We start from the raw sequence: 60,948 nt of genomic DNA on the forward strand, positions 1-60,948 counted from the left end.
ATATGTATTCGCAGCACATTACACTTGTCTACATTGAGAGTCAATTGCCATTCCCTGCACCATGCGTCAATTCGCTGCAGATCCTTCTGCATTTCAGTACAATTTTCCATTGTTACATTCTCTCTATACACCACAGCACCATTTGCAAAAAGCCTCAGTGAACTTCCGATGTCATCCACCAGGTCATTTATGTATATTGTGAATAGCAACGGTCTTATGACACTCCCCTGCGGCACACCTGACATCACTCTTACTTCGGAAGACTTCTCTCCATTAAGAATGACATGCTGCGTTCTGTTATCTAGGAACTCCTCAATCCAATCACACAATTGGTTTGATAGTCCATATGCTCTTACTTTGTTCATTAAACGACTGTGGGGAACTGTATCGAACGCCTTGCGGAAGTCAAGAAACACGGCATCTACCTGTGAACCCGTGTCTATGGCCCTCTGTGTCTCGTGGACGAATAGCGCGAGCTGGGTTTCACATGACCGTCTTTTTCGAAACCCATGCTGATTCCTACAGAGTAGATTTCTAGTCTCCAGAAAAGTCATTATACTCAAACATAATACGTGTTCCAAAATTCTACAACTGATCGACATTAGAGATATAGTTCTGCACATCTGTTCGACGTCCCTTCTTGAAAACGGGGATGACCTGTGCCCTTTTCCAATCCTTTGGAACGCTACGCTCTTCTGGAGACCTACGGTACACCGCTGCAAGAAGGGGGGCAAGTTCCTTCGCGTACTCTGTGTAAAATCGAACTGGTATCCCATCAGGTCCAGTGGCCTTTACTCTTTTGAGCGATTTTAATTGTTTCTCTATCCCTCTGTCGTCTATTTCGATATCTACCATTTTGTCATCTGTGCGACAATGTAGAGAAGGAACTACAGTGCAGTCTTCCTCTGTGAAACAACTTTGGAAAAAGACATTTAGTATTTCGGCCTTTAGTCTGTCATCCTCTGTTTCAGTACCATTTTGGTCACAGAGTGTCTGGACATTTTGTTTTGATCCACCTACCGCTTTGACATAAGACCAAAATTTCTTAGGATTTTCTGCCAAGTCAGTACATAGAACTTTACTTTCGAATTCATTGAACGCCACTCGCATAGCCCTCCTCACACTACATTTCGCTTCGCGTAATTTTTGTTTGTCTACAAGGCTTTGGCTATGTTTATGTTTGCTGTGAAGTTCCCTTTGCTTCTGCAGCAGTTTTCTAACTCAGTTGTTGTACCACGGTGGCTCTTTTCCATCTCTTACGATCTTGCTTGGCACATACTCATCTAACGCATATCGTACGATGGTTTTGAACTTTGTCCACTGATCCTCAACACTATCTGTACTTGAGACGAAACTTTTGTGTTGAGCCATCAGATACTCTGAAATCTTCTATTTGTCACTTTTGCTAAATAGAAAAATTATCCTACCCTTTTTAATATTTCTATTTACGGCTGAAATCATCGATGCTGTAACCGCTTTATTATCCCTGATTCCCTGTTCTGCGTTAACTGTTTCAAATAGTTTGGGTCTGTTTGTCACTAGAAGGTCTAATATGTTATCGCCACGAGTCGGTTCTCTGTTTAACTGCTCAAGGTAGTTTTCACATAAAGCATGCTATTGAGCAGTTGGGTGAACTAACAGCTTGAAATGAACCTTCTTGTAGGAGAAAATTACAGAAAGGAAAAATCCATTCAAAGATGTGCATAATTCAAAAGACTCACATGTATGTTTTTCTGCTTCAAGAAAGCATATTGCAATAGCAATGGGGTTATTTCTCATTCTTAGTTTTTCGGAGTAGCCTCAGTAAGAAAATTTATTTATTTTAAGATTAAATAAAGTTTCATTACTATTCTCCATCATGTTCATGTTCATGTTCATGTCAATGCATTGTGGTTGGCTTCTGTCATTGTTCGCTGCCTTTTGACTGTGAAACTTCAGTAAGTGGTGGTGTAAAAATAGTTAACACGATCGGACTTAATCTCTTATGAAGATAGGTTCTTTATTTAATGTGAGAGTGATTAACGGAAGAGCTAACATGAAGGTCAAATCGTTTTATCACTGCGTTTGCAATCCTACTGAAGTCTGCCTCTCATGAAAACATCAACTAACAGTTCCACCTGGTTACTGATACAGGAAGTGGGTATTTCATATACTCCTGCTAAAAAAAAAAAAAAAAAAAAAAAAAAAAAAAAAAAAAAAAAAAAAAAAAAAAAAAAAACGCATTACATATATTAACTCAAATCAAAATACATCACAAAAAACTTACATCATGCATCCACCAAATCTTAAAGACAGAAACAGAGAATGAGATATGGTCTCAACGAGACACTAGAAGTATTCTAACATTCTCTCGTTTCCAAAGAAACGAAGAGACTAAGCAGCATCACAGAATACAATAAGTGATCTCTATTGGTTTACTTCTTTTTGGTGTTTTGTATGTGAGTAGCACAAAACCAGTCATATTTTCTTCAATGTGAAAAGGTATTGTTATAAACTGCAGGACAGAAACTGGACGAACCCATAAAACAAGACTGAATATGAGGAGATATGTGCCTTTAGCACATCATTTCTCATTTTCAAATTTTGTGGGCTCTGGTGTAGTGATTATGTATGTTGTTTATGCAAATACCGTAAAGGTTTCAGAGGTTGTTTTAAATATGTGTTCAAAACAATGGATGGTGATTTGTTGCAGGAAAATATGTGTTAAAAACACTATCATAAGTCAGTGCACAGAGAGGAATTTAGTCCATCATCATCCTACCAGAAGGGCTCTCGAGACAGTGAGGAGATAATTTTTGACAGACTTCTGGTGCCTGACACACATATGAAAAGTGATGTTAGAGATGGTGTTTATTGAACTGTTAAAGCAAATTATGAAGAATGGTAACACTGGTAGCAAGTGTGGAAACTAGTATCAAGTGTTTTCCTTTTAAGTATTAAATCATGTTTTGCAATGCTCTTCAACATATTAAGTCCAGTTCATTGTGAAGCTGATTGTTAAATAAAAACATTATAAACCACCGACCAGAAAAGAGAATTGTAATAATGATATCAAATGTCTAATTATGAAGTAAAATGTTTCTTTATTCCAGTTATCAGACTATTTAACAACAATGTGAAATGTTAAGTTGAGAATTGTAATGTGTTTTTGTAGGCAAATGTGTATGTATTCCATTAATTGAATAAAACCTGTGAAATACTTCTATAAAAATTTATAGTCACTGAGGACAGTGACTACAAATTTTTCCCTAAGTGGGGGAAGGAAATGGGGTGGGGGAGGATATTTCGTGTATTTTAAAAATGCAATGCCTGAAAGGCAAGGAACAGAAGCCAAAATGAATAAGTTTTCTAGAACGTACCCAGAGTACAAAGGAGGCACCACAGGACGGGTGTTGGTTTAGGTGTTGGCCGGGAATAATGTGTACACTTGCAAGTTATTAAGCTAGTTCATGTGAAGAAGCCACAGTATGTGGCAATGTGTTGGCAGTGACCATATGTGGTGTAATGATAATCAACCGTCAGAGATAAAGTTTATCTCATGCAAAGTACGATGCCCACAGTAAAGAGAAAACGTGCTTAATTTATTTAATTATGAATATTTCCTTTTATGATAAATAATGGACTTGTTTAAGATGTTAAATGCTGTATGGGTTTATTAAGGTCAGTAGACCAAAGAATCTGGAATGCAGGAATGTCTGCAACTTCTGGGCACATGTTGGCTTGCCTGCCACTTCTTTGTCAGTATTGGAGGGAGACAGGCGTGCTTATGTGACAAGTGCAGTATAATGGATTTAGATTATTATCAATGTTCATAGTGAAAATGGTGTAGTTCCCAACAAAAAGTACGAATTATGTAATTTTTTGCGGAAAGTACTTAAGATCCGCTGGTGTTTATTTCAAACAAGAAGAAAACCCAGGCCATGCTTGTTGGAATGATTATTTTGTAGACAAAACTAAGAGAACCCCCTAGACAAATGAGATCTGCAGTGTGTAATCTTCAGCAGCTACTAAAAAAATAATTGTTGCTGAAATTGTGCTGGAACTGGTCGTATTATTCCCATGCAAAAACATATGGCGAGGGTGGTACTACCACGATATACCGCGTAAGATTCCACAAACAATTTTTTAGTTCTCTAAGAAATGATGACTAAGTGCCAACATGGAAGGCACAATGCGGCATGCTGCACAGTATAAACCAGGAAGCAGTGGCCCCAAAAAAAAAAGTTCAGTTCAGATAGTGGTCCAGGAAGTACAACTATTATGTCAGACCTGGTACCTGGACTTTTAGTATTCGTTCTGGCTCTGCTAGTGTTCATACTTAGCTATGCACCTCCCTCCAAGGGAACTTCACAATCAGAATAGTGAGCTTTCATTTACTCACATTTTGCTGGGACGAGCATTAAAGATGGTTGTTATTCTTGAAGTCTTGCCTTTTGCTCATAATTCCCGATGGAGTCCATAACTTCTTCAAAATACTCAGTTAGCCATCTCCGTGTTAGCTAACCGGACAGCCTCCTGTGTGATTAAGCATCCAGATGGCTCATTGGATGTGACAGTGTTAACATTAACGAACACTTCTTTTTATTAGTCCTACTCATGCAACTGCTACATAAAAAGGATTTTTTTCCCCATCTGACTATGTGTTTTTACTTAGAAATTCCTTAATGGAATAAAAGGAGCTGACAGGAGAAGCGATTTTAAGTCAGATTTAAAACTTGCTTTGCTACGTATCAGACATTTTATGTTACTGGGCAACTGATCAAAAATTTTTTGTCGATGTATACTGAACTGACAGCTTTAATAGGGGGTAATAAAGGTCATTTTCTCCCTAGTGTTGTAGGTATGGACATCACTGTTCCTCTCAAATTGTGATGGATTATTTATGATGAATTTCATCAGCGAATGTGTGTTGTGATGATGCCGTTAAAATGCCTAACTCCCTGAAGAGGTATATGCATAACATTCATGGGTTTATTTTATTATATTATATTAATTTATTTATATTAATCTTACTGCTCACTGTTGTCCGATCACTAGTTTCTTTCTAAGTAAAAAAGAAAATTATTCCACAAGACACCGATTGGTAATATGCAAAATGTGTCAGAATGTTGATTTGTTTCTTTCCAAGTTTAGCATTTATATGAAGAGCAGAAGTACCTGAACTTAATGTCCAAGCAGCTCTGTAATATGCTTCTTCCAGTTAAAGTTTCCATAAATATATACACACCTAGATATTTGGAGCATTCTACCCTATTTACTGATGCCTACTCAAGTGTTACATCTATTTATGGTATGACTATCTATTGTACAGAACTGAATATAGAGCGTTTTTCCAAAATTTAGGGGGGAGACCATTTTCCAAAAACCACTTTATAATTTCTTGAAAAATTTTACCACCTCTTCAGTTGCTTTCTCTCTAAAGGGATCTATCATAACACAAGCATTGTCTGCAAAAAGTACCAATTCTGCTTGTTGGATGTTAAGCAGAAGGTCATTTCACACATGTGAGGAATAGGAGTGGACCCAGAATTGAACCCTGTGATACTACCTTTGCGATTTCTCCTCAGTCACTAAAATTTTCTACCCTTCCAACATTCTTTGAACTATTCAGCACAACCTCTTGCAATCTGTTAGGTATGATTCACATCAGCTGTGTGTAAAACCACCAATTCTATGAAACTTGCGATTTTGTAGGAGAGTAACATGATCTACACTGCCAAACACCTTGGAAACATCACAAAAAATAACAACTGGTGATGTTTTATTATTAAGGCTTGTACTATTTGATAAGTGGTTGTATAAATGGCATTTTCAGTCAAACAACCCTTCTGGACTCCATGCTGTGATATGCGAAGTAAATTGTTTCCACTTGAGTGTGCAACTATTCATATACATTACTTTTCAGAGTATTTTGGAAGATGATGTCAGTAACAAAACTGAACAGTAATTGTTTAAGTCTGTCTCATCACCTTTCTTATGAAGAGCTTTCACAGCTGTATATTTTAACCTGTCTGTAAAAATCCCTGTGCCTGTGAGGCATTGTGTGTATCACTACGGGCGTTAGTGATTAAATTGGAACTACTTTTCAGAATTCTGTCTAAAATTCCATCATCACCACATCAACTTTTGTTTTTTAGAATTTTTATACTTTATTAATTGCAGTGAACGACATTAGTGCTGCTACAAGTTGCTGAAAGTTTTGTAGAATGACATTTTTAAGATCTTCTCTGCTTCATCAACTGAGCTATTTAATCTTTTTTTTTGTGCTGCCTTTAGAATGTGATTGTTAGAAGTGTTCACAACTTGTGAATTAGTAGCAATACATTAGTAAAGATATGTATTTGTCACAAAAAATAAAATTATGACACTAATATCAGATTGGTTGGTTGGTTGGTTTAAAGGCGGTAGAAGAGACCAAAAGGTCAGCAGTCCCTTGTTCCTAATAAAACAATGCCACAAGTGTGAGAATAAAACGGACGAAATATATAACACAAAACAGAAAGAAAGGGAAAGCCACAGGAACAAAGGGAAGGGAATTAACACTAAAAGGAACAAAAGAGGACAAGAAAACAACAGAGAGACACTACAAACAGAAGAGAGTAAAACATGAAAGCAGATTACAGTGGCTGGCCAACCACGAGAATAAAAAGGGAAGCCAGCCCCTCTGCAACACATTAAAACCTCCACCCTAAAAGCACTAGGGTGGAGGGGACAGAGGAACAAAGAACATGTGCTAAAGCCTACATAGAAGTATAAAACCCACTTTCACAGATAAAATGTAAAAGTAAAGCTGCTGTGGAGGCATTGTCGCCCAACACTGAAGGCAGGGTGCTGGGAAAGTTAAAAAGTCTGCCGCAGAGCAGCTAAAATTGGGCAATCCAGCAAGAGGTGGACAACAGCCATTTGGGAGCCACTGTGACACTGAGGTGGGACCTCGTGACGGAGTAGGTAACAATGCGTTTGCCATGTATAGCCAATGCGGAGCCGGCAAACGGCAACTAATTCCCTGCGAAAAGCCTGCATGGAAGACCTCCACACATTCATAGTCTCCTTAATGACACACAGTTTGTTGTGCGTGCAGGTATGCCATTCCATCTCCCAAAGCCAGAAAACCCTGCAGTGTAAGACAGAACGTAGGTCGCCTATTTGGCCAGCCTGTTGACAAGTTCATTGCTGGGATTCCAACGTGTCCTGGGGTCCACACAAACACCACGCAACGGCGGGACTGTTCCATGGCATAGATGGACTCCTGAATGGACGCTACCAGAAGGTGGCAAGGATAGCACTGGTCGATAGCTTGTAGGCTGCTCTATGAGTCAGTACACAGAAGAAATAACTAGCCAGGGCATGAGCGGATGTACTCAAGAGCACGAGATATGGCCGCCAGCTCTGTAGTGAAAACACTGCAGCCAACTGGCAAGGAGTGCTGCTCAATATGTCCTCCATGAACATATGCGAAACCTACATGACCATCACCCATTGAGCTGTCAGTGTAAACCACTTCAAAGCCCCGGAACACACCAAGAATTGAGAGGAAGTGCCAGCGGAGAGCGGCGGGGTTAACGGAGTCCTTAGGGCCGTGCAAAAGTTCCACACGAAGCTGAAGACGAGGCGTACACCATGGAGGCGTACGTGAACAGACTGCAAGTAGTGGTGGAAAAGGGAAGGACTCCAGTTCGGAGAAAAGGGACCGCACATGAACTGCACGCATTAGCCCCAATCTGGGCTGCCAATGTGGGAGATGGACTGCCGCGGACAGAAAAAGGACACGGTAATTCAGATGCTCAGGGGAACTATGAATGTGTGCTACATAACTGGTGAGCAGTTGAGCACGTCTGATCTGCAGGGGAGGGACACCAGCCTCCACCATTACACTAGTCACCGGACTCGTCCTAAAAGCTCCTGTCGCTAATCGAACCCCACAGTGGTGCACAGGGTCAAGTAAACGCAATGCTGAAAGTGCTGCCGAACCATAAGCCACACTCCCATAGTCAATTCGGGATTGGACAAGGGCTCTGCAGAATTGCAGCAGATACAGTGATCTGCACCCAAAATGGTGTTGCTCAGGCAACGGAAGTTGCTGGGATGCTGCCCGCACTTCTGCATAAGCTGACAAATATGAGGGAGCCAAGTCAATCAAGCGTCGAAAACCAGTCCTAGGAATTGATATGTCTCCACTACAGTGAGTGAATCATCATTAAGGTAAAGTGCGGGTTCCGGATGAACGGTACGATGCCGACAGAAATGCAAGACACACGATTTTGCAGCTGAAAACTGAAAGCCGTGGGCTACAGCACATGACTGCACCTTGTGGATGGCTCCCTGGAGGCGCCGCTCAGCAACAACAGTACTGGAGCAGCAGTACAATATGCAGAGGCTCGAGCAAAGTGCTCGGCAATCACATTTGCGTCAGTACACAACTCGCCATTTATGGTAACACCAGGGACAGCTGTTGGAGCCCGGTACCCAAAAAGACATTTGACCTTTGCCCAGATATAGTAAGGTGATGTGTGGCACCCAATGGTGGAGACGTATCTCTTCCAACACTCCTCCTTCCGTTAACTGATAAGGTAGCGAACATGAGCACAGAGCCGTTTAAAGGCTATGAGGTGGTCCAAGGAAGGGTGCCTCTTATGCCGCTGTAGAGCACGCCGACACTCCTTAATTGCTTCAGCAACTTCTGGCGAGCGGCCACCAAGGGACTGCCTTACGCCTTGGGCACCCTAAAGAGTGAGGGATCGCAATGTTACCATGTGGGGGAGATTCAGCAGTGACAGCAGAGGTGAAAGTTCCCCAGTCTGCCTTGTTCAAAGCCCATCTGGGCAGGCGTCCGTGTGCCTGATGCTAGGGCAGTGACAGGAAGATGAGGAAGTGGTCACTACCACACAGGTCGTCATGTGCCCTCCAGTGGATGGATGGGAGAAGTCCTGGGCTGCAAATTGATAAATCAATGGCCGATTAACTACTGTCAGCCACACTGGGCAGCCCCAGTATTTAAGAGGCAGAGGTTGAATTGCAACAGTAAAGCTTCGACATCTCTGCCTAAGCATGGTACCACCCCACAAGGGGTTATGGGTATTAAAATCTCTCAAAAGTAGGAAAGGTTTAGGGAGTTGATCAATCAGTGCAGCTAATACATTCAGGGGTACTGCACCATCTGGATATGCATTGCGGACAGTTATTTCCTGCGTTGTCCTTATTCCGACAGCCACAGCTTCAAGAGGGGTTTGAAGAGGCACATGTTCACTAAAGAACAAGTTTCAGAAATAAATGCGAACTCCACCTGACAATAGATTATAGTCGCTACAGTTCCTGTAATATCCCCTATAGCCGCGGAGGGCAGGGGTCCACAATGCTGGGAACCAGGTTTCCTGGAGGGCAATGCAGATAGCAGATGTAAAGCTTGACAGTTGCCGTAGCTCAGCCAAGCGGTGGAAATAACCACCACAATTCCACTGGAGGATGACATCGTGAGACTGGGAAGGCATGGAACATTCAATGAGGCAGTTTATGCCTCAGTCACCTGCTGCCACCGATTTATTGGGCGAGCAATCTATATCCTTTGTGTCTGGGGGTCTGGCAAGATCCAGGTCCTCAGCAGATGCCAAAATCTCCACCCCACCCTCAGCCGCAGAGCTTTTAGGTAGCGGTTGTGTGGGTGCCACCGTGATTTCCTTGGTCTTAAGGGTTTTCTTTTTGGATTTCTCTCGCTGATCCTTGGGTTTCCCTGGCTGGGAGGACTTCACTGGCTAGTCTCCAGGACTGGGAATGAGTGTGAAACCCTACGACGAGCTGCTTTTGGACTCTTCAGCCAATGGCGGGTGTCGTCTTTCCCATGAAGAAACTTGGGAAGGGAGTGACCCAAGGGACCTCCTTCCTAGTGAGAGAAGCTGAAGAAGACTTATGCTTCTCCGGCTTAGAAGTGGGGATGGATGTCCCCAATGGTTGGGGGGGGGGGGGGGGGGGGGTCCTTGCTCCCGAAGTAGGTGGTGCAGGAGCAACAGGAAGGGAAATGCCCCCCACCATCAAGGGGTCAGGTGTAGTCTTCCAGCTGTGAGAGGTGACCTTGGTTGGCAGAGCTGATGGTGCCAAAACTTTTAGCGGCGGCATAACATGATGTCATACACACACAATGCAGGCGTTCAAATTTTCTCTTAGCCTCAGTGTAGGTCAGTCAGACCAGGTTCTTGTACTCCAAGAATTTCCTTTCTTTCAGGAGAATCCTGCAATCAGGCAAGCAAGGCGATATGATTTTCCTTTCTTTCTGGAGAATCCTGCAGTCAGGCAAGCAAGGCGAATGGTGCTCTCTGCAGTTGACACAGATGGGAGGTGGGGCACATGGGGTATTGGGATGTGATGGGCACCCACAATCTCGGCATATGACCCTGGAAGTACAGCGGGAAGACGTATGGCCGAACTTCCAGCACTTAAAGCACCACATCGGGGAAGGGACATAGGGCTTTACATCACACTGGCAGGCCATCACCTTGACCTTCTCGGGCAATGTATCGCCCTCAAAGGCCAAGATAAAGGTACCAGTGGCAACCTGATTATCCTTTGGACCTCGGTGGACACACTGGACGAAATGTACACCTCGCCACTCTAAATTGGTGTGCAGACTGCAAAAGAAAATCTCTGTGAAATATGATACCCTAGACCAGATTTAAGCTCTTATGGGGCATGATGGTTACAGAAACATCCCCCAGCTTGTCACAAGCGAGTAACTCTCATGACTGGGCAGAGGATGCTGTTTTGATCAAGACTGACCCAGATCTCATTTTGGACAAGCCCTCCATGTCCCTGAACTTGTCCTCTAAATGTTCAACAAAAAACTGAGGCTTCATCCTCATGAAAGATTCCCCATGAGCTCTTGAACATACAAGGTATTGGGGCGAATAAGATCTGCTGCCATCCTTAGCCTGATGTTCCTCCCATTGTGTGACCAGGGAGAAGAACGATTTGGGGTCGTACTTCTGTGCATTTAATTGAGCTCGTGATCGTTTACAGACCACCAGCAAGAGATGATGGACTACATTTCATCACGTGTCATCCGCCCTGGTGCCACCCACTCTGACCAGGAGACCTCCCCACGGGCGCAAGCCAGCCGCAGCAAAGGCCACCTGGCAGGATGGCCATTGCTGGGAGTCTCGATGCCCCTGGGGAATGGGCATCTATCCCTTGGCATACGTAGGGAGATAACGGCGCAGGCATCAGCAGAGATCACTGTGTGGTCAGGGGGCTACAACCAACAGGGTGCAGAGTGGCCCCACCACAACGGACTGGCTACCGTACTGGATATCAGGTGCAAAGAAGTCCATGGTCATCATTGACGCAGAAATTGACATTGCACAGTTCATGGTGGAAAACGCATCCAGGAAGGTGTCCTCACTCAAGAGATAAAGAATGGGCAGGACTGCAATGCGACGAGAAAGTGCGCTAAATATCTCAATGTACAATGGACACAATGCACCTTGTAAGGTGCCCTTCCCCAATTGGCTTGCTCTTCAGGAAAATTTGGAAGAATGGAGGTCAAACCCTACAGGAGACCATCACAAAGGCTGAAACGTGCGAAACTCCTTTTAGCCGCCTCATACGACAGGCAGGAATACCTCGGTCCTATTCTAACCCCCAAATGAATTTTAGAAACATTCTGAAAGGAGTACACTAGAAAACAAATGAAAGATATTAGAAATCAATCCCAGCACACTTCTGTTCTGATAGCAAAGTCACGCAAGAACAATCACCTTAATCAGGCCTTTTGTTAAATATAGTAAAGTTCAATATACACACTTGCAAGAAATGTTAAAGATGTGTTCACAAAACTACAAATCACAAGAGGGTAGAACTACAAAATGACTAGCCAACTGATTCAATACACTTAAGACATACAGATTAGAGACACAACCATTCTCTCACTTTATGTACACAATATGGGTTCTAATAGCTGGCCGCTGTGGCCGAGCAGTTCTAGGCACTTCAGTCCGGAACTGCACTGCTGCTACAGTTGCAGTTTCGAATCCTGCCTCAGGCATGGATGTGTGTGATGTCCTTAGCTTAGTTAGGTTTAAGTAGTTCTAAGTCTAGGAGACATGCCCTCAGATGTTAAGTCCCATAGTGCTTAGAGCCATTTTTTTGGGTTCTAATGTAATAGCAGAACGAATCTTCATACACAGTACAATTCCATTTGAATAAAACACAGAACCGTAGTTTGAGCTAAGAACACAGCATGACTATTTCCTGTTCAATACTCTAGTCTATTAACAAAAAGTCATTTAACAAAAGAGTGCCAAACAGGTACTACATAATGTACTGGATCATCATCATTCTGAGCCTGATGGATGAATCACGCAGCAAAATTGAGCAATTACATGTGAACATAAATAATACTATTCACGATAAGATAAATTTTAAACTGGAAAAAGAATCAAGTAGGCAGTTGAATTTTCTTGGACAGCGGAACAAATATTCATAACAACCAACACACATCTGAGATATACCGGAAACCCACAACAAATACAATAATGCACAACAGATATCTTGTAACCCCAATTCATACAAGAAAGAAGCTCTTAAAATACACCTTCAACAGACAAAACACACTACAATTAAACACAGGTAACTACCAACACAAAATGAATATCATAGTATGAAAAAACAATGGATACAAATACAATCTGGAAACAAAGCTGAACAACAAAAATTAGGAAACAAACAGCAGCACACACACAAATACCTATCACAAGCATACAGCCTCACACAAACATACAAGACAACAATAGGAACAACAGTGTGAGAAAGAGAAAAATTGGTATAAAATGGACAAATACACACACACAATGCTTAATATTTTCAGAAAAATGAGCATGAAAAAAGCTCACCAATCAACAATTCATTCAAAAAATACTTCCCACAACAATAACAAAAAAATGGTCAACATTAGAAACCAGGAATCGATCAACTATGTAATGTTTAATGGAAGACACCAGGAGAACATTTGGCGAGCATTTAAGAGCAGGACTGCAAAGAAACCTTTCAACTTTTGCCCAATACTTACACCAAAACAAAATTATCAGATGCACAGAAATGGAAATCTTAACCATATATAAGAAGAAAAGACTTCCTGATTCCATGAGAAAACATCTTTCTTAAAACCAAAACAGAAAATAAAGAGCTCCTAGAGCTCATAAATAATCAGGCCAACCTTGCAAACCACAAACTGTAAATTACTAAATCACCTAGTATATTAACCTTTTGAAGTATAATGGCTTTGTTTCAGTCCACTTAGCCTCCTATTTCTTCTCAGTTGACTGACAGTGGCTTCAAGTGAATCCACTGCTCTCAGGCCTACAGTGCTGTCATTTGCAGGAATTTTTGTAACTAGGACCACAATCTTTTTCGTTGTTGTACGAAAGTTTCTAGCATTTGTGTACTTCAGTTATCATGGTTGCTGTTTAATTTACTCAGCCAAAATTTCATTCGCACACAAGGTATGTTCCTAGATATTTGTGTTTGAAAATGTTAAGACATAATGTGTCATCATCATCATCATCATCATCATCATCATCATCATCATCATCATCATCTTCTTTGACAGTTTCTAGCCTCTGGCTGGGTATGTATGGAACACAGGCCTCTCCATCGTCTTCTGTCTTGCCTCCATCTTCACCTTGGTCCAGTCTTCTGGATAAAATCCTCTACTCCTTTCAGCCATCTGTCTCTCAGTCTTCCTCTTTGTCTCTTTCCTTCCAGTTTCATCTTGTGTATCCTCTTCTCCTCCATTCTATTAATGTGTCCATACCATCTCAGCCTTGATTTCTCTATCTCCTCCTGTAATGGTTCCACCTTCATTAACTCTCTGATCCTCTCATTTCTTAACCTGTCTATCTTTGTCACTCGAATACCGTTTCTTAAGAATTTTATCTCACTAGCTTGTACTTTGCTTTTCTCTCTTCCTTTCATAACCCAGGTTTCTGATGCATATGTCAGGATCGGGACATAGCATGACTGGTGTATAACCTTTTTACTAATTTGGGGTACATCCTTGCTCCATATCAGGCTTCTGACACTCTTCCGAATGCTTCTGCTTTTCTCCCCAGCTCAGTTATTTCCTGTCTTTTTCCCATCTTCCTGTATTGGGCTTCCTATGTATTTTAAACTCTCCACTCTCCTCAATCGTTTACCACCAATTGTTATTCCCATTGTTCCTCTCTCCTCCTTTCTTATTGTGATAATCATCTCAAGCTTACTTAAACTACATTTCATCCCGTATTATTGTACTTTTCATTCCCATATGTCCAACTGCTCTTGTACTTCCTCCTCCTTACTCTCCTGAATCACCAGATTTGCAAACACCATAGCTTTCATCTTCCTTTCACCAATTACTTGTGCTACTGTACTCATTGGATCATCCATCACTACAATGAAGTGTAATGGTGGAAGTGAACTTCCCTCAAGCCATTCCTCTGTTCAATCCAAGCTGATCTCTCTCCTCCCACTTTCACACAGCTCACACTTCCATGGTACATTTTCCTTATTCTCCAAATAATCTGTTTTGCTACTCCTCTGTTCTCCAGGGCTTTCCACACTTTACTTCTACGTACACTATCATAAGCTTTTTCAATGTCCAGGAAGGTCATTAGTAAATCTATCCCATATTCACAGTGCTTTTCTTGCAGTCATCTTACAGCAAAAATTAGATCCACTGTGGACCTTCCTATACTGAAGCAATGTTGCTCTTCTCTCATTCTTCCTTTTAATTTTGCCCAAATTCGTGCTTCCAAAATTTTCTCAAAAATCTTTGCACAATGACTCATCAATGTTATCCCCCGATAGTTCTTGCACTCTTTTCTAATTCCCTTCTTAAAGATAGGGAAAATTATTCCCTTTTTCCAGTCTTCTAGGATCAGCATCTGTCTCCAAACAGTTTTCATTACACGATATAGCCATTGTATCCCCACCTCTCCTGCTGCTCTCACCATCTCTACACTTAGCTCATCCAGACCTGGTGACTGCCGTCCCTTGATCTTGTCCAATGCCTCATCCACTCCTCCCCATGTAAGGTCTTTTTCTATTTGCTGTTCCTCCTCCTTTTTTTCTCTCCTCGGTTTGTTCCTCCTCATTCAGGTCTACATTCGGATTCAGGAGTTCTCCAAAATACTCCTTCCACATTCTTGAGTTTCTCCTTATTCTCTACATCTTGTCCACTTTTGTTCACCATTCAAGCATAATCTGTTTTACTGCTCTTCCTCTTACTTTTAATCATCCCATATAAAACCTTTTTTGAACCTTCACTATCCTCCTCCATCATTCTGGTCCACTGTTCCATCCACTTTCTTCTTTTCTCCATCACCCCTCTTTTTGCTTCTTTCTTGCTTGCATGATACTCTTCTCTTGTCTCTACTGTTCTCTTCTGGAACCACACCCTAAAGGCACTATTCTTCTTCTGCACTATATCCTCTGTTTTATCATTCCACCAGGGTGTTGCTTTCCACTCTTTTTGTTGCTTGTCCTCCAACATATTGCTTCCACCGCACTTACGAATGTTCCCTTGAATCTACCCCATTTCTCTTCTACCATTTTTGGTTCATCCTTTGGGATGCTTTCCCTTTACTACTTGTAGGTACTGTAGCCTGCTTTCTTCCCCTCTTCAACTTTCATACCCTTATACATCTTTCCTGGTTTTCTGTCCCTTTATTATCCTTAGTCCCTCTCAGGTTCATTACCAGCAAACTGTGGTCGCTATCCAAAGCCTCTGATGGTATTACCTTAATGTCAATGATGTCCCTTTTCATCTCACTATCATACAGGAAGTAATCAACTATCGACTTTCTCTAAGTCTTGGCTGTACCATATAATCTTGTGGCTCTCTTTTCCTGAACCAAGAGTTCCCAACCAGCAAGCCATTCCTTTCACAGAACTCCAATAGTCTTCCATCTTCCTCATTTCGGCAGCCCAACCCTCTGGTCCAAGCACACTTTCACACCTTTGTCTCTCTCTTCCAACATGTGGGTTTAAATTTCCCGTTACTATCATATTCTTCCTTCCCCCATCTGCTTCTGCATTTCCTCTTCAAACTCTTGCTTCTCCTCAGAAGTGCAACCCACCTGCACTGCATACAGGTATTACCTCTATGGTCATCCCCTTGAGTGATATTTTTGGTCTTCAGGTAGCATAATATGCACAGTAATGTGGTGGCTTCACATGGAGCCACTGTGCTCACCCACACTTGTCCAACCCTAACCTGTAGTTTTTCCTCCCCAGCATACATCATCTAGAAAAACACTGTCTGAAGAAGAAAATTCAGAAATTTTGTACAAAGTTACATCTGAACCCGACTTAGAAAGTCAACTTGACGCCATTTTTTATCCTGGTCTGTGTTACTGCTGAAGAAGTAACATTGGGATGCCAACACTAAAAATCCCAAGAGGCATAATTAATTCTGAGAGTGAAAGAAATTATGATGATAGTTTTAGCAGTGATGATGCTGATCCTTTATGCCACAGCTGGGGCCTCCAGAAAATGGCCCCCCCATAGATCCAGATGAAGTTGTAAAACATGTTGCTTGTCATCTGACAAGAATTGTGTCATTCTTTGCCACAATTAAGTGATTTTGAGTATATTCAGGGTAAGTTGTGTGTTTATGTACTGTGTGTGTGTGTGTGTGTGTGTGTGTGTGTGTGTGTGTGTGTGTGTGTGTGTGTGTGTGTGTCACCAAGTGGTCAAATGAAGCGGCCACCTAAATTGTATGGAAATGTAGGAAAAAATGAACACAGTGTCATTTTCATTTCCTTGCTGTGTATTGGATTTAACTTAATTCCCACCCGAAATTCAGTGGCTTTATGTTCTGTGCTTCAAAGGGTTAAAATATGGATATATAACCCCATATCTACCATTGCCACCCGTCACTGCTGTTCTTCATCCCTCCTCAGCCTGTTTTCCATTCCCCAATACCACCTCCTTCCTGCTGCTGTACCTATGATCACTGATTCCTCCCCCTCCCCAAAACTAAAACTCAACCCCCACTCCTCTCATCTCGTCTTAATGGGTAATAATTCATGAATCACAGTTAATAAATGTATTCACAAGCTTGGCGGCACCCAGATGCTACAAAAACTATGGAACACACAAAAACACTGTTCCAAGCATCTAAGTATTACATATTTATTTTATGACAGTTTTGTGAAGTTTTGGAAAGGTGCAAAAATCACAAATGCAGATAAGGTGGGACATAACAGCCAAAAATTCATAAAAGATGAAAGAGAAACAGTGTTTTTCAAGTTCAACCACTGCTAAAAAAAAAAAAAAAAAAAAAAAAAAAAAAAAAAAAAAAAAAAAAAAAGGAAGAGAGAGAGAGAGAGAAGCAATTCACTTGAGAACATGTGAAAAAGAGGATAAAAAGTAAGTAAATTGCACATGAAGTTTATAGAGAAAAAATTTTTAAATCTAAAAAAAAAAGAGAAAAATTACATCATTTGTATACCATATTTTCAGAATATCCATTGAAGTTTTGTAAATAGAACCAACATGCATCTGGTGAAACACCAATTTCAGCAAGTTTGAGAGAAAAACATTATCTATTTTTGGAAGTTGCCCATGAAATTCCTGTTGACCACTATGCACATTTCAAATGATTCTCGTGAAACCCCTCGTTTGCTGATTCAGAATGGTAACTGTCCACTCTTTTCAGTAATATCAAACCATAATAACCTTCCCTCATTTTATCTCTGTTAGGCTTTAATGTTCGACGTAAGTATGAACTCAACTACCAAAATGTAACAAACGTGTTGTAAAAGGAAAAAAAGGTTAAAAAATCATACACCATCATATTATAATGTTTACATGTTGTGTGCTTTTATTGCATATAGTATTCAATGTCTATACTGAAAAAATATTTTATTTTTTTAAATATATGAATAGGTGACTTATGGGCCATATACATATAAAAGCAAGTTAATCAGTCTCTAAATAACTTATCTTCAAAATGTAGCTGCAAATATTTTTAAGAAATAATTATGACATTTAAAATCACACTGTTCACAGATGTCTCAATTATGGCTACTCTCACAGAAAAGTACAACTGTACTATAACAATATTATGAGAAAAGATTTATTTCATAAATAAAATTATCAACATAGCTGTACATATATAATTAAAACATAATAACAAATATAGTAATAATGGCAATATCTACTAAGTAGTCAACAGCAGACTCATGGGCACAAACCTGCTGCACAAAATGAAGTGGCAAAAATTTTGTACAAAGTAAACTAAATGTGGAAAAAATACATCTTTATATAATGTGCATTTGGAAAAAAATAGCCACTTTGACTTGACTGACACTCATATGGAACTGGTTACAGTGCAGCAAAATCACCGTTGTGACTGGTACACTTCTTAAGACTTACGGGCTGCCATAGCCACACCCATACCAACTATGGCACCCACAGCAAGTACAACTCCACCAGCCAGAGCCATTCCAGCCAGCCCTTCTGCAAAGAAACAAATGTTAGCATTCCAACTGACACCATAAATTACTATGCAAAAATTTGTAAAATGAATAAAACAACTGAGTGCTCATACCAATGAAAATGACGGACCCATCAATTTGAATACTGTTGATTCTAGAAACTTTAAATTACCTTATACTTGGTACAATGAAACTGTATTTTTTAAATCGATGTTCACTGTGTCCTGTTTTACACGGTCTGGCAAAGCAACTTCTTCTCAAAAACATTTATGTTCACTAATGCTACACAACTGACAAAGTGCTGAATGAACTTTTTGTCCACTTATGACTTGCCAATGATTTGTTACAGTACATCAGTCACTGCAGTAAAAATATACATAACCTGTTGTATTTCTGACACTTTACACGATGTAATTTCTCTTACTACCCCAGCAGAACAGATGATGGCAAATAATGCAGCTTACATTTAATTTACACAGGAGAAATTTTTATTTCTTCTACATTATGGGCAGACAGCATTTCAACAGCACATGTAAATCAGTGTTTCTTCTAGCATCAATGTCTTGACTGTAACAGGACATTTGGTCCAGTGTGGAAAATAATTTTCTTCCTCCGGGTACAAGTGACATACACTGCATTTCAATGTATCATAATTCTAGTGTTTTATCTTTTCCCCTTTTCCTTCTATTAGTATTACTAACCATACTGAGGGCTGAATGGCAATACAAGATAGCACTTCTGACCGACAAGTCAGAGTGTTGCATCATACAGCATAAGGCGCAGACAGCATCAAATTCAGCACTAAAGCCTCCTAAGCATAGGGTACACAATCGACCATCGCACTTGCTGTTCACAAGGATCAGGTGGCCAGACGCAGCATGGAAGTTATGCAACCCGTAATACTTTCTTTGAGGCATTTAAAGAGGCTGCCTTCACAGACCACCTGAGGCAGTAAATTTCACTTCACTAGACCCTTACTTAGTGGATCACATGCTCACATTGTGTAACACTTATATGCTGTTAAGATACTGGTCAGAATTTATGCACTCTGTATGAAAAACTGATGCTTGATGGACACTAGTATTCCCCTTAGGTCTCCAATTCTGTCTTTCATCATGTGCCTGTAAGTCTGAATTTTAGAATTTTCATTATCACACCCCACACCACCAGTTTACAACCCTGTGATGTACGTGCAAGAACATTGCCATGACAATCATATAAACAATACTGAATGGAACAGTCCACATGATGAATGCCAAAACATTGGCCAGCATTTGCGTTGTTAGTTACAAACTGTAGTGAAGTATTACAAGCCTCAAAATTTTATCTGCATATCTATGCAATAATATAAGTGTTTCATGAAACACTTACTTAATTTGGCAACTTTTATAGTTCCACTTACAACTTTTCTTGATTTCTTATGCTCCTCACAGAAAATAGCCACAGAAAAAGCAAATCATTATACTTGCAGAGCACCAACCAGTGCACACTTAAGTTCATCTGGGGGTTTGGGAGAGAATCTCAAACCCTAATGCAGATACTGAAAGTAGTATTACAAAATCTGAGTAAACAATGTCACTTCTACATATGGAAAGAAGACAAGAGGAACAGGAATGGAAATCACACTGATTTTTGTAATTAATGGTGAAGCATTAGCTCAGGTGAACAGGATAAGGGACAAAATACTGTCTGCTTGAAGAAATTTTATATTCTTTAATGGATTATACAAAGCAGTGAACACTGAAGAGAAACAAGTGACAAATTGACAGTGAGTTGGCCGGTAAGGCACGAAAAGACAGCACACTGCCTGCAAAATGCAAGGTTCCTAATTGAGAGTCCCAGTCAGGCACACAACACTATAGTTCAATTCTTTTATCTTGGCGGCTCGCGCATGCCCGCCCAGATGCGGGAGATTGCTGCGTTGCCAGTTGCACATGACGCACGTGCCAATAGAAGCAGCGCCATAGTATAGCATAGTTTGCAAACTTACGTTTAGGGGGGAGCGCGTAGTTCATGAAGTAAAGCCACCACGGCCGCATTAACCCTTTCGCTGCTACAAAGACGTGCTCCCTGCCTTCTGCGCCGTGCGCGATTTTGTCACTGCACTGCTCGCCTGTGCAGACACATCGTGTTCCGACTGCTTTGACACTCTTATCAATCGATTCCACAAAAACTATTTGGCCCAAAAATTAGATTTTTACACATCTTCTTGACTGATACCTTCTGCCCATAAATGACTTAATTTTGTTTCGATTTTCAACGCAGTTTTTATGCAGCATTAAATATAGTAAACCATTGCACGAAATTTTGAAGAGTTTGCAGAGGTAAAAGTCCATAGAGTATACTTTCCGTATGGTCGATTTTAGTTGCCTCAATGTTGAGAATGAAATGTGGACAAGATACCTAAATTTCATATAAAACTTACTGTATAACAATATCTCATTTAATTTAAGTACGACATAGGTGTCGTATGTAATATTGAGAAATATTCCGTCTTTCGCGACTGTAATAAAAGTATTATTTACACCGGACGCGTTTGGCTTTATTTTAAAGCACTTCAATCAATCAAAAGGAAGTAGACAAAATACATTAAACAAAACTGTGGTCTTACAAAAACATTAGGACTTGAATATACCGTCTATCAGTGAAGTGCTCTGAGCTATGTCAAATATAATTTTTGTGTGTGGCACACACAAACATCATTTATTTGCTAAAACACTGATCTGCCAACACAAACGTTGAACATTGTGTTACCGCAGCACAAAACTACGAAAGGTGACTTGACAATGGAGGAGACAAAATATTGTCCACTGAAGATGCTTCAAAAGAGAGAAACGCGTCTGGTCTAAATAAGCCCCTTATTACAGTTGCAGAAGAGGAATATATTTCAGTACCATTGGTAAAACTGCGACTGTGGAACAAAAACAAGAACGAGAACATGAGTACCATTGTGTATGTGCCATACCTTTCCTTGATTGAAGTGCTTTAAAATAAAGCCAAACGCGTCCGGTGTAAATAATACTTTTATTACCGTCGCGAAAGACGGAATATTTCTCAATATTACATACGACACCTATGTTGTACTGAAATTAAATGAGATATTGTTATACAGTAAATTTTATATGAAATTTAGGTATCTTGTCCACATTTCATTCTCAACATTGTGGCAACTAAAATCGACCATACGGAAAGTATACGCTATGGACTTTTACCTCTGCAAACTCTTCAAAATTTCGTGCAATGGTTTACCACATTTAATGCTGCACATCAAAACAAAATTAAGTCATTTATGGGGGGAAGGTATCAGTCAAGAAGATGTGTAAAAATCTAATTTTTGGGCCAAATAGTTTTTGTGAAATCGAATGAAAAGTGTGTCAAAGCAGTGGGAACACCATGTGTCTGCACAGGCGAGCAGTGCAGTGATGACAAAATCGCGCACAGCGCGGAATGCGGGGAGCACGTGTCTGCAGCAGCGAAAAAGTTAATGAAGAGGCAAAGCACTAGAAATTTCATTCAAACGAATAAAATTCGTGAAGTTAGGCACTTCGATATTGTTTTTAAATAATTAAAACATTAAGTTCCACACAAGGTTTGAACTCATAACCTTTCGCACAGCAGCCCAACACCTTAACCGTTACGCTAACGCACCTCGTGTGACTACATAGCGCCATGAGGATTATAACGCGTCACGCAAAATACTGACAAACACTGTTGGTATGACTATGAATTACTCACGCTTCATCGAAGTACAATAGGAAATAAACAATTATCGCTGTTCTTTATTGCGAAAAAGCGATTCGTGAGAGTGATACAAACACCTTTCCTTGCTATCGCCTGAATTAGGAGTCTTATTGCTTGTTTGGTTTAATTAATTAAAAGAATATGAAGCAATTGGTATAAAGAATGCTTTTTCCAAACTTTCTATAAAAGAATGTCTGCTATCAAGACACTGCTTTTGTTCTATTACTTTATTTATGGCTGAACGTTTCTAAAACTGAAGACACTCGTCCATGCTCTGCACTGCAGTCGAGATGTGGCAACGTCGTTCTCTGTTCATTGGCTGACTGTGTTTTGTGACGTCAGATGCGCAGAACGAACCTAAACTCAGCCGCCAAGATAAATGACGCGCACTTTAATGCATTACTACTATGTTTACCAATCAGCTAGTTGGTGATGGTTCAGGTAGTTTTTTCCTAAACTGGTTCAGCAAAATAATGAAAAATTTGAACTAAGATGGGCACAGAGATACCAAATGTATCTGTCTCTATTACATTAAACAACAGATGTCCAATGGAATATCCAATAGGCTTCAGAATATATTTTGGACTGTTTCATGAAAACTGTGATTTGAGTCAAGTCCTCTTCTGTTGTATGCTTGTATATACTTCTTTTCAATGAGATAATATCTAACAGCTTACCCACATGGAATAAATTACTATACATTAGCTTAATAGTGTCACATCCAAAGAGGTGACACTGAAAAAATATATGGTAGATGAGATACAGGTAAGGATAATACACCATGCAAAGCATTAAATTTAATTTTATTTTTAACAATTCCTAAAATCTCTGTTAGTTATTCACATGTACCCAAGGGGAAAAAGGTGGGTAAACAAGTCAGTTTCATGGACTAGCGGATGAATTAAGACATTCATCACATAACTGAAATGATAAAATTAAGATTTCAGGTAAGTTCCCCAAGAGCTCTTTGTGAGCCACTGTCTACTTAGATATATCAGACCAGGTAGAAATTCCTGCTGTTGAGAGGAAGTAGGGGGGTGAGAATTCAAGATAGATCCTGCCACATTTTCTGTTTCCCCATTCAACGAGGCAGTTTCTTCACTCAGCATTAAGTCAAATAAAGATCTGTAGTAGAATGCTGTTACACATTTTGCACGTTGTATTTTTCTTGGGAAGCTGAGCTTCATATGATCCAACAAGAAGACAAAAGACACAGAGCGTACTGTTTTACTAAAGACTCCCAGTTCCTCAGTTCAGTGGAGTCAGCAGTTCCGTACTAGTAATGTTAGGCTGTCCGGATTGATTAGGCAATACCCTGTTATGTATCTGTGAGCTACAGTTTTTATTATTTGATCTCATCTTCAAGCACATACTGAAGCTATCAGTTTACATGTCAGTTTACATAACCTTACCCCCATTTACACAGACTAGTCTTCAGGGAATATCAGTGACCATCTCATATTTTATTATATACTTCACCCTCATGTCACAAATTTTGTCATTATTGTTTTTGACTTACTGTGAAGGCATTTTCAGGTAATTTATTTAAAAAGGAAGGAAAAAGTGCATAATAAAATATTAGAAAACTATATTTTATATCACACTCCTACGCATAACTACACATACATTACATAGTAATTCATCACTAACAAGCCATGTCTACACTCAGCGTTGGAACTGAAGGCTTCAGTTGACTATGTAATAGTATAAAGTTGGTAAATACACAAAAACATAAATTGAAACTACTACTCTTGATATTGTTCCACTCCTTTCAGTAGCACTTTTTTCCTTGTTTTTCAGCTAACTGTTCTTCTGCAAGAATAACTTAAGTCTCGTACATACTCAAAATGATTCATTTCTTATTTACATAATATTTCCTGTAATTTCATAGCTTGTGCCAGAATTTACCAACTGCTGATTACAGTAGTGTATTTAGTTTTGTTGAAAACTGAACTGGTTACATGACATGGCTCTTAGAATAATGTGTAAGGGTGAAATCCAAATGAGTCAGTAGTTTTAACAGTATTGACACCAATAATTAGAAAGTTCTGAGAGCGTTCTTTCTAATAATCTTTCTCAATTTTCCAAAAACTAATTAACTTCAAAGATATTCATAACTACAGAGCAGTTACACCCAAATTTACTTTTGCCAATTGAATTATTATGCTTGCTATGTTCCAGGATTTGACTTTATATTTCTGTTGCTCTAATTTTTATGAATCAGGTAACACTGTTCATTATTCGATTTATCTCATAATTGAGAAATTGCATTAATTAACAAAATTTCTAAAGGCAATGTGCTTGTGTGTTTTCCCTTCTTTTCTGAAAAAGGTTTTGGCAGAAAGTTAAGTGTGTTTTCATTGTGCCTGTCTGCAGCTCAATGTGTTATCTTTACAGCGAGTACAATCTACCCTTTTCGTAATTTTTGTTTACTTTTAAATACATAGTTCACCACGTAGGCATACAGTGTGCCAAACAAATAGTACTGGGACCTTTCATAATTTTTGAACAACATTTAGTTAAATCACATCATTGGAACCTAGAGATCATTTACATTATTGAATTTTCACCCTGTAGTTTTATAAACTATAATACAATATCTGAAATCACAAAATATCATTACGCCAGTCTTAATACCACTGCAACCCCACAGCACATGAGTAACAACTTCATGAAAGTTCTATTCACATCATATTATAAAATGTCGATGATCAAAAGTTACAAGATCAACATAAACTAAATGGAATCCACACATTGCAATGGTCGGTTGCTTGTAACATTTCTTCATCACAGCGTTCCTGAAAGTTGAACTTACTGAATATCTTCAGGAATTGTCTGATTATTAACAAATGCACATGAAATGCATCTACCAATCTGCACTTAATATACTGTGTTTTTACTTTTAAATGTAACTGGTGAATTATTCCAAGAACTGTGCATGATTCACTACTGTTTACAGAATTATGATTTTTGGAAGATGGAACATTACAAAATTTGTTGCCACTGAAGTCAACAATAAATGTAAGTGCCAGTCAGGTGGTGACGAAATACAAACCGAATGTTAGGTAAACATATCACCATCCAAACGAAAACACATAATTTGAACGAATGTGGAATTGTGAGACATTGTAGCAACTGCATCGCATTCCTCACTGAAATGTATGTCTAACAATAAAAGCAATTTCACATTACGAGACTTCAATTCAAAGTGTGCAATTCACAACCACATTAGACACTTACAATACTACTAACAAGCACAGGATAAAAAGTCTTCGCAATATAAAAATTATGGGAGTAAGACACATCTAAGCAAGAACCAGTAAAAAAACCTGCTGAATTATCGGTGCAGATATGCTAGACCTGTATCAGAAGCAGCACAAACACCACCCAGCTGCAGAGTGGATTTGCAAGTAGCAGATTACCAGGGACATTAAATAAGTAACGCAACACATCTCCCCCCCCCCCTTCCCCCTCACAAACAGAATGCTTATCTCTTGAGGAGGGCATCACACCAGTATGACAGTGGTAGTTCGGCAGCTTCTGCAAAGGGATTCTCAACTGCGCTAGTGTAATAGGCACCAGTGGTCAAAAGTATGCCACAATGGTAATGTGTTAACACAGTGCAAGATGAACAAATGTCCAGCTGAATAAACTAAATATCCATAGACACGTTTTGAACGGACAAGGGATCGGTATAAACAGAGGAGGACTGTCCGATGTTCTAAGTACCCTTAGCATATGTAGGACACTGAGGGACTGGGTGTAGCATGTGGCCAGGTGAGACACTGGGAGGACCAAGAAAGTTTCCTACCAAGCATGAGCCCCATGGATTTTGTAGTTTCGGCGAACAGAGGGCACAGCCCAAAGATGTACAGATGGTGGAAAAAGCCCATTGCACTACCAGAAATTCATACAAACAGTTTTGTCATGCGCACTCAGAGCTTTGTGCTGGCTTGTGTACGTCAACTGGCCACCAATGGAAGCTTATGGAACCTACTGGTCCTATTCAGTACATCAGAGTTATCAGCCTGTGGCATGACTTGCCTCTTGAGATGGCTGAGGGCAACAGTTTCATGAGCTTGCTCGAGAGCAATTTATGGCAGAAAAGTATAAGTCTTGGAATGTGGTTTGGCCTGGGGAAATACAGAAGGGTCAAACTATGCTCCAATTCGCTCATCGCCGGCTGACACCAGCAGGAATTTCTAGAACAAACAAGTGAGGAAGATGTGCTCCGACTGGCCTGTGACTGACAACATTCCCGGGTGGGGATTTGGTAACATGGGACTGACATGCTACTGGTGGAAAAGAGTTGCATTTTTCCTTAGTGGTGTTTGTGGAAAGATGGGTGCAAACTGCTCCATTTGAATTGGTGGAAGAAGAGAGACCTTTGGTTTTTTGGTGGATGGGGATAGATAGTTGGAGATGTCATGGCACTTGGAGGTGTACAAGTCCTGATGAGCAAGGGAGTCCAATTCTCTACCATGACCACAGTCCTCCGACTTACCACCACAGCAGACTGGTGAGAGAATACCGCAGCATGGCTCACTAGGTGGGGGTTAACATTTAGACAGAAAGCATACCATTGCCACAGCTCCACTAAACATGACTTGTGCCTTAGTGTCATTTGATATGGTATTCAATCAACCACTTAAGTTTCTAAATTAATCGTTGGGTTGAAATGGATTAATGATTAAATGTGCAGCTAGGATACACCTATATTGTAAGCTGTCATCAGCAATTAACTTTGTTTTTCATAGAATGTTGAAGCCAATACTTCATAATTACTTAAAATAATAAATAATCTGTTTATGTTTCATTTGCATTTCTATTTTGATGAGCACATAGTTCCCTTCAGTTTGCCAATTTATTCTACTGACTGAACAGGCAGTTATATAGTAGGATTATTGAAATTTACCACCTTATGATTCTATGTTAAGGCAATCAAAGATAGTGATTATCTTGCTTAATTTACAGTTAACATGGAGTCACAAGGGGACGGTGAGAGAGTCTTGGTAATTCATTACTCAGATAGGTTTCACAGTCTCACAAACCATGGGATATAGCAACCTTGGTCTCAGAGAGCCAAAAGACGTTGCCCCACACGAATGAAGAGAGGGTGGAACTGTTAAAAGGACTAATACAGGAAATCCCATCTACCTTCTTGCTAACCTGATGAATGTGACGACACTGTGCATACAACTATTTATAACAAATACAGTTTGCCATTGTAGGATGATGGTTAAAAACACGGAGACCATATCCCCGCGTGCAAATCACATTGTGGCACGCGTCAGTCCACCAGAGGACTGGGACACGGCACAGTAAAGAAGTGCGAGGTATGGAACATTCTGAAGCCTTCAGGATTTGTAAGGTACTCTACCTGGCTGTCACAAGTGGGGAAACGATGTTCATCGGAGGTCACCAGCTATGAGTAAAGCCTCCAGTTTGCCTCAGAACCTTAGAAAACTGCCGATTGGGTTTACACCGCTACATTATGCACAGTCTGGGGGATACTGTTCCATCAAATCTAACAGAGCATCAGAATTTGCAAAGGCAGAAAGGTAGGCAGTGCGTACAAGCGAAATGGAGGTCAGCGGGGTGAGGGTATCATGCAATGACACCTTTGAAGAGGATCTCTGAGTCAGGGAAGGAGAGGACCATTTGCTTTGTTCAATTTCTTAGTGCCACTATGGTTGGCAGACAAAGACTTTATTTTATTTTTTTTTATTTTATACATCTAGTTTCGTATGACCAAACTGTGGAGCAAATATCCAAGGTCATGGAAAGAGTAAGTAAATGAAATTACAACATAAAAGTAATAACAGATAAAATAAAATGTCTACGAACGCAAAAAAAAGACAAGCAGTAAGTTTATGTAAATGCAATCAACAACGTAACACAGCAATCAGCTTAATTTTTCAAGGAACTCCTAAACAGAATAGAACGAGTGGCCCACGAGGAAATTTCAGTTTTGATTTGAAAGCACGTGGATTACTGTTAAAATTTTTGAATTCTTGTGGTAGCTTACATAAAATGGATGCAGCAGTATACTGCACACCTTTCTGCACAACAGTCAAGGAAGTGTGATCCAAATGCAGAACAGATTTCTGCCTAGTATTAACTGAATGAATCCAACTGGGTGGAAGGAAGTAAGAAGTCCTTGAAGGAATGTTCCTGTCTCCTTTCCACCGTGCGAGTTGTGATTTTTCCATCAGGGGCGAAGATCTGGTAGCTTGTTGTGCTACTGTAGTAGGAGGAGACGGGAATGATATCACGATACTGGGTGATTCCACAGGTGCAGTACTGAACTGGAGGTCGCATGTCTGCATGGCCCTGTCCTTTGTGGAGTGATGCATATTGAGGACATTACTGTATGTGCTAGATGGTAAAATGCAGGGCTTTTGGCTAGCCAACAACATTAGAGTGACAGGGTAGGGTGCTTTTTGCTTCACCCGGATTTCCTGGAGATACACACGACATTCACGGGATGAGGCAGCATGGCCGCCACTACAATTGATACAGTGGGGAGGAGGAGGTGGGCAGTTGCCCTTATGAGCATCTGTACAACAAGTAACACATTTGGCCACGTTTCGACAGGACATGTGATTATGGTTACAACACTGACAGCAACACATCTGGTTTCCAATGTATAGTTTGACCACAATGACTTCATAACCTGCCTTAATCTTCAATAGAAACACTACTTGAACAAATGTGAGAAACAGAGTGCATGCAGGCATGAAGTTTGCATCACCCTTTTGCATTACCCAAAGGACCACAGCGATGCCCTAATCAGAGAGAGAATGTTGGATTTCTCCCTCAGTATGACCATCAAGTAGCCAAGTGTAAAAAACACCCCACAAAGCATTCAGTGTACGATTGGCCTCAACACGAACAGAATAGCCACAAAGCATTCAGTGTACGATTGGCCTCAACACGAACAGAATAGCCATGGAGGAGCAAAGCTGTAAGCAGTTGTTGGGCTTGAAAAATTACAATTGATCTCCATAAGTGAAGTTCCACTGCATAAGCAAGAGCAGGATTTCACATGGCCTGCAACTGCTTCAACGCCTCTCTGAATAATAAACGGATAAGCTGTAGCGAAAGACTGACCTCCGGTACATGTCACCACGAAGAGCTGAGGTACAGCTGGGAGAGTCATTGAATCTTTAGCCTGATTTAGTTCGTGTTTAATAGATGTACACTGATATGAAGATGACCGGCCCTTTAGGAAAAAATCCCCCATGACTGCCGGCAACTGCAGTGGTGTTCTCCTTCAGACAGGGGAGCCTCTCTGGGGGAGGGGGAGGGGGGATGGGGGGAGGGGGGGGGGGTGTTTGCCCACCTTCAGTGATTGTTGACACCACACAGGTCACACACCCCGAACTCCAGACAGAGGGACTAATTGGCACTTGGGAAGGTAACAGCTCAGGGAGTCACCCCTTCCTGGGCCTGGCCTGTAACTGGCATTATATGTGAAACCTACCTGTACACCGAGGGCTAGCAAAAGCATTACCCAGTCACCAGTTATGGATCAAATATGTGGGCCAGCCTTCATGAGTGCGCAGAAAGGAGGAAGAATAAACAAAAATACCTCAAACACCAAAGCGGAGGATGCGGAGATGGAGAACAAAGAAAGGAGGAAAAAGCAGATGAGGGATTGTTCCAATCCTGGGCTACAAAAACTTCAGGACGCTTTCTCAAAAATACCCAAGAGACGTACCCCAAGGGAGGGGAGAAGTACATCAGATATGAAACACAGGATGAGAAGAGGTGCTGCAAAGCCTGGGGCCTCGTGACAGCCAAGCACGAACTCACCCAAGAATGGCGAGCACCTCGGGGATGGTGTTGAGTGTGTCAGCACTACCAACACAGACATCCAGTTGTGCAGCAAGATCTACATCTACATCTATACTCTGCAAGCCACCTGACGGTGCGTGGCAGAGGGTACCTTGAGTACCTCTATCAGTTCTCCCTTCTATTCCAGTCTCTTATTATTCGTGGAAAGAAAGACTGTCGGTATGCCTGTGTGTGTGGGGTCTAATCTCTCTTATTTTATCCTCATGGTCTCTTCGCAAGATATATGTAAGAGGGAGCAATATACTGCTTAACTCCTCAGTGAATTTATGTTCTCGAAACTTCAACAAAATCCCGTACTGAGCTACCGAGCGTATCTCTTGCAGAGTTTTCCACTGGAGTTTATCTATCATCTCTGTAACGCTTTTGTGATTACTAAATGATTCTGTAACGAAGCGCACTGCTCTCTGTTCGATCTTCTCCATCTCTTCTATCAACTGTATCTGGTACGGATCCCACACCAGTGAGCAGTATTCAAGCACTGGGCGAACAAGTATACTGTAACCTACTGCCTTTGTTTTTGGACTGCATTTCCTTAGGATTCTTCTATCGAATCTCAGTCTGGCATCTGCTTTACCAGCAATTAATTTTATATGGTCATTCCATTTTAAATCACTCCTAATGCCTACTCCCAGATAATTTATGGAATTAACTGCTTCCAGTTGCTGACCTGCTATATTGTAGTTAAATGATAAAGGATCTTCCTTTCTATGTATTCGTAGCACATTACACTTGTCTACATTGAGACTCAATTGCCATTCCCTGCACCATGCGTCAATTCGTAGCATATCCTTCTGCATTTCAGTACAATTTTCCATTGTTACATCCTCTCTATATACTACAGCATCATTTGCAAAAAGCCTCAGTGAACTTCCGCTGTTATCCACAAGGTTATATAACGGTCCTATGACACACCCCTGCGGCACACCTGAAATCACTCTTACTTCGGAAGAATTCTCTCTGCTTAGAATGACATTCTGCATTCTGTTATCTATGAACTCTTCAATCCAATCACACAATTGGTCTAATAGTCCATATGCTCTTACATTGTTCATTAAACGACTGTGGGGAACTGCATCAAACTCCTTGCAGAAGTCAAGAAATACGGCATCTACCTGGGAACCCATGTCTATGGCCCTCTGAGTCTCGTGGACGAATAGCGCAAGCTGGGTTTCACACGTTCATCTTTTTCGAAACCCATGCTGATTCCTATAAAGTAGATTTCTAGTCTCCAGGAAAGTCATTATACTCTAACGTAATACGTGTTCCAAAATTATACAACTGATCTACATTTGAGATATAGGTCTATAGTTCTGCACAGCTGTTCGATGTCCCTTCTTGAAAATGGGGATCACCTGTGCCCTTTTCCAATCTTTTGGAATGCTACGCTCTTCTAGAGACCTACGGTACACCGCTGCAAGAAGGGGTCAAGTTCCTTTGCGTACTCTGTGTAAAATCGAACTGGTTTCCCATCAGGTCCAGCAGGCTTTCCTCTTTTGAGCAATTTTAATTGTTTTTCTACCCCTGGCATTTATTTCGATATCTACCATTTTGTCATCTGTGCGACAATCTACAGAAGGAATTACAGTGCAGTCTTTCTTTGCAATCCATCAATCACCTTGAATAAGAGTGTCCACACATTCCAACACTGCAGGAGTAACAGCTGTGTGTGACTGGTCGGTGTGGAGATCTGACAAGTTTGCGTAACCTTGCTGCTACGATAAAACATGCCTAGACAAATGACTCGCCATGGTTCTGTCCACTGCCAGGTCTCCATAAACATTCTGCAAATGCCTATAAATATCTGTGATTCTCTTGTTTTTCTGCCAAAAGAAACTCAATGAGAGCTCTCTGCTTGGAACACACCTCTGTTATAGAAGCCACTTTGGAGGCTACATCTAGCGCCATCTCCTATCTGAAATTGATAGAACTATAGAGGCTGAAGTGGGAATATTCCATGATGTCACGCAACACATTTTTTTCGACCAAAATTGGCCGAGAAAAAAGAAAGTGTTGCAATACTTATTGAATGCCTCTCATAGTATGTAGGAAGTTCAGAAAGTAAGTTACACATGTCGCCCCACTCCAAAATCCTTACACAATAAGACTGCCACACAGTCAGGAGCACATGTTCCACATTTCCTGCAGTGACATTTGTGCTGCATTTCTGGTAACAGATGCATCACTGGAAACCTACTCCGAAGTTCAAGTATGTGGAACAGTATAATTCCTAGGCTGAATGTCTAAACTGCACACAAATTCACTGTGAAATTCTGGTAGTATATGGACCAAATGGAATATCATGTCCAGCCACAGTGAAATGATGCCAACAAGTTGACAAAGATCAAAAGAGACATGGGTTATGCTTGTCAGGATATCCAGATTTTGCATCATGCTAGACCACCTGCGGAGGAAGATTTTCCAATGACAACATTTACGCAGTTCTCCTTACCAAGGAGCAGATTTCTATCATTGATAGAATGTTCTCCACTGATCAGTATGATCACCATTGTTATGATCAACTTGTCCCTGGGTCACTGTATCTGTTATTGGAAATTGAAGTATTACACCATCCGTCACCAGAGTCTTTCTCACGCGTAACACATCCACTTTCAGCTTTTCTATCAGTCTTTAAAGGTTTTAATCATCAGCCTATTCCTCATGACATTAACTCTCATTAGTTAATTATGATTTGGGCTGAATAGCATAAATGAAACATTATGTTCAACCATTCACCTTAATGAAATCATTTTTAATTCTGGTGATGCTCAGCATCTTCTGCCTCAAAGTATATGAAAAGTCATTGATCTTTCATGTTGCCTTAGTAGACGGACACCTACATGAAAGGCAATTTAAACTCTCAGGCATGTTAATATATCTGGATACCGTTCTAGGTGATATCCTTTTGTAAGGTTGCAATTCCGCATTAAGTACATTAAATGTTCCAGTCTACACAATCTTAAATTCTACTTTTACTGCACTGTGGAAATCTGCAGGATCTTGCAAACTGACAACTTATCTAGTGGTACCAGACTGACTGACACACACACACTTCATTGTACCTTCATATTTCCACAGTATTCTGTTGCTGGGCTTCTTGCCTTGTCCTCAGTTTCTTATGTTTCTGAAGCTTCTTTGGTCTACAGTGGAGGTACAAATGTACTACCAGTGAAAGTCACTTCAAATTAGAACAATACTCTTTTTCCCTTATCACACTGTTACCAAGGTTTATCTCTCCAAGGATGGAGCGTCCTTCAGCTAAGTACTTTGACTGTTAGTTCTGACAATTCATCTTACCACGGAAAAATGGTTTTGTTTGTAAAAACGAAAAAACACACACACACACACACACACACACACACACACACAGAGTGCAATCAATGAAAGTTATCTTGCAGAGCACCGAAATGAAGCTATCTGTCAGCTACATTTTCTACTTCCGACAATCCAATTACCTGTGGCTAATTTAAAATACAAGTAAATAAATCTAGAAGATAAAAAGCCAAGGACATACCTTTCTCCATCCGTTTCTTTATCAGTCTCTCTAAGCCCTGAACTTGTTGGTTTCCAGGTTCAACTTGTAGGAACACTCTACAGTATTGTAAAGCTTTGGTGTATTCCTGTAAACAACATGCATCATACATGAACTTTCATGAACTCAAAACCTTCTGCTTGGATTTATGAAACTAGCCTGACTCAATTTATAGAAAAAAAATCAGTAATACTTCAATAAGAGCACCAAATTCCTTGGACATTGCCTTATTATGAAGGAAATTTACACAGACAACTTCATGTATACTTTTTTCCAAGTTATGTGCCCAAGTTGGAACTGTGTGACACATTAAGTTTATCTTCTGGAAATTTCTCAGTCTGTCATAAGAAGATAGAAGTCACCTGCCATAGACCCCCTTCCCACAAATGAATTTTTTTAAAGAATAATCAATGCTGAAGAGAAAAAAAATTAAAATCAAAACATCACACAGAAAAATGTTATGTAGCAAGTTTAAATCTTTCATAGGTTACGTCAGCACACACAAATACTATGCTAGATCAGATGATTCCACAGAGGCTTGAAGTGTGTGTCTCCCTTCTCCTCCACTGAAACTTTAGTAGGGGAAACCATCTCCAACTAACTAAAAAACTTCTAGATGAGAGAGAAAGCGTTCTGGTACAAAGAGCAGGAGCTAAATGTTTGGGTTTGTTTATAAAATAACTGTTGCCAGACACACACATTTCTTTTTATTTATCTTCTGCACGATGCATTTCATGGAATGACTTTTCAAATTCATTTTCTATGAATAATGCCATGTGTTTGTGATGTTTCTGGTGTGTGGCATAATACACAAAAAATGCACTTTAAAATGGTTACAATTTCCTGAAATGCATCAAGCAAAAGATAGATAAAAAGAAAATCTTGAGTGGTACTGGAAAAAGTTATTTCATAAACAAACCCACTGTCTTAGTCACATGCTTTCACCAACCATTTCTGATGGATAAAATAAAGTACAATGTAAATCATTTGTGTGAAGAGCTCAACCCATTTTGCGTACCGATATGCTGTTTTTCCCTTTACCCTATGTCCTGAATGTGTCATCTATGGGGAGGAAAAGTAGTGATAAAATCCATCTGCTCCTACAAAAGTTTATTTCATTAGGTCGTGCACATTTCAAAGCAGAGCCTTACTATCATTGCTTCAGTTGACTATAGAAGGACTTCATTCAAAGTCTCAATTAAACGAAAACCGCAATGAAGGTCCTTCCACTGAAGTTCTGACAAAGATATCTCTCATCAAAAATTGTCATGACTGGCAAAGATGTCAGCAAATCCTAGACCCTATAATTGCTACAGATGCGCTCTCTGCAATCCTTTGTTTTGCCGTACTGCTTGCCTAATGCTGCTACTTGTGCTCAGCGACAGTGTCCCAGCTGCTGTGAAGTACTTCTCATTCAATTTTAAGGAATGAAATTGGGGAAAAATTTTGATATTTGCATATGTTAAGCCACTAGCCCAACACGCAAGTTAGCGTTTCCACCCACTTTCAAGTTGGAAATGCTACTTACAAGACTTTCAAGATGGCAGTAAACGAAATTAAGTGTACAGGAGTTACACAGCTTTTAGCTGAAGCACTTGTAGTGATGAGGGGAAAGAAAAAAGAAAAAAAAAAAGTACCCACAAATAATGTGTATAGAAACAGGCATCTTCCAGGAATCGTTTGGTAACATCCAATATGCTAATAAGATTTATCTGCCAAGGACAATGTTTTGTTTGGAAATCAATTTTGAATGAGCACAATCAATTTCAAAATTTTTCAGGTGGATATTTTTGACTCTGTACGTAAGTCTAATACATACATGAGAGATTGTGGACCAGCTTGCATTAAATTACATACATCATTGAATATCTGGCAACTGGACTCACTGTAATAGAAGTACTGCATTCCTAACAGCACTGTTTCCAAATTTTTATGTTTTCTACATTATACTGAAGGTAGATCGACTAGTAAGGTTTTTCTCTCAACAGTTCAGCTTTGTTTTCATTTTTTAACTTCTTCAAAGTTCTGATTACAGGTGCTGGAACTATGCATTTTACCAGTACAATACTTAATTTTTCAACTATCCTTTGAACTAATGTGGAGAACAGGCATTACACAAAAATAGCACTAATTCAAACAGTTCTATTTACACAGGATTTTAATGAAGGTCAAGAGTAGTTCTAAATATCAAACTACAAATAAATTTTCATTTCACAGTAATATTTACACTCAATGAATAAAGCAAAAAAATGTGATTAAACTGAAATAAAAAAAATATGTTTACAGTAATTACTGTTCTGAAGTAATATGAACCTCAGCAAGTTCACACTCCCAGTTACAATACTTTTTAATCCATTTCACCGCTTCGAACAATGGTGTATTACTTTATTACAAATAAGTAATTATAAGTAGATGCTGAATGCCTTTCCTATCACATAGTTTATGAACATTTTGCTACTTGAGAAAATATTTATTTACTTATTTGAAGACTAAGCCCGTTTTTTGTATGGTACTAACTTTTCACATAAACAAATAATTCTAGATCCGTGCTGTCTAATGAATCTGAGCACACAGAGCAAACCCACCTATTAGCCTCTGCTGAAACTCACAGGCGATTGTGGGGGTGAAGCAACACTGTGCAAGCAAGGAACACACCTCTTATCTTTCATAATTTACGTTTAAGTCGGCATGACAGAAAGTGCTTCTGTCATGCCAACTTATATGTCAATAAATTCCTGATACATTAAAGAAAATGAATGGTGAGCTCGAGGGTGGGGGGAGGGGGGGGGGGGGGGGAGCATACCACTACCAAAATGACTTACTTTCTTCCCAGTCGAGCTATGTACCAGTCATAAGTAGTTGTTTAACCACAGTTTTTTGAACATCAATAATTTATAAAAAATAATATTCAATAATAAACACACATTTTAAAATTTGTGACTTATAAAACAACATAAAATTAAATTTCAATGCTTTCCTGAGATTTCATGAAATTCTCTGATTTCCCTGAATTTTGTACGTAAAGTTTAATTCCCTGAGAATTACAGGTTCTCCAGAGAATCACCAACCTGCTGTGGAAACCTGGCTGCCCAATCACGTATCTGCGCATCAAGATACAGTCACAATGATTGCCATATTTCATAAATGGTTCAAGATATCGAAACAAGGTTTCTTTTTGCAAATGACAGCACACAAAGATGCATGTATATTTTATGATGAATACAGGAAGCAGTTTTATTCACTGTTGGAAGTGACTTATCTGCAGCAATTAGAGGGTTGGCAGAACAAATATTTCAATAGCACATAAGGAAGACCCAGATGCTACCTTTGAACACGCCCTCAGCACTTCGGAAGCAGCACAGCGCAGTGAGTTAATTCATCCACAGTAGTCACAGGGTTTAGTACAGATGATGGTAATTCATGTACTTCACTAAGAAAATTTAGACATCCAGATAGTTGGACAACAGTGCAGAAACACCATGAGAAATATGTGCTTGAACATAACACTTAGCCATTAACAGCGCCTGCTCATTGTTCTCAATATGTTGCAGCAAGTATCAGTCGTCGTCAAAACAGTGTTCTGTATTGTTGCAAGCGCATTGTGTCAGAGCTCACTGCGTTCAATCATGGGCAAATGGTTGGTGCTTGTATAGTGGGTGCTTCCGTAATGAAGATAATCGAAGTGTTTGGTGTTTTAAGCAACACTATATCTAAGGTCTGTACCAATACAGGGAAGAAGGTAAAACATCTTCAGCTAAGTCAATGTGATGTGGGTGAAGGGGGGTGGGGGAGACCACAGCCACCAGATCTCAATATTATTGAGCCTTTGTGGTCTACTTTGGATATGGGTGCATGATTACTAACCACTTCCATCTTTGTTACCTGAACTTGGACCTATTTTGAAGAAAGAATGGTGTAAGATTCCCTTTAAAACCACACAGCACTTATATTTACCCATTCTGAGACAGCTACAAGTTGTTTCAAATGCCAACTGTTTTCCTGCACCATATTAGGCATGGTAATGTGTTGGTGTTTCCATATTTTTGTCTACCCTCGTACCTTCAGTAGCTTTTATAGTGCGCATTCCTTGCAAAATGAAATCTTTTCTGAAACATATGTAGAAGGTGCACATTCCAAATCCTGCCACATAATGAATGCATTGAGGAGCTGGCAAGTGTGTCGTGGTTCTTATTTCTTGTATATCATGCCAGACTACACTACCAAATAATAGGTGTGTAAGATTTTTGTTTCCTGGATAATGAAGGTGCACTTTCTCAGATTAATGCTCAGAAAAGCATCATGGGCATAGTTGGGCACATGTGTCAAGCAACTTTGTTGCTTTCTCAAATGTCTTCCCAAAAACTGTCATCCAGGTAGTAAAGATGTAGACAACCACCTAGTCACAATATTTTTATCTGCTTCATTTTACGGATCTGAAAGTAATTTTATAAGAGTTACCATCTCAATATATCTCTGCAATGGTTGATCTTAAACATCATCCCAGACCCAACAGAACAAATTGTCACATTTTTCTCCAATCTGGATACACCAATTTTAACTCCCAATTCCATTCAAGAGATGGCTTGAATTCTAAGCTGCCCCCTAATTAATCATTTAGAGGGCAACATTACTTTTCTATCCCAAAGAGATGTGGGCCAGTTTTTTGCCTTTACAGGCCACTAGCTGATGACTACGATTACGCAACAGTCATAGGCAGTAAGGGACTGGCCAACTAATGTTTGAACTACAAGAGAGCATCACCAATTTTAAGCAAGGGCAATCACTGTATTACAAACTGATTTTAACTGCCTGAATACACTAAAATACAGAGGCAGAGTGTGTTCATGGACAAGAAAAAACGTCCTTATTTCTCAGTTAAAAAGCACTCTTTTCCAGAGTGAAAATATGTATTTCCAGGTTATGTGACAGTATACTTTCCATTGGAGCTGTAAAATTTATCGACTTTGAATGATAAAGGTTTTATACAACAATTAGAACACCCCAACACATTAGGAAACTAAATAAAACAAAAACAAACATGTTTTGGAAAGAACTTTTATACACAGTAACATGTACACCGCGTATTTTCTTATTGTGAAAGTATAAATATGAATTCCATCATATACAGCTCATTAGCTTCCGAAGCACTTAAGTTGAGATTGCAAAGCACTTTGTCAGCCAATCATGTCACATAATTTCACCAGATGATGACAGCATATATCACTGTTAAATAACACAAACACACAAATAGGAAAAGTTGATGGTTTAAATTAATATACATACGCAAGCCAAGCTTTCACATATAATATTGGTCCCTTTTAGCAGTGTTACTCCTTAAGATATGTCAACACAGATGTGATAGTAAAATTTTGAATAATGGCATAAATGGCTGGTCTTCTGGTCCCAAAACTTTTACAAGTGGCTGGTCCTCAAAGTGTTGAGTTCTGAATTAGAGTCAAACGATCTGTTATTTAAGGACGTCATTGCACACTCCCGCAAGTAATAGCTCGTCTTGTGTAAAACGGAATTTACTTTGAAATTAACACTTCTCAAACCACCACTCACAATATTTTCCTGTGGCCTGTTAGAAATAGGTTCATCCGAACAGTTGCCAGAAAGCACCAGAAAACAGGTGTTACAGCCTATGCGCACTTAGAATGATGTAGGAAGCCCATGCTTGGTGTTTGCTCTGCTCATATGCCTTTTGTCGTACTTCTGTTTAGAATTTCGAGCAGAGTGAGGCATCATGTGACAATATGCAGCACTACATCATGTTGTTCAGAGGACATTTACAGAGTTATTGTAGTTGGTGCAATCATACCGAACTCAGATAAGAAATGCAAAATAAGAAAGCTGTCCTTGGCATAACATTCATTTCAGAACTAGACTGTGCAACTTAAAGTACTCTAATATTTTGGTATGTGGTGACAAAGATTTTTTATTAGTATTCTGTAATAGTATTATCTAGCATTTCCAATCAAGTTTACATCCACACAGCACTGCAAAAAGCTTTTAACAAGGAATACCACTTTCTTGCAAAAAAAATAAAGAAACTTATTTGTACACACCACAACTAAGGATAAGTTTTTCCATCAATTTTTTAGATGGTATAAAAATCAACAAGATTATCTGTGAAGCCAAGAAACCTTATAACTGGCAGTCTACATTCTACTCCAGGAGTAAATACAAGGCCCTGTGCTGGATTACTATGATAAAACATGGTGTGCTGCAAGTCTATCATTCCCTGAAGAATGACTGTCTATAAACTTAAGATGAAAACAACACAAATTAAGAAATGAGGTCAAGCCTAGGGGAAGTAACACACAAGTGTTGAAACACGCCTTGTGATTGAAAAGCAGTCTGTTTCACAGAATGCAGATTATAAAATTCTGCTAAAGCTGTCAATATATTTGAAACAGAACGTTTTACTCAATACTATTGACTAAATTTTCCTGCTTAACTTCAAGTGAACATTTAAGAATGTCCATATGTATATATATACTATTATCAGATATCTATAAAAGACATGGGACATCACAGAATACTCTTAACAGCACCGGAATTTTGCAAACCATGCTAAAATGCTTAATTCTGCTCCAGATTCACACTGAATTAGGTCCCTATCTGTTACTAAGCTTTTCAGTGTGATTTCTGGGATGCCAATTTTCTTGGAGTACTAGTAATATATTATCTCACATTTGGTTCTTTATCATGTCATCATGCCATACGTGTCAAAAGAGGAACACATGCACTTGAAATTCAGTAAACAGTAGAAGTAAGCCAACAGTGTGAATTGAAACACTTTGTTTCAAAGAAATTGGCTGCCTCTCCAGAGAAGATAAGCCAAATTTCTTTACCAAGCCAACAAAAATAACTTCATTGTTCTGCAAGAAGATTAATGTTAGACTACCCAATAATGTGGAAATAAATAAAAAACTGAAACTAACAACATATTTTAGTCTTTTTAATCATGTGAATGTATTTTAATTCACTTTGTAGCTCCCAGCCACAGAAACCTGTTGCATTTTCATTTGATATGAGAGCTGTCAATGAAAAGCAAACAGCAGAATCGTGAAACATTAATACAGGTCCTGAATTATCAATCATTCAGCTGGATACATCCATTATGAGTACTGACTGATAGGAGGCATGATCTACAGTGTTGATATAGTGCTACACATTGCACTGCCTGGTCTTCCTCATTTCCTCTCTCGACTTTATGTGCCCAAAAATAGATGGAGAAGGGCCACTATTTGCTCATGTTCTTCCTTTGTTGAGCTGAGAGCTGTTGACAGCTCAATGGTTAATTTCTCTGCTGTGTCATTATTACTGGTAGCACAACATGATTCTCCACTGATGGCACTGAGCTGACCTATCTGGAGAGGAATTGTGACTGTTTGTGACCCAGAGCTCTCCTTGTCCTCATATGATTGGTTATTACCATCAATGGCATATAAATTTCTTATAAAGAATGTAACCAACACTGGTAAGTCGCCAATAACAGTCAAAGATGTTAGTCAAACTTCATTGCATTACATGTTTCGTGGATAGCCCATCATCGGTTAGTGTGTCAAAAAAATTATTATACAATCATGAGCACACAGGTAATCCACACCAAGTCTTAATACAAAAATATGTAACATGACAATGTCGAATCTACAAATTATACACATCAAAATACAAAGCTGATGAAAAAAATTTTAAATGCAAACTATGTCATACATAAAGATGCACAGCAGGATGTTAAGTGTCAAGTGATCAACATCATCAACACGTAAGTGAAGGAAGCGATACATCTAAAATTAAGACAGATTACACTCACCAGATGGTGAACAAACCAGTGGCACTCCATTACTACACACAAAAAAGAACTTTTTTTTAATAGAATTATGACTGTGCCATAACTAATACCAAAGAAACCAAGGAAACTTACTTATGAAGGACCAGTAGTACAAAATAAATACATAACAAAGTATCATTAACATTTAAAGCACTATTTTATAGGCACCACCACGTGACAGAAAAATCTACTTTTAAAGCGCAATTTTCATTATTGTTTCATAGGTTAGTGAAAGTAAATTTGGATAATGATGTAGTTAATAAGGAAACAAAATTGATACAGTTAGGACAAGCCAATGGCTATTTGGAAAAGGTCGTAAGTGAGATGAGCAGAAAAATTCTTAAAAACAAGCAACATTAGTTATATTCTTCCAAGGATAAAATTACACACATTGCCATGTCCTAATTTGGTCCTTGACACAACAGGATTGCACAAGCCTTCATAAAAGCAGAGCTTCAGGTGGATTTCTGCATATGAAAGAAACTAACTTGCTTTGTGGCATAGTCTCAATGATAAAACTACTAAGACTAAAAAATTCTTGTGTTTAACACAATCACATGCATTTCCCGGGTAGCATCTATGTGGGCCTGATGGGCAGAGACATTTTTAGAAAGATTTAGGGAGCACTCTTACAATAGCACAATTAGGTGTCATCTGTTGCTCCCTCATTAATGACAGTTTAGCTATCTTGCATGTTGAATAGAAGGGTATGGACCTCTACAATCTTGAGGAGTTGGAAGCTTACATGTATTGCCAGTCTGATCCAGACACTGTCATAAATAAACAATTTCAAATAGCAGGCAATGGTACTAAAATATTTGTGACCATTTGCTGATTCATTAGTCTGTTTTTCCATCTCTCCCTTAGTTGTATTACATTTATCATCAAATATTTCAGATTCATTATTTTCTCTTTTTACTGTAATATCTTCTGTAGTAACACATGAGTTTTAATAAATAAAATGCTCACCCTACTGTCTCTCTTACTTGGAATTTTTTTGTATTTATTGTCATTATTATTTTATTTGGTTTGTAACTGTATTTTCGCTACATTTTTTCTGCTTTAATTGAGTTTGAATATGTGCACTACATCAGTCTGCAGGCTCAAGCACATCCCCATGTGTATGCAAAAGCAATATATGGCTATGTTCATCTATACTGTAGAGAATGCCTCATGGTTCTCCACTTTGTTTTACTTTAGATATCTAACTCGTATATTAGGCTTTGGCAGTAGATTTATCTGCCACCTGGAGGTAGGCTATATAACAGCACTTTAACAGTTATTCTGTAATTGGACAGATAAAAAAATCTACTCACCAAGTGGCGGCAGAACATACACATAAAAGGTTATTATTACGTAAGCTTTCGTCTCCTCTTTCTGGCAGGAAGGTTGAAGAGGAAGGAAGAGGGGTGACGGAAAAAGACAGAGGTCTAGGGAAAGAGGTAGGTTTTAGAAAAGTCACCCAGCACCAAAGGGCAGGTGAGACCTAACACATGGGATGATAGGGAAAGACAGACTGTTTGGGACTGCACTGGACAAGATTTGAAAACCTTAGAGCTTAAAGGTGGGAGAGCGGTTAATATGCAAGAGACAGATAACTGCTAAAACATCATGCATGAGTTAATAAGATTGGAAAGTCAAGTGCACTGTATACAAGATAGTAGGAGTGGGGGGGAGGGGGGGGGGGGAGGGGAGACGAAAAATAGGCACGAAAATGAAAGATGCAGAAAACTAAAAAGGAGTGAAGAAAGGAGTAATTACTGTGAAGAAATGCTGAGATGGAAGAAATTAATGTAAATTAAGGCCAGGTGGGTGGTGAGAACCAAGGACACGTTGCACCATTAGTTCCCTCCAGCGAAGTTTGGAGGAATTTGTGTCTAGGGGAAGAATTCATCATTTGGTGCGTGAATTTTTTATCTACCCAATTACATTACAATGTCAAAAATTGATTGTTTTTGTTGATATATTGATTGTTATTCTGATGGTTTATTTGTTTTATATTCATGACCTTTCGTAAGTTTCCATCGTACCTTTGATAATAGTTACTGCACATTTGCAATCATATTAAAAAATTATCTTTTATTGGCTTAACACACTACTGGCTTGTGTACTATCTGGTGTGTAGTGTTAAGTATTAATTGTGTGTGCATCACTTCCTCCACTTGTGTATTTATGATTTTGGCCATTTTGCACTACTATTCTAGCATTGTGCTCCTTTGTGTGTGACATTTGCGTGTACAATTTTTTAATCACTTTGTATACAAAAAAGGGGATAAAGACAATGTAAACAACTACAGACCCATCACAATTTCCTCCTGCATCTCTAAAGTACTGGAAAAAGTTATGTATGAGAAACTTATGAAATTTATAAATAAAAACAGCATCCTATGTAATGAACAACATGGATTCAGAAATAAGAAGTCAACGACAACTGCTGTCTATGAGTGCATCAATTCCATCCTAAACCTGATGGGCAAAAAACAGGAAACAATAGGAGTCTTTATTGACTTGACAAAAGCTTCTGACATGGTGGACCATAAAATTCTGCTATAAAAGCTAGAAAGATATGGTTTTCGAGGTCTGTCCAACAAGTGGATCAGTTCCTTCCTGACTAATCGTAGGCAGGCAGTGTGCGTCAAGCACACAAATATTGAACTAAAAACTGTATCTAATCACTTATCCGACTATAAACAAATAAAATGTGGTGTACCCCAGGGATCAGTATTGGGACCCCTTCTGTTTCTTCTGTACATAAATGATCTAAGCTTAAATATTGATGCACACAAAACAATCATATTTGCAGATGACACCACGATTCTACTAAAAGGAGACGACAATGAACAGTTACAGCAGACAGTAAACACAGTCACGAAACAACTTAGCAGCTGAGAACAGAGTAATCAGCTTGTAATAAACAGTAAGAAAACCGTTGCTCTAAAATTCCACAATGTTCCTAACACAGACATGTTTATCCCATCACTCTCTATCAATGACGAACCAGTTGGTAACAATACTGAAACCAAATTCTTAGGACTTTGGCTGCAGAGTAACATCAGATGGAATAAGCATATTGAATATCTCAATGCAGAACTGAGCAAAACATGTTACCTTCTTTGTTCATTAAAATCATGCTGTAGTGAGATAACAGTATTGAATGCATATCATGCGTACTTTCATTCTCGTCTTAGATATGGGGTCACCTTCTGGGGAAACGCTAAAACAGCTAATAGCACTTTTAAACTACAAAATAGGGCCATTAGAATCTTGTTTGGGTGCAAGCCTAGAGACTCTTGTAAACCCCTGTTTAAGAAATCTGGTATTCCTCCATTACCGTGTGTATACATTATGGAAACCCTTTTGTTCTTTAAATTAAATGTAATAGGCAAGGGACCAGAGACTGCAAAAAAACTGTGATATACACGAGCACTTTACCAGACAAAACAAACTTACATATGACTCAAATCAGCACAGCACTGTGCCAAAAAGGTGCTTTTCACATGGGAGTTAAGCTTTATAACAAACTTCCTGAAAACATAAAAGCTATCACTGAGATCAATACATTTGGAAAATCTCTAAAGTCATATTTACAGCATTACTGCTTTTACTCCATTGAAGAATATTTAAATTTATGAAATGTGTTACATAAATACTTACGTGTAAAGTGTATTATTGTAAGCTTAAATATGTATTCCTTGAAATAACTTTCAGCCTGTATATTATAACTTGACTTGTCCAATGTCTCATGCATAAGCTGCTATGTAGACAACAGGACCAATAAAATACAATCTACAATGTATCATTTGTGCAGCCTACACTGTCACACATTACATAATTGTTTTATTAAGTGTGTATGTGTGGAATAACTTTATGCTAATGACTGCGTAACAGTTTTTTTGGCAGATATGACGATGGGCTATGTGCGAAACAGTAATGCAACAAACAAGTTCAACAAATGTCTTGAATTATCAGTGACCTTGGCTACAATTTTTTTTAGTATCAATATTGTTGCAAACCTCATACACGACTTCTGCTGCAGCTTTACAGTTTAACTGAGCAACCAGACAGTTTACTAGACCTAGTCCTTGTGATAGTGGAGTAAGTGTGTCTTCTATTACGGGCAATGCCTCAGAAAACAATTTTAAAATTTGCATATTTTCTTAAAACGTTCATCATATGAGAGAAAAATATTGCCAGAATGACATCTGATACAAAGAAAACAAGCACACAATTTCAGAGAAAATGACACAAAATGCAGTGCTCTTGACTAAAACCAATGAGTACCTCTCAGCCCTCACTATATGTAACATGGTGCTCCTCATGATACTTGTTGCCACATTTTTAATTCTGTACCGTACACAATATTTTTCTTGCCTCTCAAGAGTTACCTAAAATTACCCTCCCACAGGTCAAACAACAAATTCAGACACTGGTGTATCAATATTCACTCTGCCCTATCAATTTTTGTATCATTTACCTCTTTTCACCTCTGACTTCCATATGTGAAAATATTAAGCTGGACAATTGTAAAGAGTCTGCTTCAACTGTGCATCCCCTTACAACTGACCGACCCAGTCAGTTTGAAGGGAGCAATAGCATACAGCGTCCAATAGAACCATTACCAATGAAGCACTGTCATGTTCAAATGAATCTTCAGACTGACGGCAATTTTACTTTTGGCTATATGAAGCTATTGTTGCCAACCTATACACTCTACAGCAAAAGTTCATTGGATAACAAAGCACTGTATTAGACTAACTGTAAGAAATATGTTCTTTTGAGAAATTATAATTCCTGAGATGCTATACAAACTTTTCTCTGGGCCTTCTCCTTTGAAAGTATGCAAAAATAGTGACCCGTCTGCAATAAATTTTCATAGCACATCTACATGAGTATTTAGAACTAAATCTTATGTATCATCATCATCATCATCATCATCATCATTTTTTTACACTTATTGTCATTATTCAGTTGCTTTGACACTTGTGGAAATGTGGTCCTGTGAAAATAAAAGACATTTGTTTGCTTTGTGCCATATGCATTTTGCTTTTGTTTATTTATGAAGCATCTTTAGTGGTCTTAATACATATCTATTCTGCATACACAATTGCGTTATATAAGAATCCCAAGCAAGTTTTATTAAGATTTTTGGTTATACTCGTTAGGCAAGAAACAAATTTCGTTAGGATAAACTACTATTTGGTTCTACTTAAGATTTTGTTGTTTCGGACTAAGTGCATTTTCATCTGTGTGTAATCCATATAAGATGATACAATTAGGCCTATATTATACTAGATACTTAAGACTTTCTGCAACGAAGATTATTCCCTTCAATATTTTTTTGTGACAAATCATTCCTCTCCAAGAACGGCTCCCCCGCATTTGGGGCACTGCACAGCCCCCCCCCCCCCCTCCCTCCTCTCCCCTCCCAGTTCTCAGAGAAAGGAAGACCGTTTCTTTTCTTTCACAAAAATGATTTAGAAGTCTGTGTTACACAGGTTTTTACCAGGGTCAGAATTGATTTTTTTTAATGGCTACTTACAAGTCATTACTAGTCTTCCAAGATATTAAAAATACTCCATACCCCAGGCCTTCCCCTACCCTCCAGCCCCCCCCCCCCCCCCCAAACTATTGTACAAGAGCCCTTGTTCCTCTGTAATGATTATTGATTTCATATCTGTTATTTCCATTTAATGTTCTGTTTGTCCACTAGGTAAGGACAGTAGTTTAACACTATTCAATTCTTTACTATGCATCCTCAAATCTGAGCCACCACAGCAAAGAAGAGAAGTGTTAATAGATGAGGTACACCTTTTGCCACTGAAGGCAGCTGATATTCTTATATTTGAAAGCACAATGAAAGCAAGTGTCAATAGTTACAGAAACAAATTACATTGCTCACAGCAAAATCAATTACATCCACTTCAGCTTTGAAGTCCCAGAGATTCCTATTTTACGCGAGTCTCAGCAAATACTAAGATTACACTGCAGCAAATTCTTAGGTCTCCTCATAGTATGGTCAGCTGAGAACCTCATATCCTCCAAACCATAAAATATTAGTCTCCCGCTACTTTTATCATTAGGACAATCTCAGACAATCTCAAATTGAAAACATCATTGTCACAAAATCTACTATTTCAAACAATGGAAAGGCCACAATGGAATTTAACAATATTATGAAAAGGTAAGTTGCCACTCACTATATAGTGGAGATGCTGAGTTGTAGATAGGCACAACAAAAAGAACAGTCTTTTCATTGTGCCTATCAGCAACTCAACTTGTCTTTATCACTTTGCTCATTTTTTCTGTTGTAGAATTTTATTATGTACTTTCCCTGCAACTGCTTTTGTGAAAACTTATGTTGCAAGTCTGTTTTTGTAAGGTAACTACATTCTATGAAAACACATTTGTATATACTAAGTTGTTCCACATCCTAGTGTCTTCCACATAGGAAAGGATCTAAGGAATAAGTATATCAATAAATAAAATAAAGTAACAACACTACACACAACTACCAATGTAGAAATGGACTACCTCTACTGTCCAGGAACCAATGATGTTGTACAGCTTTGTAGCACAATTATAATTACACACCACCCCACAGTTTAAAATCTACTCTCAAGCACGGCTGATAAAGCAAGAGAAAATGCAACAAAACTTCACAATATAAAGAAGTGCAGAGTGTGGTTTCTGCAAACAAATATTGATAACTACATAACTTCAAATTTCTGAGAATCCTGGATAAGGGCTGAATTAATGAATCAGTTGTGTATTTTATACACAGGCAATTATTATATAGTCTTAAACATAACAAAATATTACAAAAAGTTTCTGACTTGAAGATCAATAATTTCAATCTAACTCAGTTATATAATAGTACGACGTTTCTTACAATGGGATTTAACTTGGCAACACACTAAGAAAACTTATCAAACCCCCCCCCCCCCCCCCCATGTTACATGACTAAAAACAGCAGAAAAGGCTTTCAATTACTTCAGAAATATATTATGCTGTTTGTCTGAATGCATACTACAACTATTACACAAAGTGATTGACACTTGTACACGCGATATCACTTTGTCATAACCAACATAGCCACAGAATCTGTGCAATGACATTCCTTTGTACTTTCTCCATTTACCAGCTGTGCTGAATTCGTCATGCAGAACAGTAATAGCCTTATTACTTTTCTGCTCACGTCATCAGCTGAAGAGAATACCACGAGATGGCAGAAGTCTTGGTTGGTTGGTTTAAAAAAGGGGCAAGGGACCAAACTGCAAGGTCATGGGTCCCTTGTTCCCAGTAAAATAAGTACACAAGGGAAGGAAAAAAGAAAGGAGACGTACAGAACAATAACAGGAGAAAGGAAGAATGTGAAGAATGACAGAAGGCCAACCAACACTACTATGGACAAAACAGGAAAAGAAAACCACAGAGAAGCAAGAGAAAGGTAAGAGGGATATTCTTGTGGTCGACCACAAGAATAAAAGGAAAAGCCAGCCACTCTGAGACACATACAACCTAAAAGTATTAGAGTGAGAACACAAAGGGACAAAGGACATGCGTTAAAACTTTTATAGAATGATAAAACCCACTGTCACACATGAAACGTAAAACTAAATTAGCCGATGAGGTGCTGTCAGCTAAAATTAATGGCAGCGAGTCCTGTAACTGGAAAGCCCGCCACAGGGCAGCCAAAAGAGGACATCTCACTAAGATATGGGCCACTGTCAGCCTGGCGCCACACCGACACAGACGCAGGTCATCACGGCGAAGAAGGTAGCCATGTGTCACCCAAGCATGGCCAATGCAGAGCCAACAGAGAACCACAGGTACCCCAGGAGAGGACCGCATGGAGGTCTTGCACACGTTCGTAGTCTCCTTAATGGCATGCAGTTTGTTATGCATACTGAGGTTATGCCATTCTGTCACCCAACGCTACTAAAGCTTGTGGTTGCACAGAAGCCTATCTCCATAAGCAGTTTCCGCGTAGCCTGTTTGGCCAGCCTGTCAGCAAGTTTGTTGCCTGGGATGCCGATGTGACCTGGGGTCCAGACAAACACCACTGAACAACTGGACCGTTCCAGGGCATAAATGGACTCCTGGATGGTTGATACCAAAGGATGACAAGGGTAGCACTGGTCGATAGCTTGAGGACTGCTCAAGGAGTCAGTACACAGAAGAAATGACTCCCCAGGGCATGAATAGGTGTGCTCAAGAGCACAGAATATAGCCACCAGCTCGGAAGTGAAAACACTGCAGCTATCGGGCAAGGAATGTCCTCCATGGACATATGCGAAGCCGACATGATCATCAGCCATCGAGATGTTGGTGTAAACCACATCATGGGCTCATTACATGTGAAGAATCTAGAGGAACTGCAGCGGAGAGCCGCAGGGTTAACTGAGTCCTTAGGGTCATGTGAAAAAAAAGGTCCAAACGAAGCTGCTGTCTAGGTGTACACCATGGAGTTGTATGTGAATGGCCCTCAAGTATAGGTGGTACCTGGGTTGCCAATGCAGGAGATGAACCACCATGGATGGGAAAAGGAGATGGTAATTTGGAAGCACAGGAGAAATATGAACGTGGGCGACGTAACTGGCCATCAGTTGTGCACATCACCCTGCAATGGAGGGACTTTAGCCTCCACCAGTACGCTGGTCAAAGGACTCGTCCTAAAAGCTCCTGTCGCTAGGCGAATGCCACAGTGGTGCACTGGGTCGAGTAAACGCAACACTGAGGGCACTGCTGAACCGTAAACCAGACTCCCACAGTCAAGGCGGGATTGAACAAGGGCTCTGTAGAGCTGCAGCAGTGTGGAGCGATCTGCACCCCCAGTTGGTGTTGCTCAGGCAGTGGAGGGCATAAAGGTGACGAAAGTGAGGAAGCCAAGTCAATCAGGCGTCGAAAACCAGTCCTAAGAACCAATGTGTCACCACTGAAGTGAGTGAATCATCATTAAGGTAAAGTTCTGGTTTTGGATGAACGGTGAGATGCCGACAGAAGTGCAAACACACGACTTTACGACTGAAAACCGGAAACAGTGGGCTACAGCCCATGACTGCGCCTTCTGGATGACTCCCCATACGCGCTGCTCAGCAACACCAGTACTGGTGGAGAAGTATGAAATGCAGAAGTCGTCTGCCCACACAGAAGGCGAGATGCACAGCCCTACTGCTGCTGCTGCTAAGACCATTAATGACCACTAAAAACACACACACACTCAATACAGAGCCCTGCCAGACCCCATTCTCTTGGATATGGGTGGAACTATGGGAGGCACCAACTTTGACACAGAAGGTACAAAGCAACAGTAAATTTTGGATAAAAATCGGGAGTGGGCCTCGAAGACCCCACTCGTATAATGTGGCAAGGATATGATGTCGCCAGGTGGTGTCATACGCTTTTCGTACATAAAAAAAGACGGCAACCAGGTGTTGGCGTCTGGAAAAGGCTGTTCGGATGGCAGACTCAAGGGACACAAGATTAACAGTGGGAGAGCGACACTGGCAGAAGCCGCTCTGACATGGAGCCAGTAGGCCATGTGACTTCAAGATCAAACCCAACCGCCAACACACCATACATTCCAGCAGCTAACAAAGAACATTGGTGAGGCTGATGGGCCAATAGCTATCCACACCAAGGGGGATTTAACTGGGTTTGAGCACTAGAATAATGGTGCTCTCCAGTCATTGCGATGGAAAGACGCCATCACACCAGATCAGATTGAGGAGGATGAGGAGATGTCACCTGACTGTGGATCCGATCTGGCCCAGGAGTTATGTCGGGACAATGTGCAAGGTTACTGAGGAGCTCCCACTCTGTAAATGTGGCGTTATAGGATTCACTGTGGCATGTAGTGAATGAGAGGACTTCCCCTTCCTGCCACCGTTTGAGATTGCGAAAGGCTGGGGGTAATTCTCCGACGGAGAGCCTTGAGCAAAGGGCTCGGCAATCGCATTTGCATCGGTAGATAACCCGCCATTTACATTAACACCGGGAACACCTGTTGGGGTCTGGCATCCAAAAACACATTTCACCTTAGCCCAGACTTGGGAAGGTGACATATGGCATCAAATGGTCGACACTTATCTCTCCCAACACTCCTGCTTCCATCGTCTGACAAGTTGGCGAACGCGGGCACGGAGATGTTTAAAGGCTATGAGGTGCTCCACGGAAGGGCGTGCTTATGCCACTGTAGAGCTCGCCAATGCTCCTTAATTGCTTCAGTGACTTCCAGTGAACACCAAGGAACTGCCTTTAGCCGGGGGCCTACTAAAGAGTGAGGGATCGCATTTTCTGCCGCAGAGACCATTGTTGTAGTCACCTGCTCAACCATCATATCAATGTAACCGTGTGAGGGAGATTTAATGGAGACAACAGAGGTGAGAAAGTTTCCCACTCCACCTTGTTTAAAGCCTATCTGGGCAGGCTTCCTGGGCCTGACACCGGGCCAGTGACAGGAAGATGGCGAAGTGGGCACTACTACACAGGTCATCATGTGCTCTCCAGTGGATAGATGGAAGAAGTCCTGTGCTGCAAATTGATAAATCAATGGCCGAGTAACTGCCATGAGCCACACTGACATGTGTGGCAGGGCAGCACCAGTACGTAAGAGGCAGAGATCGAAGACAGTAAAGTTCCAACATCTCTGCCTCTGCCAGTACGCATGGCGCCATGCCACGAGGGATTATGGGCATTAAAATCTCCCAATAGTAGGAAGGGTTTAGGGAGGCGATGGAAAGGTGCAGCTAGTACATTCAGGGGTACTGCACCATCTGGAGGAAGATATACACTGCAGACAGTTACTTCCTGCGTCGACGTCATGCTGACAGCCACAGCTTCTACAGGGGTTTGAAGGGGCACAGTTTCACTACAGACCGAGTTTAGGACATAAACGCAAACTCCACCTGACACACTATTATAGTTGGTACAGTTCCTGTAATATCCCCTATAGCCGTGGAGGGCTGGGGTCCGTATTGCCGGGAAGCAGGTTTCTTGGAGTACAAAAAAGCACGTGTAAAGCTTAACAGTTGCCGTAGCGCAGCCAGGCGGTGGAAAAAACCACCGCAATTCCACTGGAGGATGACATCATTGTGAGACTGGGAAGGCATGAACATTCAATGAGGCAGGCTATGCCTCAGGGTCACCTGCTGCCACTGACTTATTGCCTAAGCAGGCTGTATCTATTGTGTCTGAGGGTCCGGCGAGATCTAGATCCTCAGCAGATGCCTAATTCTCCACCTTATACTCAGACACAGAGCTTGTATGTAGCGGTGGTGTGGGTGCCACCGGAATTCCCTTGGTCTTTAGGATCTTTTTTTGGATTTCTCTCGCTGTTCCTTGAGCTTCCCTCGCTGGGAGGACTTCCCTGATCCAGTCTCTGGGACTGAAGATGAGCGTGAAGCCCTATGCCCAGCTGCTTTTGGGCTCTTCAGTCACCGGCAGGTGTCATCTTTCCCACTAGAAGAAACCTGGGAAGGGAGTGACCCAATGGGCCCCTTCACCCCTTCCTAGCAAGAGGAGTCGAAGAAGACTGTTGGGTGAGGGGGTGAGGGGGGGGGGGTTTGCCCCCCGAAGAAGGTGGTGCGGGAGCAACAGCGAGGGAAGTACCCCCCCCCCCCCCCCCACACACACACACCATCAAGACGGCAGGTGTAGTATTCTGGTTCTGAGAGGCGACAGGAATGTGAGGAACTGATGGGGCGACTACTGTTCTTGTAGTAGCAGTGTAAGAGCAGGTCATAGCCACACGATGTAAGTACTCAAATTTCCTCTTAGCCTCAGTGTAGGTCAGTTGGTCCAGGGTCTTGTATTCCATGATTTTCCTCTCTGCCTGTAAAATCCTGCAGTCTGGCGAGCAAGGTGAATGATGCTCTCCACAGCTGACACAGATTGGAGGCAGTGCACATTGAGTACTGGGATGTGATGGATGCCCACAATCTCGACATGTGATGCTGGAAGTACAGTGGAAAGACGTATGGCCGATCTTCCAGCACTTAAAGCACCGCATAGGGAGAGGGATATATGGATTGACACATCACAGCGATAGACCATCACCTTGAACTTCTCAGGTAATGTGTCACGCTCGAAGGCCAAGATGAAGGCACTGGTGGCAACCTGATTATCTTGGATCCCAATGGACGCGCCAGACAAAATAAACACTTTGCCACTCTAAATTGGCGCACAACGCGTCATCTGACTGTAAAACAAGGTCCCTGTGGAATATAATATCCTGGACCATATTTGAGCTCTTATGGGGCTTGATGGTAACAGAAACATCCCCAACTTGTCACGAGCAAGTAATGCCCGTGACTGGGCAGAGGATGCCCGTGACTGGGCAGAGGATGCTGTTTTTATGAAGACTGACATAGAGCGCATTTTGGACAAGCCCTCCGCCTCGCCAGATGCTCCACAAAAAACTGAGGCTTCATGGTCGTGAAAGATTCCCCATCAACTGTTGTACATACGAGGTACCGGGGCGAATAAGCTTCACTGCCAGCCTCAGCATGGCGTTCCTCCCATTGTGTGGCCATGGAGGGGAATGATTTGGGGTCATATTTCTTAGCATTGAAGTTAGACTTTGCCCGCTTAGAGACTGCTGGTGTCCCATGGGCACCACCCAGCCTCAGCAAGGGCCACCTGGCAGGATGACCATTGCTGGGAGTCCCGATACCCCAGGGAGATGGGCATCTACTCCATGGCATACGTTGGGAGTTAATGGCGCAGGCATCAGCAGAGCAATCCCTGTGTTGTCAGGGGTCTACAATCAACAGGGTACATGGCGGCCCCACCAGAATGGACTGGCTGCCATGCTGGATATGAGGTGCAAGAAGTCCATGGACATCATCAGCACAGAAAGTGACACTGCATATTGCATGGTGGAAAACGCACCAAGGAAGGTGTCCTTGCCCAAGAGATGAAAAATGAGTGGGACTGCAATGCGATGACGAGGTAGTGAACTAAAGATCTCAAGGCACGATGCATCACGTAAGGCGCCCTTACCCAATTGGCTCGCCCTTCAGGAAAATATAGAAAGATGGAGGTCAAAACTGATGGGACCATCAGATGAAGGCCGAAATGTGCGAGATTCCTTTTAGTCGCCTCTTATGACAGGCAGGAATACATTGGGCCTATTCTAACCCCTGGACCCACAGAGGGCAGAAGTCATGGGACAGCAATATGTACCTAAACAGGTGATGGTAGTAGCACACATACAGGATGTAAAATGGGCAGTGCACTTTGTGAATGGGGTTTCTGACTTGAGTATGGCTGCACAACAGGGATTAACAGACTTTGAATAAGGAATAATAGTTTGAACTAGACACATGGGACATTTTATTTTGGAAATCGCTAGGGAATTCAACATTTCGAGATCCACAGTGTCAAGAGTGACGAGAATACCAAATTTGAGGCATTACCTCTCACCACGGGCAACTCATTGGCCAACAGCCTTCACACACTGCATGAAGTAACTGCAGAAATCAATGTGATATGTATGACAAATAAATCTATTAGGACAGTGCAGCAAAATTTGATGTTAATCGACTATGGCGGCTTCAACTGAGAGTGCCTTTGCTAACAACATATCACCTGCAGTGATCGTCCTGGACTTGTAACCTTGTCGATTGGACCCTAGACAGCTGGAAAAATATGGTCTGGTCAGATGAGTCCCGATTTATGTAAGTAAGAGATGATGGCAGAGTTCGAGTGTGCCACAGACCCCACGATTCATGGACATGGTGTTAACAACATATTGTGCAAGCTGGTGGTGGCTCCATAATGGTGTGATCTGTATAACATGGAACTGACTGGGTTGTTTCGGCCAAGTGAACTAAGTGGAAATGGTTATGTTCAGCTACTTTGAGGCTATTTGCCCCAGTCATGAACTTCATGTGACCAAAGAATGATAGAATTTTTATGGATGACAATGCACCCTATGTTACCAGGCCACAGTTGTTCGCAGTTGCTCTGAACATTTTGGACAATTTGAGCAAATAATTTTGTCACCCAGATCGCCTGATATTAATCCCACAAAACAGCTATGGAGCATAATGAAAAGGACAGTTTGTGTAAAAAATCCTGCCCTGGTAACACTTCCACAATTATGGATAGCTAGGGACGCAGAATGGCTCAATATTTCTACAGGAGAGTTCAGACACTTGAGTACCTGCCATGTCAAGTGTCTGCACTGCACTGGGCAAAAGGAAGTCCGACACTACATTAGGATATATCCCGTGACTTGCCACCTCATAATATGTTCACTATTGTAACAAAAAATAGTATATTCAAACAAATTATGTGACAAAATGAATTGCAACAGTTATGTTATCAACAGTAACTGACATCCACAGACAATGTAATAATGTCAAACAGACTGCACATCCAAGTTCATTCTCTGGTTAGCTGCTGCTGTGGTAGCTCTCTTGCAAACAAATAATCTTCAGTACTGCATATAACTTCTGATTCCTGAGAAGTGGCAAGCAGTCCTTCCAGAAGTTGAAGCAGGAACAGAGTCTGATTGACAACATTATTCTAATAGGCCCTGCGATGTGGGTACTACAGCAAATGAAAACTAGACTAAATTACAGCCGTTATACTGCGCAAGGTAAATCATCTCTTCTGTATGGTACAATTACAGAATTTTATTGAGAAATATGTACTGGATGTAAATTAGCAGAATTTTTGGACCTCTGGATAGAGGCTTCTCAGGACAGTGTGATCAGAGAAAACAAATCTGGCTTTCTATGGAGCTGCATATAAAACGTTACAATTCCTAATTAGGTATGCAGGTTACACTCTTCCCTTTAGGTGAACCACCAAAATGTGAGAGTGTGGGTCATTCTTAATTCCCATGATAAAAATGGCTCTGAGCACTATGGGACTTAACATCTATGGTCATCAGTCCCCTAATTCCCATGATACTGTGGCGCATAAATGAGATTGATTATTATTGTCTATATAATGCCGCAGACCAAGATGTATGGAAAGTTTTTCCTCTGTGGGACGACTGGGTGGCACCTGTCACCTTGGTATGTTGCAGTTGTGATTGTTTCCAAAACAAACTGCAGATTATGAGAATTAAATCTTCCAACAAACTGAGCACCTGTCTCTTTGGAGCATTAATGTTCATAGTGGTTTATATGACAGACTTATATATCACTAGTAGTAAAAATTATATGGTTCTATTCCTTCGCCCTCATCACCTGATCTAACACTTTCTGACTCCCTCCTTTGTGGGTAAATTAAGAACCTGCCGAAACACTAACAGTTCAGAAAATTGCATCAATGCTACTGCAACAACCAATGACAGGACATTGCTGCACAATGCATTAGACGAAATGAACTAGACTACTGCTTGGAAGTATGTTGTGTGACCAGAGAAGCATCCTCAGAGCATTTGTAAAGTGCTAAATACAAACTTCATAAGTTTATGGACGTATTCATGTGTCAATCACAAGTTAATGGAACCACTAAATCTCTCAGGTGGTGGAGGCTAAAAAAAAAACAACAAGCTTCAACTGAATGGATTTGTACATTTAGATGAAGCTTGTCAGAATGTTGACTGGTAAACACTTAACAATTTTGACGCTCTGATAAAATACAGAGTGTGAAAGTTTTCCAAAACTTATACAGATACCGAACAGCAATAGTTAGAGCCTACAGACACACAAACAAACCAGCATGGAAGGACATACAGACTTTTAGTTATCCCCCATGTCAATCAATCTGAACACTTATCAAGCAGTAAAGAAAACCCCAAAAAAATTTATGAAGTGGATTAAAGTTCAAAGAGAAGAAAAGTAGCCTACTTCACGCTTTGCCAAGGACAATTCTATCAGAGGCAGCAAAGAGACTAGTTTAAGAGAAATCGTCTTGAAGAGGTTATAAGTGGAGTAACAACGAAAACTAAAATGATGACAATAAAATGTACTCCATATCTAGCAACACCGAGGGAATTAGATTAAGAAATGAGACACAAATAGTAACTTAGACCTATATGTGTATCTATGAACTAGCGAAGTTCTCATTCTCTTTTGTGCTGACCTGTGAAAAACTCAACGCTTCTGCTATGCAGGGAGTGGTCTTTACTCCCAACGAATTTACAACACATTCCACCATAAATTTCGTCACTATAAAAATATAGTTATTTCTGTAAGTTCAATATTTATAGTTACTTATTCACTGTGCTAGTTCTAACAGTCTTGAGAGCAGCCTTCGACTGAAGTGGAACGCAGACAATCAACAGTTCAGACAAGAAGAAAGAAGATGCTTTAGGGTACATGTTATCCAATTTTTTTAAATTTATGTATGATGGAAGTATTTAATATGCATGAAAATAATATGAAGCTTTTTTACTTTGCCTTAGTGTTAGCCTATGTCAACAATTTCGTTAAATATAGTGTGATCATAATCATTATGCTAAGGTCCAGATCAATCTGTTACCACAATGTTTCACAGTCACACATATTGTCTTCATGAACTGTCAACCAAGTTACCTTCTAACCTAACCAACACCTAGGGCCGCACTACAAGTCAGTGTCACCACAACCAAGCTCTCAAGGAGGGGAGGCAGTGTCCAATGTACAGCATTAGCCAGCTTTTGAAACATGATATTACGTAATAATGCTGAACATAACGTGGGTAGCAAGGGTAACTAAACATGAGGTGCTTAATTAAACTGGGAAGTAATTTATGAGAAGTTGACTAAAAGAAGGGACAAGTTGAGAGGGGATGGCCATAAGCATTAAGGGAATTGACAATTTGCAACAGCTGGCAGTTTGAGTAAAGGAGGGAGGGAAAGCAACTGCAAATGGTTACCAATTATCACAGTAAGCCGGTTCATGTGGATTATTGTTATGCACAGATGGAAATATTCGTGCAAGACAGAATCTTGAAAAGCCACTTCAAACAACAATTTGAACCTAAGATACACAATTACACTCACCTTTATCCTTGCAGAACCAAATGCTAAATAGTATAAACAATCCCTCCTTTGTTCCTTCTCTCGTTCGAACAGGTCTTCTAGGAGAATTATTCCTTTGCGAATATCTGCAGAATATTTACTTCGCACCAGACACCAGGCATACTCAAACTGCGCTTTATCCGTTACCTTTCCATTGGCCAATTGCTGATTGTAAACCGTCTCAAATTTCTGAAACCATATCAACAATTAGAAACAATGTACTTCCGTCGTCGCACAAAAACTCTCAGCAAAAATTCTAACACACGAGAACGTTTAGTATATTGGTACGCGATTAAGCTCATCAGGCAAACACAGCAAAAATGAGGCCATGAAGAGTGAAAGGGCCTGTGTTAAGTTTCAGTTGTACGTTTTTGGGCTTTGTGACTTGCAACGACTGTTAATCAAATACCACGTCAACATTACGATATAAACATTACTATCTTGTGTGAAAACTGCAAAACAAAAACAATCATGAACAAATAACATTCATCACATAACCGGCTCATAGTAACAAAACTTTACTATTGTCAATAGATTTCAGAATAAACTGAGAGTCATTATCCCAACCTTTATATCATCCGAAGAAACAACTTCTTCGAAAATGTCTTCCATGGCTATTCCTATAGCAGAACTTCATCTACTATATATTTCGGTGATGTACATTACTCCACAGAGTTTAAGTTTACGTCATTCACTTCTGACTAATTCAGAGATATTATGCAGGATATGTTACGAGTTGTCTGTCAATGGCGGAGTAGAGCGACCTTCTGCGTAGAAAAATTAATGTTTGCATCACAGTAAAACGGCATAATAATCATGGAAGAATAATATATAATAAGAACTTATTGTATGTTTACGCTGTAGTTAAAATAATTCATTTTCACAAATCCATAAATGAATAGCGTGTTAATTAATATTTTATTTATTTGTTCAAGATATAATCACTGCTCGTAGATTTTCATACAAAAAGCTTGGAACAACTTTTTCATAATCAAAGTAAACAGAAAGCCCCACAAAATCATCTTTTCTGAGCTACCCGCGACCTAGGATTGGAGTAATGTTTCTGCTTTTAGTACGAGGTGTTATCTTAAGTGAACCAAAAACGTGCTCTTTGTCAACAGATGGAATTTTGATTTCTGTGGATATTGTAACGCCAAGAATGAAATTTTTTACTTAATTCACAACAAATTGTTTGTGAGATCATCAATTAAAAATTTGCTATCTCTTGTGAGCAACATACACAGGGATGCAAGTACTGAGAATACATAAGGATAGGATATTGCACAAAATATGACTGTCTGCATCTAAAAGCAAACAGCAATTATCGACGATAAGTATTAATAAAAACTGGTATCTTAATATCATTAATTATCTAGTCACATATCAATTTCGCGCAATTGCATTGACATTTCCTCAGTGTTGTTCATTCTACAGGGATCACCTAAGGGGATTGGTGTGTATCGAAAATAATCATACACTCGACGTTAAATCCCGAGCTTTCTGGGACCGCGCCTCGTAATATTAGGCCAGCAAGTATAGGGTTACCATGGGTCAGGGATTAGCTCAGGCAATCCTGGTTTTTTAGTGCTGTCCAGGGTAATGTCTGAGGCTACGAAAATGTCGAGCGTTTGAGGATTTTACGACTGGTGAGGATTTATTCAGATACATACGTTCGACATAACGTTTTTAGACATTCCCTTATGGTCATGTCTCCCACAATCAACCATGGACTTGACATCAGTGAGGAAACGTGCTTACTATTCCTGTCACAGCTTTTCTCTTACTATTATTCATTTGACAACTCGACAAGGGCAATGTGTTTATTTTATTGTAATGTGTGAAGTACAAGAGATTTCTTTAGGAAATCGTGATCTGGAATGTGTCACATATTCACAACACAGTGCTAGACATGAATTCAGTTGCAAAACATCAGATGCAGATCCGAACCGGTGAAAAACTTGTATGACACAAAATTTTCATTTATTACAACCAAAACCGAAACAGAGGTAGTTATGAACGTTATTTCGCTCTTTATATTTGATGATGTGTTAGTTTCTTTGGCAAAATTAATTATTTGACAGTTACAATGGATAGCCGAAACAAATATAAAGTGAAATTTGTTCCTATCGTTGTAAGATATTTTGACCTGCAGGAGGGAATTCAAGTTATAAATTTCGATGAAGTGTCAGGTGCAACTGCTCCGATTTTTACTCAGTACTTTTGCAGTTTGTGAAAAACTACAAATGTGAAGAAATGTTAGTTTGTTACACTGCTGATGACACTACAGTAATTCTGGTGGTGTGAAGAGAAAACGGAATGAAACTAACTACAGAAATGTTCTGAGTGATTTAGATTGGTCTATTTTAGGAAGTGGTAGTTCACCAGACACTGTACACAAACTATTTCTGAAGAAAGTAATGGGTAGTGAAAAACGCAATTGAATAAATAAAGTTTAGTGTGGCAATAAACTCTTAAGACTTTTAAGTACTTTCAGAAATAATTCCTGGTTTGGACCCAATTAAATATGATAATGTATCCTGGGTTGGAA

At 40.1% G+C, this 60,948-nt stretch overlaps 1 protein-coding gene across 1 annotated transcript; it reads right to left on the reverse strand.

Annotated features, from left to right (window-relative positions):
- Nucleotides 1–18,092: 18,092 nt before the first annotated feature.
- Nucleotides 18,093–59,127, reverse strand: LOC124776713 (mitochondrial fission 1 protein). The gene is made up of 4 exons (XM_047251825.1): nt 58,968–59,127; nt 58,383–58,589; nt 33,580–33,685; nt 18,093–18,489 (listed from the first exon to the last, which is right to left on the reverse strand). The coding sequence occupies exons 1-4, from the start codon at nt 59,010–59,012 to the stop codon at nt 18,395–18,397; spliced, it is 453 nt and encodes a 150-aa protein (XP_047107781.1). The 5' UTR covers nt 59,013–59,127; the 3' UTR covers nt 18,093–18,394.
- Between the last annotated feature and the right edge of the window lie 1,821 nt (nt 59,128–60,948).

Source organism: Schistocerca piceifrons, chromosome 2 (assembly GCF_021461385.2).
Source record: "Schistocerca piceifrons isolate TAMUIC-IGC-003096 chromosome 2, iqSchPice1.1, whole genome shotgun sequence".
Lineage (NCBI taxonomy): Eukaryota > Metazoa > Arthropoda > Insecta > Orthoptera > Acrididae > Schistocerca > Schistocerca piceifrons.

What these genes read in the sequence shown, in the direction of transcription:
- LOC124776713 (XM_047251825.1), bottom strand. Translation starts at nt 59,012, where the DNA reads ATGGAAGACATTTTCGAAGAAGTTGTTTCTTCGGATGATATAAAG. An exon ending in TTTCTTCGGATGATATAAAG is followed by an intron (nt 58,590 to 58,967) that starts GTTGGGATAATG and finishes ATATGGTTTCAG; the next exon opens with AAATTTGAGACGGTTTACAA. An exon ending in TTGGTTCTGCAAGGATAAAG is followed by an intron (nt 33,686 to 58,382) that starts GTGAGTGTAATT and finishes TGTTGTTTACAG; the next exon opens with GAATACACCAAAGCTTTACA.